Source organism: Ictalurus furcatus, chromosome 29, assembly GCF_023375685.1.
Source record: "Ictalurus furcatus strain D&B chromosome 29, Billie_1.0, whole genome shotgun sequence".
NCBI classification, from domain to species: Eukaryota; Metazoa; Chordata; class Actinopteri; order Siluriformes; family Ictaluridae; genus Ictalurus; species Ictalurus furcatus.
Genome location: NC_071283.1, coordinates 11,632,389 through 11,704,477, shown reverse-complemented (window position 1 = coordinate 11,704,477; position 72,089 = coordinate 11,632,389). Strand labels below are relative to the sequence as shown.

Sequence of the window (72,089 nt, the reverse complement as noted above, 5' to 3'; positions counted from 1 at the left end):
ATATGTAGATGTGTTAAATAACATAGAACATAGCACATTTTGTGTCAGACCACCCAATTTGTATGCATGCAAGCAAAAAATATTGGAACATGTGACTGACAGGTGTTACCCAGGTGTGTCCTGTTAGATTGATTGTTTAAACAAATATCTCTGAACATCTATTCCTGGTTTTATCCTTCAGTTTCACCTGTGAAGACTGCATTTGTTATTTAAAAAAGGATAAGTCAACATAAAGATCAGAGAGCTGTCTGTGGGAGAAAAGCAAGTTATTTTGAAGCTGAGAAAAGAGGGAAAATCAGTCTGAGGCTTTGAACAAACACTGGGCATAGCCAATACAACAATTTAGAATGTCCTGAAAAAGAAAAAAGAGAGACCACTAGTGTACTGAGGAACAGACACTGAATGGGTTGGTTAAGAAAAACAACAGTTGATGACAGAGGCATTGTGAGAGCTGTGAAAAACCCCCAAAAACAACAGTTAGTGACATCAACAACCTCCACAGGGCAGGGGTGAATGTATCACAATCTCGAAGTTCGAAGAAGACTTTGCGAGCAGAAATATGGAGGCCATACCACAAGATGCAAACCACTCATCAGCAGTAAGAATCAGAAAGACAGATTGGAATTTGCAAAGAAATACAGAGATGAATCATAAAACTACCGGAACCTAAACTAACCTCTACCAAAGTGATGGAAAGGCCAAAGTGTGGAGAAAGAAAGGATCTGCTCATGATCCAAAACATACAAGCTCTTCTGTGAAACATGGTGGAGGTAGTGTCATGGATTGCGCTTGCAGGGCTGTTTCTGGAACTTTTTCACATGACTGTAGCAGCAGAATGAATTCAGAAGATTACAGGAACATTTTGTTTGCTAATTTACAGAGAAATGCATCCAAATTAATCAGGAGGAACTTCATCATGCAGCGAAGACAACGATTCAAAACACACTGCCGACTCAACACAGGACTTTATCAGGGGGAAAAGTGTAAGGTTTTAGACTGGCCAAGTCAATCACCAGACCTTCACCCAACTGAGCAGCATTTCACCTCCTGAAGAGGAGACGGAAGGGAGAAAACCCCCGAAAACAAACAACAACAACTGAAAGAGGCTGCGGTAAAAGCCTGGAAAATCATCACAAAAGAAGAAGCCGGCAATTTCATGATGACAATGAGTCACAGGCTTGATGCAGTTATTGCAAGCAATGGATATGCAACCAAATATTAACTGTTTTTTACTTTCATTTACTTCAAGACTTATCCGTTTCTATACTTTTGCTCGTCTAAAAATTGGGTGGTCTGATACAAAAGGTTCTATGTTTTATGTTGTTTAACACATCTAAATATAAATAACAAGAAATAAACGCTGAAAGCCTAAACTCTCATGTCACATCCATCTTTTGATCTCAAAGCCAAATGTCTTTTGTGTATAGCACAAACAAATGAATTGGCCTTGCCGTTCCAATCGTTTCAGACAGGACTGTATAAGGAGACTCACTAACGTGAAACATGACTGATCGATTTAAATCGCATCATTTGCGAGTTACAGCAATTTTAGCTATGGATTACACGCTATCAAGTTTAAATCACTTAATTTCAGGTGCAATCTGAAATGCGTGTCTATTTTAGCTGAAGTGCTGCAATGGCTGAGCTGCGTTACTGGTAGATTTAGCACACACCAAGCTTAGTAGGAGCTCTTTCACTGTTTACACTTCATTTCATTGTTTTCAGCTCTCTGTGAGCGTTCCCTTTTATGGAGTGCTGTGGGTATCACTAAATGTAAATGAGATGAGCCATGAACATACTTTGTAATTTACAAGTGACTGGCGTTTATCAAAATACACACGCGAGTATGAAGAAAAATCACTATTACTGAAACCTGTCAGGAATTTTTGCTGTTCGGTTTAAGTTACTAAAAGTTTCAGAAATGAGGCCCAATAACTGCAAACAGAATTACAATATATTTAACCCCATTACTCTCAGGCCAGAGCACTTTTCATATGCATGAGACAAGCATATGAGGTACAGTATCATGGTTGACTTTTTAAGACTTTGGTAAAACAGTTCAAATGGGTCATAAAAATTAGGTCTTCAATCATCCAGGTCTTTGAATACCTAACAGCAGGCAGTCAAGGTTGTGTTAGAACCTTGAAGATGCTTCTTCTCTCATGTGAAGACCTTCACTGGATCAATTAAGTGGTGAGAAATTGGCCCTCCAGTTTTGTACCCATTCACACCTCCAGGCATCACTGACTGTCATGTGACCTTAACAAATTTCATGAAACACGAACGTGTGAAATCCAGAGATAATTAAATGCCTGGGAATTTCACACCACTGAGTAAAGCTAATGACGCTCCTCAAATGAGTGGGGAAATGTTTAAATATCATTAAATAAAAGTTCCAGTTTCCACAATTACTGCTAGAGAGTCCATTAACAGTTTTAATTAATTAAAATGAAAATTCTTTAGTACATTTTTAGTATTTTTTTTTCCATAGGGCTCATTTACAGAACTTTGTAAAGGTTTTTTTTCCCCCTTTGATATTCGTGTTTATTTGTGGGGATTAAGATGAATGCCGGTGACATAATTGTGACTGACAGTAGGACGGCTCAACAGTTATTTGTCTTTGAGGCTTTGTGAATACAAGATGTGCACGGAACGTGTGTGTGTGTGTGTGTGTGTGGGTTCCACGCTCATATTTGGAATTAGTCACAGGAGTCCGGGGATCGCCGCTACATTACTGCGAAATGAAAGTCCTGCTGTTCTCAACAGATGAAGAATTTCAATCACTGTAACTTTCACGTTCGAATTAGAGTGCTGCGATTTTAATAACTTGTAGGCCAGACCAGATCATTGAAGTTCACGTTTCAGAGAGGGCATCAGAAAATGACTATAAATATCCTGTCACAGAGACAATACACTTGAAAACTTGACAGCTCATCTTTTTATCCTCGTTTTATCTTTTCCCTATGAACAAACCATAATTTTTCCTTAAAATTATCGGTACTCTGTCAAAGCCTCAAGATGTCACCCTACAAATGCATACCGGCGTCACATAGAAGCTGAAAATGGATTGGGTATGACAAACCCCAATGTTCCTGAGCTGCTGTGAGTTGCCCTGGAAATGCCACACTAGTACTTCACAGTCAGATTTAGTGGCACTTTTTGGATTCCTCACATCATCATGTCCCAGTAAACAACAAGAGCCGCTGGTACTGATCCATTTGACTAAAATTAGCTAGGTAATTAGAAGACATCTTAGCTTTCTTAAAAGACAAAACACCTGGAAATCACAGAAGAGATAATACCATGGGATAAACAGGTGACATGGGATAATTCTCCTTTTGCCCACATGGGTTTTCTCTGGGTTCTCACCTCCCAGAATGCATGCCGGTAAGTGGAATGACTACCAAATTTCCCCTAAGTGTGAATATGTGTGTGTGTGTGTGCATGGTGCCTTGTGATGCCAACCAGGATAGGATAACTTTTGCCATCTAATCAGCTAGCTATGTTACCCAGCTAGCTTTCTACCATCAGCTTCAGACCTGCACAAATCCAGCACATCTGCTTATTTACCTATTAACCCGTGCAGTAATTGCACTGTAATGATGTTCATAAAAAGTCAATACAATTTATCCAATTAATGAGAACGGTCCTTGGTATGTTTATGCTATGCTGAGAAACAGAAATAACCCATCGGGATTGTGCATTTTCCCCGTTTCGGTTCGAAAGATACTAACCTCCTGGTGACACCCTGAGGTAAGATGCCATCCCATCCAACCATTTTCCATCCCGCTTATACTACACAAGGTTGTGGGGGATAAGGCATAAAGCAGGGGACATGCTGGATGGGGTGCCAAGCCATCGCAGGGCGCAATTTCACACACACCATGGACAATTTGGAAATGCCAGTCAGCCTACAACGCATAAAAGCGGTCACCTATGAACAATTTACTTACTCTAACTCCTAAATAAACAAATCACACCTCAGTTCAGTCACATATAGAATGTTGAGTCGCAGATCATTATCATGTATATGACAATCCTCTGCGCTTGTCGTGTTCACGTGCCAGCTCCGGTCAATGATGGTCAATGATCCAGAGTGGTACTGGGAGGATGAGAATCAGCAGTCCTTTAGCGGCACTCCCTGAGGATAGAGCTCAGCCTGTACTCCTCACAATAGCTCCTAATTAGACTGAGCTATTGAGGACTGGGTTTAACTTGCCTTTATAACGAGCTACTTTCATTCACCCCCTACTGTACTGTCTGCCCCGTGCCATATATCCAAGAAAACATGAGGTCCAGTACCTACAAACTGGATGTTTTATCAGTCATTAAAATAGTACAACTTTGTTCAGTTGATTAAAACAGGCATCCATCATTCATCAACGATATACAGTAAGTCAATAAAGTGTTCTTATTGACTGAAAGCAATAGGGATGCTCATGCATAATGTATAAAGGAACATATTAGCTGAGTCAAGTGTTAGCCATTAAGACACGGCAATGATTAACACTGTTAGGAACGTACAGGTTACTGCAAGAACTTCATACCAGGACTGATGTCAAATAAGTAATACTTTAAATTAATTTTAATACATCATTAAATAAAAGCAGTTCTTGAAGGCTGGCTCAAACTTTTGGAACCAAGTGTAGGCTATACCATGACAGCTACATTGTAGTATGACGAGAATGTCATCAGGAATAAGCACAGGGTTTATCTGAAGGCCACAGACTGCAAAAAGCAGGATTTTGAGTTCATATATGGAAGTTCCAAGTGGCCTAGATTTGGCCCATATATACACAGCTGTCCTTTGGATCACATGAGGGAGTGAATGATGACCCAAATCAGGCCCATATCTGTAATGATGGAGGAATGCCATAACACAACCACATCTCTATCAGAAGTGAGCCAAATCAGAAAATTTCATATGGCTCACATTTGTACTGCCAGAGCAGTGCTGTAACACAGCTGTATCTCTACGAGAAGTCAGCTAAATCTGGAAAGTTCATATGGCTCACATCTGTACAGCCAGATCAGTGCCATAGCACCGCCAATTCTCTACGAGAAAGGAGCCAAATATGACGTGTTCATGTGGCTCATGTCCATACAGCCAGAGCAGTGCCAACCAATGAAAACACAACCACATCTCGGTTGTACAGATGTTCTCACTAGCAGTTCCTAATTGGCAATGGTCCATCGAAAGATCATGGATTTGGGGCCTGAAATTCAACTTTGGAGGGTTTTTGTTTAAAACACAGATGTTTTTGTGAAGAGAGTTAATTCTCTGCAGTTAAATTCTAAACAGTCCTTATGTTTCACTTAAACCTAATACTACAACTGGTGAATAATTTACTGTAATGTTCAGCAAATCAGCCATGATAAATATACCTGTGATGGCTCAGTTAATGGGCCAGCGAATGCAGCCACGGAGCTAATGTTTTCCGGTCCGCCTGAAAAACATGGCCTTATAGCAGCTTAAGTCTGAATGAGCTGCTACCCCTTAGCGAATCACTATTCGCTCTAATTTTCTGATAAATTAACTCACTTAATGCAGCTAGAAGAACATGGTGTAGAAACGAGATAATCTAATTGACAAAATTGTCTCGCAGGCATCGAGTTTCTTTGTGTTTGGTGAATCTTGTGAAGCTTTAAACAGTGATTTCCTCATCAGCCTCCCTTTTTTTCTCATTGAAATGAATAAGACGAAAATAAGCAGCTCGTCACGTTACTACAAAACCGCAAAGCACAAACTCCTCCGTCCCGAAGGTGGCGGAAAACCTAAATTGACAGCTTTACCATTGACTGTTACAAAGCGCCGACTCTGGAGACGTCGACGTTAAGTAAAAATGTTAAATCCGTCTTCACCGTAGCAACAACTGTACGTTTTTATATTTGTTAAATAGCAAACACTTATGTATGTCGTTATAATCTTAAATAACAAATAGAGCTCTAAGGAAACAATAAATGATAACCTATAGAACAAGCACGTTAATATAAACCTGAGCTTTGCCTTGCAATGGTATGACTGTCAGACCTACTGACCAATCAGATTCGAGGATTCGACATTGCCGTAGTATAATATATTATCTCATCATGCTTATAAGGACATTAGCCTGTATAATTGCTCATGACTTCATAGCAGGCATACAATTTATAAAGCCTCAACTTTACATTGTCAGGTTGCGTAACGAATTTAAATCTCCGTTTAGAATAACGTTATAGACAACAAAGTCACACAATTCTCTATACACGCAAACCCGACAGTGTGCGGACTAATCTTATAACAGACCTGCGGCGATAAAATAATTCATTTGTCTACCCTGATTGAGACTTTCCAATAAGTCGATTTCCATTCCACTGGTGGACTGTGAGAAAGGGTTAAACTAATAAAGAATTGTGCTAATATGTTCATAATACATTTTCACAGGACGACAAGGTCAGCTGTTCGACCTGCACATCAGAATACTCCTCTCAGTCTCCTTTAAAATGAAAAAAAGAGAGAGAGAGAGAGAGAGAGAGAGAGAGAGAGAGTCCTCTCTGTGTGCTTTTAACTGTTTCCACTGTTCTCATAGCACTTATTATGCATGCTGAAGAGAGATGGCGGTAGTCCCATGGTATCTGCCTAGGGTTTAAACCAAACCGGGTGCGGCTGGTTTCATCCGGATAAAAGTTAACCTACTTTTATATTTAGAGCTTGTTTTGTCAAGAATAACGGCGATGAAGTTTTTATATGACACTGGCTGCTTGCTGAAAGTAATGTTAGGTGTTGTTTTGAATATGCATAATGTAGTGTGATAGCACTTGCTGTGAGTGTATTTATGAAAATATACAGTATAAATATACTGTATATATTAGGTATATCTAATATCCACACACACTCACACATGTATATGTCTAAAGAATCATATTACGGTCATGACTTTGATGTAGGAGCCATGAATGTCATTAAATGTCACATACTTGGAGGAAAAAAAAGGTCCAGCGTTTCATCCGAGTTATCAGCTGCCAGACATGTTGACGTTGACGTCCCAGGCGAATACATGGATGTGAAAAGTGACATGTAAGTGGCATCTACTGAGACGCCATGCGTAAAATACGCTTTCGTGCATACCACACACATATAGTACGTAGCATACCTCCCACTCCCAGTCACACACAAACCTTCAAAGCTTCGCCTGCTAATTAGAACTTAAACTAAATCATCACAGCTGTGTGGCAGCATCCTGTGTTACGGTTTTAGCACTGTAACATCTTGCTGACCTGCTCATTTGTAATGATAAGATTTGAACGCAACTGGGCTTATACAAACAACATTCCTAAAAGTTAATCCAGTGCTCCGATTCCTAAAGTGTAATTCGGCTCTCTGATCCTTCCTGTCAGAATCGACCGTCACTTCCTAATCGCCGTTATCAGCCGAGTCTTTGTTCGGTGGCTAATGCTGCTCTGCTGCTTCAAAAGCATGCTAATCAGGCTAGCTGATGTCAGGACACCAATTAAGACTCCTGAAAAAGCTCTAGCTTGAGCAGGTTTAAAACTGAGGTCTCAGGTCAACGGGTGCTTTAGGTTTCAACTTCCAAGGGCTGAAAAAGCCACATCGCTGATTTCGGATCGGTATGAACCATCTGATTAGTTGTAACCGATTTATTGAAAAACAAAAAAGCAGCCGTGTGTTGATCTGAACTCATGCTCAGGTTAGGTTTTGAGGCAAGACACTACAGGGTAATTAGAGTCCGTGTAATTAAATATGCGCACAACATATAACCAAAAATCTAGTGTTTGGATGATTTTAGAATTTAAAATGTTCCTTTTACTTATGTATTATTTTATCATGAAAATCTTATGCCCTGATTTTTATTTTTTTTTTTAATAGAAAATCAATCAAGAATCCAGCATTTGGACACGATCCTCTGCAGTAAGCTTCTAAATAGGGATGTGGAGTCATATTCATGAAGCAAGATAATCTAGAAGCTTTTCTAGAAGATTTTGACTTTAAAAATAAATGTGATTTCATGTATTTCCAGGCAGGTTTCTAATATTTATGAAAGAAACTGACATTTGCATGATGAAATAAGTATTCAGGCATGTTTTTTTGTTGTTCTTGTTGTTATTCAATATACTTCCAGTGAATCTATACACTTCACTTGAATTTGTACTTAAGGATATGAGCCAAAAAGTATGTATTCATAAACAAAGAGATGTCAAAGATGGCGTACTCTGTCTCTCCTGTCAATCACAACCCATCACCGGCAAGTCATGGGCGTCTGTGAGCTCATGTATGTGGAAGAGGGTGGATTGCGCTTTATGTTTAAGATAAGATAATACTTTATTAATCCCCAGATGGAGAAATAAGGGTGTCACAGCAGCAGCCAAAAAAAAAGACCTGAGATTTACCCTGAGATACCGCATGAAAAGATACAGTTAGACCTTACCTTCCCCAGGTGGAAGCTGTCTTATGATAGAGTTGGTTGGTGGGTGGGAACAGGCCAAAACCAAATTAGGAAGAAAAAAAAAACAATCCATCGATCCTTCATACCACTTATTCTGCACAGGGTTGCGGGGAGCCCGGAGCCTATCCCAGGGAACTCGGGGAACACACACCCTGGACAGGGTGCCAACCCATTGCAGGGCACAATCACACACACATTCACACACTATGGACAATTTGGCACTATCAGACTACAAGACAAGTCTTTGGACTGGGAGTGGAAACTGGAGTACCTGAAGGAATCCCCTGAGACACGGACAGATCATTCAAACTCCACACACAAAGTGCAGAGGCAGGATTCGAACCCCCAAGCCTGGAGGTGCGATGCAAATGTACGGACCATTAAACCACCATGCCCCATGAGGAAAAAAAAATCATATGAAAGCGATATCTTTTAGATGATGTGGTGCTTGATGGTTTGATATTTGCAAAACATGCAATTTATTCAAACCATTAGAAATATCGCCCCTGAGCGAGAGATATCAAAAGTAAAACACACATTTACAACATGTTTACACATTTGCAAAGTCAATATCTTGAAACATTAAAGTAGAGTGCTATTATACAAGGTATTTTATTCATGCATTTAAAAAAAAAAAAATAAAGAAAAAAAAAAGGTTTTGAATGGATGTCTGACACATTTCTGATTTTAAAAAACCTCTCACATCGGCAGCAAGCCGCATCAATCAAAAGAAAACTCTATGATTTGAGTGAACCTCCTTTCTCACGCTACCTGATGTTCAAGAAAAGCTAGCGTCTAATGGACCGAGGCTGTTCCCTTGAGCTGAAGTATGTGACTAAGCCCCCCTCCCCCTCCACCCCCTTCCTTGGAGCAAATTCTGCGAGTGAAGATATATTTCAGCTCTCGGCAGGACGCACTTGATTTGAGCCAAGGGAGGGCAGTGTGAATGATGAGGATCTTCACTGTATCTACACAGCTACTGCAATTTGGCCTTGACTCTCTCTCTCTTTCTCTCTCTCTCTCTCTCTCTCACACACACTTCATTGCAATCGGGCCGTGTCGAGTGGTCCTGCCCGATGGCGCTATTGATGGGAGGGGTAAGGGAGAGATGAGGGGGTATCGATGTAAGGATGGATTGCCTCACATAGATTTGTACAGGAAGAAGCAGCACAGGAGAGACACACAGGCAGACGATGCACATCCCTCAATCCTTCTCCTGTCATCCGTCAGCCGGGTGACCCCCTCTCCAAGCACATCCATGTTCATAGTTAATAAAAACACGAAGTTACGCAGAGTCTCAAGGTGAAAAAGCAGACGAGAACATGGTGCAAAATTGGCTCTCTCATTTCTCACACTAAAATGTCACTTCCCTTGTGCACGGGACGACACAAAACCGAGCTGATTTTGCACACATTCCTAGGTTTTTCCCTCTCTCTCTTTCTCTATACTTATACTTACTCTCTCTATATCTGTCTTTCTATCTCTCTCCCTATGGGGAAATCACGATGTAACCAGTGCAGGCATTCACTAAGAGAAACAGCTGCGGAAGCAGATAATGTCATGACGTAATGCATTTAAACTCTAGAAGAAGTTCCAAATGGAAATGGAGAGAGAGAGAGAGAGAGAGAGAGTAGCAGGAAGCAATGCTAGTGGCGCCATCTGCTGAGCAAACAAACAATGCAGCAGGTTCGAGGCTTTAGGAAACATCGACAAGCCAGAGATAGGGAAATTAACTATTTTTTCTTGCTTTAATGTTTCTGACTATACACCATAGTGATGATAGTACTCATGTTAAAATAATTTTTTTAATTGATTCACTGCTTAAAAGCTGCAACAATCCCATTTTTTTTTTTTTTTAATTCAGTCAGCTTGTCCTTTAAGAATAAGACTGAAATCATGGGTAGGAAGATTGGAGCCCGTCTCGGTTATTTACACTTCTGAGTTATGAGCCGAATCGGCCTGCTGAAGGCCAATAGATGTTTTATACCTCTCTGCCCCCACGTTATTTTTCTTCGTTTTTTACATCATGGCTTTTGGCTCTATTAATGATAGACTTCAAGATTTATGTACAGACGCCAGAGAGCACGGGCTATAAACACATCGCCGTGTCCACGGCTTCCGTGCGAAACCCCAAACTCATGGCTTGTTTACGACGTCGTGACGTCATAAAGTTCCGTGAATTTTGGCGCTGTTAGGCATCCCAGAAGTCCACAGGAATAGAAGTTAACTATGAGATATAAACTGGATATTGAACCTATCTGGGCTGAGTTTTCCAAATGCATTGTAACACCATTAGATGGTATCATCTCGAATACTTTATTTTATTTTTATTTTTGAAAAACTGGGCATCCTGAACATATAGGTTTAAGCCTGTGTACTTCATAGTGTATAGTATAGACTTGTCTCAAATCGACCTTTGGTTAGGTATATAGTGTATGATCTGTATACAGTATCTGCGTACTGTGTAGAAATCATCCTAGGACACAAGAATGTTGATCCTGTAAAAGACATTTCACAATTGCTGTAATGGCTCCCAGTTTTCATTTCGTCAATAGTACTTCATTAAGGTCAATTTGAGGCACCACCTATATTGCCGGTACGTGCTCCTGAGCTGCATGGTATCATTCTGCATCTCGTATGCTGTTTGTCACTGCGTGATTGAAATCATGCTCTGTGCTCGTCTATTTCTCCATAGCTCTCCGATTCCCCCTTGCAGCCCTCACAGCCAATTTTCCTGCTCTTTCATCATCCTCAACGAGCTCAGTAATGGATCAGAGGGAAGAATGACTGGCAATCACCTCCACGTCGTTCCGAGGGTCTTTGAGGCTTTTGTTCCCACGAAACGTATTTACAAATAACTTTTGGTGCAGGCCAAAATGGGTTTAATATTTAATAACTCCTAAGGGCAGTAACCAGCATGCAGTTGATCAATGACGCATCTTGGCCTTTGTTCAATGTTAAATGATGCAGGGAATGCACATGACCTGCCTTCAGGAGATAGGACACTTCCATTCATTTCGACTGTGCTCCAAAACAGCATACTCGATCTTAAATCAGAATATGAACAATGAACACACTGTTTCTTTTCACTTCTAAGAAGTGATTGTGCAGTTTAGTGTGTGTGTGTGTTTGCCATGTGAGAGCGCTAAGTCACACAGTTTATTATAATAACAGTTTATTTTAGGTTCTATAACTAGTTTATAAAAGCCTATAGGTTAGGTTTTCTACAATGTAGGGCCTATAAATAAAAAGTGTAGGGTATATACATAGTTTAGTATAGATTTTATCTCTTAAAATCATTTATTTGATACTATATTGCAAATAAGTGGTTTATTATGCATTATAGTGTGTAGAAGTTGTTTATCATATGTATACTGTAGGACTGATAAACAGTTTATTATATATTAAAGGGCCTATAAGGGGCTTATCATACAGGATTAATGAACATTGTGTCATTCATTCATTCATATATATATATATATATATATATATATATATATATATTCATATTATATATATATATTCATATTATATATATATATATATATTCATATTATATATATATATATATATATATATATATATATTCATATTATATATATATATATTCATATTATATATATATATATTCATATTATATATATATATTCATATTATATATATATATATATATATATATATATATATATATATATATAAAAATGTTTGATTGTTTGAGACATAAAATTGACAATTTTCCAATAACAGCGCATCCTAGTGTGTTTTATTTTTATTTATTACTGAACTATATGTCGTAATTTATCAGTTCATTCAGGTAATAGTTACATTTAGAGTTTTGTGGAAAGTCCATGAAAAAAAAGTTCATCCCTATTCCTATTAAGAGCGCGGTGAAAAAAAATAAATAAAAATGATGTCATGCTACTCAAGTTACTAAGAAACCAGAAAAGCCAGAGTGAATCCTGAAGACTTTCCTATGGTTTAAAGCTTACTGACTGTTACAAAGTATTGACTCCTTTCAGACATGTTACACATCTCCTTATAGAAAGCTTAACAAATGATATGCTTTCCTTTGTTAAATAAAAACCTTTTTTTTTTCTGGATTTTGTATAGCATCAGCAACACAAGTCTCTGAAGTGGTTACTATAGAAACGACTGGTATAAACCTGTGATTTGCCTTGTAGCCAGAACTCCTACTGTACTACCTTCTGACCAATCAGATTCAAGAATTTAACAGCGACGTGGTATAAAAGCAGTTTATTATTCACAGTAATCATCCGATGAAACATTTATTATACATTGTAGGTTGTTAATTATAAATTGTAGGGCTTGTATGCATTATATAAGATACACTGGAAAACAGATAAGCAGTTCATTATGCATTGTACAACCTGTACAAAATTTGCTATCCACGATAGAGCCTATAAGCAATCTATTACCGACTTAATAAACAATTTATAAAAGGCTGGAGCGATGATACGTTTAATGAGCCTGCTGTGATTAAGGGAAAGCATTTGCCTTGAAGTTGGAGTATCATTTTGCAGCAAATCGGAAACATATTTCGCTTAAGTGTTTGGCTAAGACAGGGGTTCCCAAACTTTTCCAGGGCAAGGCCCCCCAAATGGCATTAACATTTCACCGAGGCCCCCCTTTTGCAAGATGTCTTTAAAACACATTAAAAATACAGACTTCTGAATATATCCCCCTTTTTTTTTTATAATTATTACATCTTAAATCTTTACATTACATTACATTAGGAATTGATTGTGTGTGTGTGTGTGTGTGTGTGTGTGTGGTTGTCTGAGCGTGAGAAAGAGAAAACACACTAGTGGGAGGGATGGGCTTGGTGGCTCTGATCAAATTGTTGAGGCCCCCCGGGCACCTCCTGGCAGCCCCCAAGGGGGCCGCGACCCCCACTCTGAAAACCACTGGGCTAAGAGACGTACTGAGAGTGGTTAAAGATGATCAATATGAAGTGGGAACGTGGTTCTTGCTAAAAGATGTGCCATGTTGGACAGCAGCTAGTGAGTTTCAGTGTCACACGTAACCATGTATCCATGTTTACATTCAAAATAATATTCCAACATTTAGTAAATATTTACCATGTACAGTATATTCAAGTGGTCCAGTTCCATTGTGGCTTTTTTTAAAGACTTCATTTGAAAAGCCATTTTCCAGTTTCCACCCATGCCAATTATGAGTGTGTTGCATAAAATAAGTTGGCCTTCGGAACACGATAGGCTGTTTATTAGTCAAGTACAGCCGGCTAGGTCAGAAAGAAGCAACAGCAGGCATCATGCTGAGCACCAAGAGCATCCTGACCTTCTGGATGAGAAGTGCTATGATACATTATATAATATCTTACACTGTGTTTTAATAGAGAATTTGCTAGAAATAAACTGAGCGAAAATTAAGATAAGCTAAATATTTTTGGGGGGAAATGTTTGAGGTTAGATCACATAACTTTCTGAACTAAATGCCCTGATTTGACTTCTTTAGCTTATATAACCAAGATCAAATTCAGTAACTGCTTTATCCTGGTCAAGGTTGTGTTGGAACTGTAGCCTATCTTAGGAACACTGGGTGTGAGGTGGGAATACACCTTGGATGGGGACATCAGAGCCTTGCCAGGCACCATTCACACACATTTATACACTGATTCATACCAAGAGGCAATTTATTATAGCCAATCCACCTACTGGCATGTTTTTGAGGCGGGAAAGGAACTCTAGAATGTGAGGAAACGCCACACAAATAGTAACCCAAGCTCAGGATAATACATAACCTGGTTTTACAACATAATTTGCTTTAGCTCGTCCTAAAATTGATATAATATCTGTATATCTGGTGGTATTATCTGTATTATATATTACTCAATTGTTATTATTCTTATCTAATAATGTCACTCATTTTGAACGCCCTGAAATTCTGGCCTCAAAGAGGTCTCTTTTCATAACACTGTTATAATATCACAATCTACAAGTTGTCATTAATGCACACTGGAGAATTCAATATGTAGTGCTTGATGCTAAACCTTATAATTAGGCCTCAGTGTTCTTTTTCTAAACTTTTCAACAAAGTAAAATGTGTGTGTGTGTGTGTGTGTGTTATTCTCCTGGGTCGTGTCCAGAGCCCTGCTCCTGTTATAATTGAACCAACTGTGAAAAAAAAAAAAAAAGAAAAATAAAAGAAAAAAAAGAGTGAAGCAGAATGCAGTGGGTTATTTCTGCTCTGAATATCTTCATAAAGGCAAGGCATGATGAAACAAGCTCTGGAGCTGCCTTAATGTAAGAGATCAGCACACACCCTACAGACAGATATCGCATATCAAAATGTGCGCGTGTGTGTGAGTGAGTCTGAAGGGCCCTCGGAAAAAGTCCTTCACCTTATTGACTTTACCGTTTGATTTATCAGCACTAAAATAATATATTATATGCATATTTCATGAATTCCAGCCTGTTTTGAATACCATTGATAATGTCCTGCATAAGTATTTTCAATATTAGTGTCCTTCTGGCCTTCTCTGTCCTGTCACCTTGTTATAATGTCAGCCCCAAGTAGCTGAGGAGAACACCAAGCATAAATACACAATATATCAACCGACTTCACTGGCTGTCAGTATCGAGTTGATTAAGAGTGCCTTGGTCCACATGACATTTAGAGTCCATCTAACTTGTGTGTGGGTGTATATGTTCGCATGGGTGCGGGGACTATGAACTCCAAATGCCGTTAACTTGGGTATCAAAGAATCCATCTTGATTTGCAGAAGTGACAGGTTTATTTAGAACACACCTCTGGTGTAAGTGCTCCACTGTGCTGTCAGCGGTGTAGCATATCTTCAGACAGTCTATCTTCTTCAGGATGACTTAAGATGCCAGTCAAAGGCACTTGTGACCTTCAGACTAGGAGACTCTGGTGATGAACGTTTTTTTTTTTTTTTTTTTCGTATTGCCTGCAGAACCAAAACGAGATTGTACAGTCATTGGGAAAACCACCAGGCATTAAACATCACCCAGATAATCAGAAAAATTTTACCGTACAGATACTTTTAATAAAAGCAGTGCAAACATACCCCGAAGGTACCACACATGTCCTTTAGTTCCAGTGATGTACCTTAAAGATATTCCTTTACAAGGAACAAGGTACAAGACGTACTATTGGTGGTAAAAGCATTTGTACATTTAGTACGATTTCTCAGAGTGTGTGGAAATCAACAGACCTTCAATTCAAAGCCATCCACCAAATCACATACTCGGGAGCTGCTTAGGCTAAAATACTTGAATGCTAATGCACTAAAGGGAGGTTTCTTGTAACATTATAGGTGAAGACCTTGTCACGGTGAAGGGGTGGTGAAACTCAAGGCTCTGTCAGCAGAAGGTTAATGGTCCTTGTACGGCCACCCTTTGTGAAGAGATGTGAGGGAAGAGGTCAGATTTAAAAAAAAAAAAAAGCCATGAAAGGTACCAAAAAGGCTAGTGTACCCTATCTAGATTAGAGTTACCGGGACCTATCCTTGGAGCCAGGCCTGGGGGTAGTGTCCGCAAGTGGGCATCTGATGACTGGGTCACTTACGTAACCTGGTTAGACTTAGTCTGGGGCTCACCACATGGAAGACGTAGGAAATAGTAAGAGTCCTAGACAGACAAGACCATTTCAATGGGAGCATGGATGAGAAGTCCTGATATCTTCCATTTACAACGCCTATGGCGCTACAGAAACTGAATTTCCTGTGAAGAGAACCGGCAAATACTACAACACATGATCTTACTTAAAAATCGCTGATAATACATGTAATTCTAAATGTAATTAAATCAACTCAAATCTGTCTTCAGGAATAGCCCAGTGGTGTGATAAAATACATTTTTGTCACAGACAAAATACATTTTTGTGGATAATCGTTTTTATGAAGTATACGTAGGAACCATCAGTTTTGAAATCCTATGCTTCAGCAGTGGCACAAATATCAGATTAGCCATTTAGGAACCATCTTGAATTAATCTAGATCCAGCTTAGTGCCCACTTTGTTGGCATGATTGGTTTCTATGCACCAATGCCAACACAGTTCATCTGCAGGCTGTTTTGAGATCTTCAGTGAACTCACTGGCCTTGTCTGAAAGAAAACGATTCTTCAGTTGAGTCACTCTCTCTTCCACATAAAGCTGGAGGTTCTCCACTAGATTCTTAGCCCGATTTGATGTTTCTGACAAATTTCCATGTCGGAAACTCAATCAGAGTCGAGTGTTGTTGCTGGTGATCCAGTCAAATTAGAAAGTAAACAGCATCTTAAAACTTTCCAATCTCAATCCAAAAATGATTGAACTCACAATATTTTCAAAGGATTGATTTTATGACGGAAATCATCCAAAGGTTTTGCAACATGAGACCGTGCAGTTGGATGACTGATAGAGGAAGCAGCCAGAGCTAGAAAAAAATAAAATAAAATGAATGAGATGTACAAATACTTCACGAGACAGGTTTGTTCTTGGTGCGAACACATGAGCACCTTTATAATCTAATCCAAAAGACAGAAAAGAGATCATGCATTTACATTTATGTTTAGTCATTTGGCAGATGCACTCATTTAGAGCGACTAAAGTTTCTTAATCATATATGTGTGAAGTCGGTGCTTGAATTGATGAGTGTAATAAGAGAAATCCTTAGCTGCTAGGTAGATCAGTTCTGTTTCATTAAGGTTGTAGCTGATTGGTCTATGTCTAAGAAGAGATATCAGAAAGCCAGTCTTGTGAGAAACTGAGATAGATGGAGGAAAAGAAAATTGTGGTGTTCTAACTTTCTCTTGAGGAAGGCCCGTATACGAGTGTGAAGGTCAGGTGTCCACATACTATTACTCCTGATGCATAAGAGATTATGTTTCTTGTCTGTGTAAAGAGATACATAAATGTACAGTGTTTGGGTCTGGCAAGACGAATTATGCTAATCTTTCTTCGTCTCACAGGACGACAAGGATGTACTGATTCCTTATCGATTTGGGACTTTGAGGAAGCTTTATTGTCTTAACTTAATCTATAAAAAAGAAAGTATATGTTAGCAAATACACTCAGTGATGCATATTGTGTATAATTGAAAGTATTATAAATATTTTTCCATATTCCACATCCCTACAAGACTCTGTGCTACTTCCTGCTAATTGATTCCTAAAGCTTCGGGAATCATTGCTGCCTGCAGGCTGGTTTAGTTTAGCTTGTGGCTTTCGTACAAGATCAATGGCCTGACAAACGCAAACAACATGGGCATATATCTTCCGTTCTATTTAGTAAACTCAGAGTTCGTCTGTGGTGTTATTGCATTTATTCCTAATTGTAATTTTACCATTCTGTGCTGTGTGTTCTTGATGTACCAGAAGGAACAGACAAAATGCAGAAGTCAGCATGTATACCATCAATTCTAATAGTTATAAGGACTGGCGGTCGTCTTTCTGAGCTCAGCGGAAGGGTGTTATTCTCCTGGGTCGTGTGCAGATCGTTGCCCCTGCTATAACAAAGTCATCCACAAACAGTGAAGCAGAAAGCAGTGCATTACTTCTGCACTGAATAACTTATAAAGGTATAATAAAAGGTATGATGAAACAAGCGCTGGAAATCGGCTCACGTCGCAGGCATTGCGAGATGCGTGTGTGTTAACACTAAAATCTGAAAGGCCCTCAGAGACCATGTACAAAACACATAAATGGCCAATTATAGGGACTTCAAAGAAAGGTATGATAAAAAATGTATTCCAGTCTGTTGCGTAATCTACAGTCGCAGGTTATATAAGCGCCCAAATCAGGCTAGAGGACACGCTTTAGGGCTCAAGTTTATGGGCATGAACAAAAGACGGGGGAAAAAGGGAGCAAAAATATTTCGACGTGAACTGTGGAGCACCCTTGTTCTTTTTTAAGTAATGTTACGCTTTCAGAAGTGCCAGAAGTTCCTCGTCTTGGGCGGTGAGAGATTTCAAGTCTTCCAGAACATATAGGGTATGCTGTGTGATCTTCGACATCTACAGCAGAGCATGTGAACCAGAGATAAATTTAAACCTCTTCCTCCATTGTTTGTCCTCTGTCTTCTTTCTTTCTATGTCTACACCACGCTTTAGCACAAATCATGCAGTCCTCTTACCACTGCTAGCATTACTAGCTTTTCATTCACTTATTCATTCATTCATTCATCTTCAGTAAGCATTTGGTCAGGATTTTAAGACTATCCCAAGGTTCAAGGTGGGAAAAAACCCTGAGTAGGACATCCATAACAGGACACCATGGCCTAGTTTTAAGTGTACTGGAAAGTTATGTGAGAAAATCTTCTAAAAGAGGGCAAAAAATTCTAAAAGCGAGGGGAAAAAAACCCTCAAATTAGTATTTAATGAGGTTGTTAATCATGATAGAAGTGGATTGATATTCCTCATAGTTCTTCCATGGTGCAATGAACATGATATGGCCGCAGTAAGTAACGCAAATCTTATGACATGTGCATTATATCCATTCATCTTTCCTGGTGCAGAACAAGCTACACGTCAAAGAATCTGCGTAAAGCTGCTTGAATCCTGCATTATGCTCCGCACTGGACTCGTAGCGAACGCTAATCTGTAATGTCTAAGAGACAAAAGCAGAGACAGGATAACTCACTTTACACACTCACTTTACACACCTGCTGAGGTTTCAAGTCATTGTCATAATCTCAGTTGGGAACCCCCACCGCCGCTCTTCTTTTGTTCTCGAGCCTAATAGCCTCACCAATCAGAGCTGACATCAAAACCACATCCCGCTGGAGAAGACTACCGCGCTGCCACTCCTGTCCGAGTAGAATCAGCGTACGAGCAGCAGGTGGGAAACGAAACGACGACGGAGAGCGAAGGACAAAGACGCATTGTTCGTGTGACAATATTGCGACAAAGTGTATTGTGAAGAGCACCGTGTTAGTGGCATTGGATTGAAGTGTCTAAAGGCCAACTCGCATCAAATGCACATTAAATCTCATGGAAGTTATTTTAATTCAAGCCTACTCTGCCGAAAGCAGGGCCATGCAGAGACCCTTAAAGGGCAGGTGGTGATAAAAGAGACACGTGGACAGATCAAGATCTCATACCCTGATGAAATATAGCAACTGAGAAAGCAGAGCATAAAAGCACACCATATTATATGATTAGACTGCCATTTATCAAATATTTTATTAGAATTATTTCAAGTTTGCTCAGTTGCAGACTTCACTCAGGCTAGTAGAAGACAGGATCGGCACTTTTTTCCCCTCTCTGTACAAGGCATCTTTGTTCTCACTACAGAGGATTTAACATGTTGAATAAAAAATGACAAAATAATACATGTAGAGGTGCCAACATTGATCATTAGAAAATCCAAGCAGAAAGAGAGCGAGACCGAGCGAGAGAGAGCGAGCGAGAGAGAGAGAGAAATAATAATTTTACCACAAAATTTGGCAAATTTCTGTGACGCCATGCTAACAGCAGCACCATCTTGTTTTCTATTAGTTCACAAAATGGAGGTTGTTAATGCACAGGTCTAAGTTCACCTAGATTCAATTCAGAAAGTTGTCACTCCTAGAACAGAATATAACTTAGTTTGAATGTAAGAATTCTAGTTATAAAAGCTTGATCACATGCTGCAAAAGCGAACACGGCTTATCGCTAAACACAGTATGTATCCCAACTAGCAAACAATCAAAGCCAGTTTTACTTAGCCAGCTCTACATACAGGAGCTCTACATACTGTATGAAATGCAACCCTATAAATACAATATGACAACATATACAGTATACGATCCTGAGTCGACCCGACTCACAGAATGCACTCATATCTTCACTTTGCTAATCAGAACACAAATGCAGAGTCATGGGACGGTCACGTGGTGTAAACTAACAGATCCTTTAATTAGTCGGAACATCTTATCTTGAAAGGGCTAGCCTTTCCGAAAATACCTTTGAAAATGAGCACTGTGAACATCAGTTGGTTAAAAGGGCAGAATGGGAGGCTCATGTTTTCAAAATTTAAAGACTTTCTTTTCAATATCTTTATGGGTTGTTGTCTTATTGCAGGATTGTGTTGCACTTTTTTTTATTATTATTTTTTTACAAAAAACTATGGGGTTTTATGTTTGCTCGTGGTGACAATTTCTTTTCAAAAATTTGCCATTTTACTAAAGAACTACGTGTACTACGTATTTATCCATTTATAGTTACATTTAATACTGCGCAGCGTCCACAAAGCTTTCTGTCCTGAAGATTTTCTCTTGGTGGACAACTTAATTACAGCTTTACCACTGATTGTTACAAAGTGCTTGACACTGGAGACTCCTTCCAAACGTGTTAAATAAACGCCTCTTCACATAACATTTGAGTGTCCGTTTACAGCAGGAACTACTGCCAGAGCTGCTGTTTAAGAAAATTAATCAACACCTTCTGAGCAATCAGAATCGAGCATTCAACAAATAAACATAAATCATTTAATGCATGTTTTTTTTTTACTTAACTTATTGAAAGACTGCCGTCTCTGTCCACATGCAGGACGCCTAATGCATTGACTGCTGAATTATCGCAACCCAGTGGTAAGGGACTTCTGTGCTTGAGGACAAAAAAAAAAAAAAAAGAAAGCATGTTGTGTAATCTGGATAATGTGGTATATTAAAGGTTTATCAGTGCAGTTCCCAGGAGGAGAAAGAAAAGTGTTGCTCTAAATGTTGCCTCAGCATGTAGATGCACACGTCCTTTATAAATCTCCAATTATAAGAGTGACAGACTGAGAATCACCCTATGTTCTAATTACAGAGACACAGAAGAGGAGGGAGGAAGACGGTGTCGTAAGCCCCAAGACATTTCATTTTAATTAAACTTTGGCTCTAATCAGGGATGGGAGCCTCACGAGGCACATCCTAGCCTGTGGAGATCACATCAGATCATACTTCTCAGTCTCAGCTGGCATTAATTTAACAGGAACTTTCTCCTCTGTGTCGCACCTACGATCACCATGTTTATGTTTATATATATATATATATATAAAACACTCAATGGCCACTTAATTAGGAACATCTGTATATTTATGCAATTATATGACGGGCCAATCATGTGCCAGCAGTGCAATGAATAAAATGCAGGTCAGTTAACATCTGGTTGTTGGTGCCAGATGGGCTGGTGTGAGTATTTCAGAAATTGCTGACTCTTGGGATTTTCATGCACAACATGATTTGTACACAGAGTGGTGTGAAAAACAAAAAAAAACATCCACTAAGAGGCAGTCCCGTAGGTGGAAACTGGTGGACTGGTTCAAGCAGACGGGAAGGCTATGGGAATTGAAATAACCACTCTTTACAACCATGGTGAGCATAGCAATGCACAACATATCAAAACTTGAGATGGGTGAGCTACAACAGCAGAAAACTACATCGGGTTGTTTTTGATGGTGACGCATTCAAGAACTGTTTGCCAATCTTTTGTACAACCCTTCCATAGTCTATCCAATAGTCTCTCTCTCTCTCTCTCCCTCTCTCTCCCCCCCTTCACTTACTCTCTCTCTTTCTCTTACGGTGAGCAAATTCATGCTTTTCTTAAGAATAAGCCTCCCATCGTCAGTGAAGCTGAGCTGATATTACTCACGAATTAACCCTGCTGACAGCACTAATCAGGCTCATAAGCACAACACAACTGCTGATGTAATCTCTCTCGTTTTCTTGCTCACTCATTTAATTCCCTCCCCCTCACCCCTGACCTTACTCAGTCACTCTCTGGTGGACGCACTCCTCCATCATCTCTTGCCCCATCTCTTAAGTGATGTCCGGTGGGAAGCGCTCGCTGTCACCGTGCAGCACTCTATCTGAGCACTTTATTGCTCACTCCAGGTCACGCTGACGTCTCTCTGCATAAATGATGGCTATGTAAATCACCCACAACGCCCTGCTCCTGAAGAGGCGCAGATTTAAGGTTCTGGCAGAATTGCTAAATGGACAGGAAGCCGATAGATGAGGAGCTGAGCGAAGGGATTGAGAGAGAGAGTGGGAGAGAAAGAGGATGGAAGAGAGAGAGAGAGAAACCATTTATCACAGAGCCTGCAAGTAGCAGCCAATTCATCCAAGACAGACCAGAAAGTTCTTCGCCCAAATTCAAGCACACCGTTTTAAATTAAGTTGCTGCTGGCCTGTATGGATTTTTGCTTACAGTGACGTAGCTGAACCTTATCTGCGTTTACTTTGTACTTTACCTCCAGAAAGTAGTAAGTTTACTTTTAAAAGGTCTTGGCAAGCTGGTTTAGTTCAGTTCTAGACACAAGTGTATAGACAGTATAGACGTTTTGCTCTTTAGTCCAATGGTGCGACCAGTAGGAAATATATTTCATGTCAATGTAGAAATATGTCAAACTCCTATCTTGTTTGCATACATTACACTACCTCCATCTATACATTAAACACACAGCAACAACCATAGGATGAGCCACTCCTCGGTTATGCATAACTGTCTAGTGAATGATTAGACCTATGAAGAACTACACCGTATGTCTGTATTGCGCATGCGTTTTATTCTGCAGGTTTTCATCCCATCGAAGACAGTTCATCTGTGATTAGAAGACCAAGACTAATTGATTAAACAAGCAAAATCAGGTGTGGAATGGAATCCTGAAGCCACGCCAAGTCTTTGCAGAGAAAATTGGACACCCCTGCTATGAAGTGAAGACATCTTTAGCTGGTTTTACACTCTGTGATTTCAGCTGTCTTTTAAGATTATTACTTGTCACATTGTACAAAAAACAACAACAACAACAAAAGAGCACTTAGCCAAATACGATCACGGACTGTGCGATAACGTGTTCTACATGACAGATTACAACAATGAAGAACAATAGACCTGTCATTTAAAGAAAATTACTACAGTCTGCTTACATCATCAATCAGTGAGATCCTGACTCTTGTAGAAAATGGGGTCGTTTGAATAGAAACATTCTTCAAAAAGTGAGCTGTCTTGTAAGTTTCATAACATCATAGCTGCACTCTGTACACTGACACTGATTTTCCCTTCAGCTGCATTTTGGTCTACTGATCTTGAGTCACGGCAAAATAATTCACATCTCCCAGGGAACTTGGGGCACAAGGTGGGGGACACCTTGGACGGGGTGCCAACCCATCGCAAGGCACAATCACACACACCAACACACACTATGGACAATTTGGAAATGCCAACCAGCCTACAATGCATGCATTTTGACTGTAGGAGGAAACCCCTGAAGCACGGGGAGAACATGCAAACTCCACACACACAGGGCAGAGGCAGGATTCGAACCCCCAACCCCAGAGGCAAACATGCCTACCACTAAGCCACCATGCCCCCCCCCACTAAGAAACATATCATTTTGTTTCTTTTGTTCAAATATATACATTTTCAATATTGTCAAACTCCAATCTTGGGTAGTCTCTAATGGAAACCTACCTGATCCTACATAATTATCGTATCGTACAAGTTAGCTGAAGTAATGAAAACTTTGCAACTCAAGATATGCATCATACTGTATACTTGTGTACTATTCCAGTACTCCTGAGTGTCCATTAGTAAATGGACGAATACAATTTGGAGACATGTAAAAATAAATTAAAATAAAAAAAATACCAATAAAATTAAATCTGTTAATGAAGAAGCAGCTTTTATTTGTCACGTATAAATGAAAAGCAACATTCCTTTTTGTTGTATATCCCAGCTTGTTAGGAAGTTGGGGTCAGCACAGTGGTAGCCATGATATGGCACCCCTGAAGAGACGGTTAAAGGCCTTGCTCAGTGGCAGCTTGGCAGTGAACCTCCAACCTTCTAACCAATAACCCAAAGCCTTAACCATTGAGCCACCACTGCCCTTTGATATGTACCTTAAAATTACCATCACTGTTCGATGTTACCTAGCAATCTGGCACTTATTTACATTTTTTTTTTTTGCATAAAGCATGTATGCATGAACGCATAATAGCATTCTAAATTACATATAGGCTGATGTTTGTCTACAGTGAGCTGTCTATCATTTCTCTAAGACGCATCTTCTACGTTACACCATTTAGGTCATATTCTATGATTTGAGACAAATCTGCTGGAGCTTTCGTCATGAAAAGATAATACTCCTCAAAATGTGGGCTGACACACGTGATCCTACATCATGCAGCCAGAGCTTTGGCAACCTTTGCTTGTTCTAAGAGGGACATCTGCTGGTGTAGATGTAAATGACACGTGAAATATTTCTTGATGAAGACATTTCCATGGCTGTTTTTGGACTATGAGATTCAAGTCCACATCTGGAGGGGATTTAAGCAGCTGTAACACATATGCTGATTTAGCTTGTTTTTATAATCAGGTGTGTCATTAAAAGATTAGTGTGTTTCATTCAGGTGCAATTTATTTATTGCTATTTTAGCTCGTTGGTACTTATCTAGACTGAGGCGTACATATACATTTCATATCACTTGCTGCCTTGAGAAGGTTAATCGAATGACAGTATACAGATGTGCATAATTGCATAAGGTGTAAGACCCATCAGATTAAAGAGGCTCTAGATCTATTCCTCTTTATTTGATTCGTCCATGCTGGCCCTAGCCCCTTCCTCATACTCATTCCTCGATTACTAATAACATACCAAGTGCTCATATGATGTTGCCTCCTGCATTGCACCGCATACTGTATTCTCCAAGAAACATTTTTGGATATAACCTGTGACTACTAAATATGATTAATAGCATCAGGCTTTGGGAGTCTTACAGTACACGTGCTTACAAAAAGCTTGTTGTTGAAGGGCTGAGTAGGAGTTCGGCCCTACAATCCTACACATCTCCTGAGACTTCGTCCTCTGCCAAGAGAACAATATGGGTATTATAACTGAGACACCCACAAGAATGGGCCTAATATGTGGTGACGTGTGTGATATTAGATGCTTTTTTAATAGTGCCACGTGCTGCTCATGGCTAGGTAGTGGCCAAGCTCGCCGAGAGCAACAGGGTCGAGTTGTAGTTGTGCCGTGGCTGGTTATAACCAAGGTGTTGTCTTTCATCCATCAGTTTTAAAGGAACCGTTGAGCAAAAACAAAATTTTCCTGATTGTATTCATAGACGTGTCCTTAACCACATCACTAAATCTGTGTGATATTGCTGAAGAACTGAATGAAGTTTGATGTCTATATCTAATGAAACACATTTAATCACTTCTTAGCTTCTTCAAAACTAAAGCAAAAAAAAAAAGCTTCAAACAAACATGTCTTGGATGTGTCGAGGTTTTTTTTTTTTTTTTTTTTGCCTTGATTTTCAAGCAATTTGCAATCTGAGTAGTCTAGTCTGAAGTCACCGAATCTGAAAACTGGAGCATTTCCTCGACTTCCCCAACTGTTCAGACTTTCTGCTTTATATGTAGTAACATTTTTGGCCTAATTGTGGTGAATCTTCTCACCTCACCTGACAGAAATAGCCTGGATTGGATTAATGACTTTAAACTTCAGTTATTGGCCAAGATGTTTTCAGATTAATATTCCACTCTCAACAGTATCAATTCTTTGTTCAAAACATCCACAGCTAATACTGACTGCCCATGGAGGAGTCCATGGAAACACCAACTATGCATGAAAAATAGGCCTGCATTTTATAACGGCTCAACATCAGTAGGAATTACTATTGCTCTCTGCTTTAACGTCCATAATGAAATTCAGCATGTTAATGTGTATTTCTGAATTCATCATGAGATGAGTGACAGAACCTGGTGGGCTAGCTGACACTTACCGGTGTGTCAGTCATAGGAATATAAGATCAGTGAGGTAGATGTCTGGGGGAGAGGTGCCAACCTGCATGACAGTACATGCCAAGCATGTAAAAATGTCTTGAATGAGCGGAACAGTGGGTGCATATCACTCACTGACAAGAGCTTGTAGCGGCAGATATAGATGCTAAACTGCTACATGACTGCGTTAATAATTACAGCAGAACCTAATCTGCTTGCTGGAATCAGCATTGAGTTTGTGATGATTTCACGCTAAAACTCAAAACAGAAATAGACAACCTATCCCACATTTTGCTGAGAAACACCCATTTTCATGGCAAATATTCAGCATCAAATACAAACGTTCAACAACACACCAAACATTTATACAACACGATCAAACGACAATAGTAACATTCTCCAACACATACAGCATCCACCATCAAGCACTACAATATTCAGCATAATACAACAAAAATAAGATTCTCCTACATGTACAGCATCCACCATTAAACACCAATAGTAAAATTCTCCAATACATACAGTATCTATCAACCACATAACTTTCACAACATTCCCTATCAAACGCAAACGTTCAACCAAACTGGTACACATAATGGTACACAGACATTCTTTGTGTGTATCAAGAACCAGGAACAGGAATGTACCAGGTACCAGGACCACCAGTGCTAATATTCTCCTGGCATCCATCAGTATGTATTAATACATATAATACATCCAGAAGACGGGGTGCCAGGACATCTCTCTCTCTCTCTCTCTGCCTCTCTCTCACACACACACATTCCTGTGTGTTTTGTGTTGCTTTGTACTCCGCTGAACTGCTGTTTGCCCAAAAGAAGGATTAACATGGGGAGGAATTAGGGATGGGGAGGAAAAGCGAGGAGAGAAGAAGGGGTGGGGAAAGGGGTTGAAGGAGAATGAGAAAAATGTAAAAAGGTTAATCACGAGTCTGTCTGTCTGTGTGTGTCTGTGTGTGTGTGTGTGTGTGTGTGTCTGTGTGAGAGAGAGAGAAACCCACATGATCTAAAGAGCAAGCTGCAAGGAATCACATTACTGCTAGTACCTTACTATTAAAGACTTCTAGTTGGATGCAGATACACACTATGAGCAAGTCAGAATCGTTGTTTAATAATAAAGTAGTAAAAATGATGCCATCATATGAGCTTTTGAAGCCGTCCTTGATAAAAATCCGAAAGACCCATGACCTTTTAGTACAGTTTCTCGTTTGACAGAGTGCATCCGAGTACATCTAAACTACTCAGCGCATGTGAACGCTCAAGGAGCTGAGAAAGCTCAGCCAGTTCACATGACTACCACACAGTCCATGCAAACCCCAAAGGCATGGCCCACCCTGAGCAGGTTCATGACTCATTTTCAAAACAAGTCTTCGGTTCTAGCACAAATTCTCAAAATGAACAAATGTGAAATTAGCTCCTTCTTTCTCAGTAATGTCTGGTGGATGTGAGAAGAACATTTAAAAAAAAAAAAAAAACGGTGTTCATTGCTAGCAAGCATTCGCAATTAAGCTTAGCATTACACAATATGTCTACCACGTGAAGGGGCGAAATAGTTTTATTGCGACACAAAAGTTAATTAAACAAAAAAGACTTTTCCTTTTTTTTTTTTTTTAAATTGCAAAAGTATCCACTCCACCTGGGTCAGTGCCTGGTAGAACCACCTTTGGCTGCAATTACAGCAGCCATTCTTTTAAGATATGTCTATCTGCTTTAAACATCTAGATCCTTATGTTCTTTGTAAAAGTGCTCGAGCTCGGTCAGATTGGATGGAGACCGTTGGTGAACAATTTGCAAGTCTTGCAACACATTCTCAATCAGATTTCGGTCTGGACCACATTCAGGTTCTTGGCTTTGAAGCACTCCAATGTAGCTTTGGCAGTGGGCTTAGAGCGGATCTCTTGTTTTAAGCTGACCATCCAACCCAAAGGTTTTCTTTGCCCTGTATTTGTTTCCATCCCTCAATCTGGCCGGTCCACGCTGATGAAAAGCATCCCCAAAACATCAAGCTACCACCACCATGCTGTGCTGATGGTGTTCTCAGAGTGATAAGCACACTTAGATTTTGGCTAAATAATTTTAGTCTCATCAGATTCAGACCAGATAACCTGCTTTACCGTGCGTTTAGTGATGAGATTTCATACGACATTTTTCACTAACGGTCGCTCTGGATAAGGGCGTCGGCCAAATACCATCACTGTAAATTACTTCCTGACTAATGATCTCCTTACCTGGTCACTGATATTTGCTGGATGTTTTCTACTAGGCCAAGTCGTTGTTGTGCCATATTCTTTCCATTTTTTAAAAAAATATGGATTTAATGACGATCCAAAGGCAGTTCATAGTTTTTAACTTTTTCCCCCAAGCTTGTTTTGTTAGCTAGCTCCTTGGTCACATGATGCTGTTGCATGTTCTCTAACAAACTCTGGGGGTCTTCCAGGAACAGGTGTATTTATACGGAGATCATGAGACACTTAATTGCACACAGGTGAAATAAATTGATCTAATTAGGTCACTTTTGATGGGAACTGATTACACCAGAAATATTGTAGGTGTGCATACTTATGCAGTTTGAACTATTCACTTCAATGTTATTACTAAATTTGGTGTAGATTCATGATATACGGTCCCTATTAATTCCACTTCAATTGTAACACTATAATGTGGAAAAGTTAAAGGAAGGTGGATATTTATGCAAGGCACTGTATCAGGCATGGCGTGACTGACATGCTTTAATTGCTGAGGGTACTGATTGCTTTCTGAGACAGATCATCAGACATGTCCAGCATGTTTAAACACCTGTCCAAGTCCTCACTCAGGCACGAGCTTCTGCCTGTGTACGCCAGGGATTTCATATTTTCATTCCGACTAAATGCTGTGGAAACAAGGCTCGTGCTGAATCTTTCCGCTAAAATGTGACACGGTCACGCGGTAGGACAGAGCTGAGGCTTTCGACGGTCACGCGCTGATCCGGTATTTAAACTCACCCGGGCTCTCTCGCGTTCTCGGGCCAGATTGGGGCGCAATGGACCTTTCCATGTGTGGTAGTCTCGGGCAGCAGAAGTAGTGACCGATTGTCGTGATTGTTTGTAAATTACTTGCAACAAAATCTAGTTTATGCAGATTATTTAAAAATTAAAAATCGTTCAATTCGACCTTATTAGACAATCAGGTTTGTTCGTTTCTGCATCTCTGTGCAATGTGGATACTCGCCGTTTTAGTGCTGTCCTGTTGCGCACTGGCTGTGCGCGCGCAGTTCCCGCGTGAGTGCACGAGCACCGAGGCTCTGCGCAGCGCGCGCTGTTGCCCGTCCCCGTTCGGCCGCGTGAACGACCCGTGCGGCGTGAGCCTTGGCCGAGGCCAGTGTCTGTCGGTGCAGGCGGACACGCGCGCACACGGGCCGCAGTACCCGCACGTGGACCAGGATGACCGCGAGCGCTGGCCGCTTCGCTTCTTCACCAGCGCGTGCCGCTGCACCGGGAACTTCTACGGGTTCAACTGCGGTCGGTGCAAGCACGGATTCACCGGGGTCAACTGCGACACGCCCGTGCCAGTCGGTGAGCAACTGCCTGATAAAATAAATACCAACACGTGCATAGTTAGTGCTTCATAATAATATATTCATTAGAAGAGGAATAGCAATGCTTTCATGTTGAAACGATTAATAATTAAATAATAATGCAACGTAAGCACGGTATTAGTGTATATTTTCTGTTATGATTTTAGTGTAAAAACAAACAAAAAAAAACAAACAATAGAAACCATCACAGAAATTCTAATGGTTTCCACTACAAATACCATTACAGACCATCAACTAACCATTAAATCCATTACCATTATTGGTCCTTAATGGTAGACATAACACTAGACATAACATGCCACCAATAGAAGGCAACAACTTACCAGTAGAGACCCACCAGGGACCATTACAGTTTCCATTAAAACCAAATCAATTCCCATTATAACCATTAAAACCATTACAAATTCTATGAGGGTTTTTGTTATTGTTTTTTCAGCAGGGATGAATAACTGTAGACTCAGTATGACGCAACACCACTGCACACCTGCACTTTACAACTGCAGCAGACACTTTTTAATTTATGAAACTCTTTTTGCTGACAATATCGCTGCTACATTTACTGCTGCTACATGACAATATTTTACAGTCCATTGAGCAATGGCTTTCCTGCACCACACTGTTCTGTTGTCCTGTGGGTTTCCTAGTTCCGTGTATTTATTGTTTTGCGTATTTATCTTCGGTGTGTTTTATTGTCCTGCACTCGTCTCACACCGTTGTGTATTTGCACTTTACGTAGTCTTGTGTACCGTTGTGTCGCACAATGGTCACGGAGAAACATTTCCTTCCAATGTATACGAGTGAAATAGAGGAATGACAATTAAAAACACTTGATTTGAGTTGGAACTAAATTCTCCAGAGCTTTGTCTCAATATTCTTAACCTATACACTTAATACTTGACTATCTAATACCCGGCTGATTCTTATGTTGTTACTGAGTTTATTTTGTGCGCAAAGTAGCGAAATCATCATCATCATCTAACGTTATCTTTCTCTCTCAGTCAGAAGAAATGTTCTCACTCTGAACCCGACTGAGAGGCGCTCCTTCGTGAACGCTCTGCACCAGGCTAAGCGGACCGTTCACCCGGACCTGGTCATCGCCACACGCCGCTATGGCGAGCTGTTCAGCCCTGACGGTAACACCACTATGTTTGAAAACATCACCATCTACAACTACTTCGTGTGGTCGCACTACTACTCCGTGAGTAAGACGTTTCTCGGTGGTGGACAGCCCAGCTTCGGGGGCGTGGACTTCTCTCACGAGGGACCCGGGTTCGTCACGTGGCACCGATACCACCTCCTGCAGCTCGAGCGTGACATACAGGTAAAATCAGATATCGTTATTAAGATTAGTAATACTTGGGTGTACCGTCTTTGTCCATTTCCTTTAACAGCGTACAGTGTTCGGGAAAGTAATACACACACCTAGTATCCACTAAAACATTTGTCTTAAGATGTTAAAGCAACGATTCATTATTTGTTCAGGACATGTTGGGAGACCCGAGATTCGCCCTTCCCTACTGGAACTTTGCCATCGGAGGAAACCAGTGTGACATCTGCACTGATGATCTGATGGGCGCCAGAAGCAGCTTTGATGAAAATGGGATCAGCTCCAATTCCATCTTCTCCCAGTGGCGTGTCGTGTGTGAGAGCCTGGACGACTATGACACGCTGGGCACCATCTGCAACAGTCAGTCCCTTCTCTTCTTCTTCTTCTTCTTCTTCTTCTTCTTCTTCTTCACTCCATTTCTCAAACACACAGATCCCACAGTGTGCTCCATAGTCTTCCTGGTATTTTTTTTTTTACTACACTTGTATTTTCCAATGTGATTTCATAGCTTCCTCACCTTCTAGTACAAGATCTATTTTTTTCACATTTGCTGGCAGGTGAGCCCGTCTGCATTCCACCTGACCACACAGCATGCCAATGGTTCTCACATGATGAAAAACTTCAGGGAATAATCTCAGCCCATACTGGGTTTTAAGGATTATCAACATGTGCTTCGTTTATGGGGCAAATGTTAGCAATAAGTAGATTAGCAGATTATAGTCTCGTTCTCTCTCACCGTCCCAACCCCCTCCCCCCAATTGTCTCGTGACCTTTGTGAAGACTGATGTGAGGTCTTGCTAGTTACATAGAGAGTGAAGACTAAAATGTGCTTCCTCCAAGTCACTTCATCTGTTCATTCTGGTGTTCATGCAGTCATAGTTGTGTCAGGATTTCAGCTTGTGACCGCTTAACTAAAGGGTAGAGCCTTATACAAGAACCACTCGCATCTTTCTCTGGCTTTTTCTCTCCATGTCCCACTCTTGGCTTTGTACCAAGTTAACCCTAACATTTAAAATCCCATAAATGAAGGAAATACATTTATTCTCTCTTTCTTCCTCTCTCTCTCTCTCTCACTCTCTCAGGTACCGAGAGCAACCCCATCAGGAGGAACCCAGCGGGGAACGTGGCGAGGCCCATGGTGCAGAAGCTTCCAGAGCCTCAGGACATAGAAGCCTGCCTGCAGCTGACCACATTCGACACCCCTCCATTTTACTCTACTTCAACTGACAGCTTCAGAAACACCATCGAGGGTATGGAGATAAAACACTGTTACAACAGTCAAATCAAAGTCAAAGTCAATAGACCACCCGTGCACCATGTTGAGTTATAGTTTAACCAAGTTTAGCTTGGTGTCTGTAGATCATTTCGCTGCGTATACGATTTTAAGGACGCTAACCTTCGATGGTGTTGCTAGGCTACAGCGCCCCTGAGGGTACCTACGACCCTGTAGTGCGAAGTCTGCACAATTTGGCTCACCTGTTCCTGAATGGTACTGGTGGACAAACCCATCTGTCCCCTAACGACCCCATCTTCGTCCTGCTCCACACCTTCACCGACGCCATCTTTGACGAGTGGCTTCGGAGACACCCAGGTAACACACTTCCTTCATCTTATTTAATGTATACCTGCAGCGGCTGTGAATAAAGAGGGACAACTAGTCATGATTATCAGTGCTGTAAAGACTGACTGATCTGAAACAACACAGATTGCCACAGATCCAAAAACAGTGTATATGCACGAATTAACAGATCCAGATGTGTTATAACTGGCAAATTATTATTAAGAAACATCATCAAATGAGTTTCCTTTGGCACTACTGAGGCAAGTCGTAGCTCAGTGGTTAAGACGTTGTACTTCTGATCAGAAGGTCGTGAGTTCAAAATCCCAGGACCGCCAAGCTGTCACTGTTGGGCCCTTGAGCAAGGCCCTTAACCCTCAACTGATCAGTTGTATAAATGAGGTAAATGTAAGTCTCACTTGATAAAAGCATCTGCCAAATGCCATAAATGTAAATTTAATACTGTGTTTCCTTCACGCTTACTCTCTCTCTCTCTCTCTCTCTCCCTCTTCATACTTCTCTCAGCTTCAGTATACAAGGCATGGTCTCCGCAACTAGTAAGAAAAGTGTGACCTCTATCTGTCAATCCAAATAAAGAGGTGTGGCCTCAGTGCCTCAATAGGAGAGCCATGGCCTCTGTGCTGATGTTTTGATGTCGATTTGTTAGTGTGACTAAGAGAGGCGTGTCCTCTGGCTGTCAGACCAGTCATACCAGTCAGACTGACGACTACAGAGGCCACACCTCCTTCACTGGGATTCACAGTGAAAGAGGTGTGGCCTTAACCTTCTTCAGAGCTTCCTTTTTTTCCCCCCAAACAGTGGATTTTTCCTCCTCAGAAAAGCGCGAATTGTACTTCATTCATTCTTTGTTGTGTTCAGTGGTTTGCCATTTGTTAGAAGCTAATTACTTATCAACAGTTGCTCAGGCGGATGTAGTACATGCACATTTATTATCCTTGCTGCTTGAGCAAGTACAGTAACCGACAAATAGATTCTTTAATTGGTTTCCTTTTATGAGCCATGTAATCCTTGTATGACACTGAACCTTATTAGTACACATTAGTAAGCAACAAATGAGACCCACCCAATTATATTTGCCAAGGCATGATTTAGAAAAACATTAAGAACTGTTGAGGTGTATAGTACAGAAATTAGACTAGACATCATGGGCATCTGATTATACCTTACACCAGTGGTCACCAACCTTGGTCCTGGAGATCTACCTTCCTGAAGACTATCGCCCCAACCATAACCGTGTCCACCAATGATTAGATGGTCAGGTGGGCATGATTATGGTTGGCGTAAAGTCTTCAGGAAGGTAGATCTCCAGGAAAAGGGTTGGTGACCACTGCCTTACACCGTACTATAACAACATGACCCACTGAATCAGTATTCCATTATACTGCAATAAATAATACATACAAATCTAGTATAATATAGTAATAATCTAGTGTTTAATACTAAATGTTAAACCGTTATATTTGTGAACATAGTATTGCACATACCAGCATCACACCAACATCTGTGCATTCAAAATAAGTATTATTATATAAGTAGGTCTGGAAGTATTATATAAGTTATATAAGAAGTATTATATAATACTTATATAAGTATTATTTTACTAAATGAAATGTTTGTTTGTTGGTATATAACAGTGTGTATTTGTGTTAGGCTCTGCCGACTACCCAATGGAAAACGCTCCGATTGGCCATAACAGAGATTACAACATGGTGCCATTCTGGCCTCCTATCACCAATGCAGAAATGTTCGTGACTGCTCCAGAGAACCTGGGTTACTCCTACGAGGCCACCTGGCCCGGTACGCACTGCTGCAAGGATTGCATGAAAGCTGCATGAAATAACGAAACACCTTGTACGCATTGCTAACCTATACTCCAGGTACATCACATCATGTGTAATAACACCTTCACAATTCTCTCCCCAGCCCGTCCCATCACTCCGACTGAGATCATCACCATCGCTGTGATCGCAGCGCTTTTCGTCGTGGCGATCATCTTCGCCGTCACGACGTGTGCCGTGCGCTCCCGATCCCATAACTCTGAGGGTCGGCAACATCTCCTCGGGGAACAGTACCAACGCTATGACGATCACGACACACACAACAGCAAGAGCCAGTCTGTGGTTTAAGAATGCAGGAGCTACAACTTCGACCTCTTTTGTATAATCCTAGTCATACATACATGACAATGCTCGGTCATTACATTTTGTATGTAATTTCAGTGAAACCAGAAGTGCCTTGAGTCATATTTAGCCAAAGTCTGTGTGGACAACAAACTAAAAGAAAAAAAGGCACAAACTAAAATGACGGTGCTAACGTTACTTCATCAATGGTTCACTCTAAATGTGTAATTGTAATCGGTTCTTATTTAACACTGTTCGTTTTAACAAATATGTTGGGTTGTAGTCTCATCCTGGAACTAAATACAATTAAAAAAAAAAACTTCTTTTACCAGTAAACGTTTGCAGCCTTGGTGTCTCATTGTAGGCTCTGCATTTGTGTCGCTTTACTGGTGCCACTAGATGGCAGGTTCATACAGAGAAAAGATTCATGGTGTTGACCGTGAATCCAAAAACCACACCTCATACTGTACCTCTAACACACTGTGACTACTAAAGTAGTGTTTCCCAGCCCGGTTTTCTAATAACCTCCAAACGGTCCATGTGTTTGTCCTGACCCAGCTTCCAGAACTCCTGATGCAGTATTTCTGACTGTATTTTGATGATTTCAGATCAGGGATAGAATCAAAATGGACCATCTTAGAGACAGCAACACTGTATGAAGGGTTAAAAAAAAAAAAAAAAAAGATGATTGAATAATTCAAGTTCAATGTTAATTGTAATATGTGTACATCTTTTTGATTGTATTTTCTGTGTGATAATGTGTGAAAGTTCTGAATTTACTGAAATTAAGCATTGACAGCTTAAGCACTCAGTGGTTTGAATTAACGGACATAATTAGTCAGATGCATATTTTTCTCTCAGCAGGTCGTGCTGTTAGTAACTGCAGAGTGATTTGTGGGTGGGCGTTACTAAACCGGCTGTGGGCGTGGAGCACCTGTTCAGCATAAAGAGAAGCCTTGCTATGGAAAGCCAAAGGGTTCATAAATGTTAGCTAGGCTTACCTCATTGTGAAGTCCCAATAAATAAATAAAATAAAACATTGATGATGGAAAGCAGGAAACAAGTGTGTGAAGATTTTTAATACATTTTAATTATATTAATGTTATACACAAGATTATAGAAAGCAGGAAAGATTATAAGAGTATCCAAAACACAAAATAAGCTAGAATAACTAATTGTCAACTTGTATATGATAATGATAACGAGTCTTTATTGTTCACATATACATTACAGCACAGTGAAAATCTTTTCTTCGCATACCCCAGCATGTCAAGAAGTTGGGTTCAGAGTCAGCCATGATACGGCACCCCTGGAGCAGAGAGTGTTAAGGGCCTTGCTCAAGGGCCCAACAGTTGCAGCTTGGCAGTGCTGGGGCTTGAACCCCTGACCCTTCCGATCAGTAACCCAGAGCCTTAACCACCAAGCCACCACTGCACCATATAACATAAATCAGATATATATGCATCAGGATTAATAGACACAGGACACAGGTGACATAGATAATAGACTGAACCCATAAACACCAATTAATTTGAATGGGGGAAGCAGCAAAGGTTCTTAATTGAACCAAAATCTTAACCAACATTCCTAAAATGCCTCACGATAGACATCGCAGCAAGACACTTGCAGCAAATTGGGCCTTTTATAATTAACCATGTGTTCAAAATGTAGAATAATGTGTATGGTACTCATAGTAAACGTCACCCAAAACCAGCATGTAGAATACACAGTGTGAAAAAGATCAATATTTCAAACACTACTTGTGATAAATTTATCTGCGGTATATACTGCCTTCCATGCTGTACTGTAGTCACTACATTAAAAGAGTCAGAGAATTCAACAGGAACAGCATCTACGGAAACTAATTCACACCACACTTCTGTGCTAAAACTGAGGCTAAAATTGATTTTAACTGTAACAAGGCGTAACGTTAACATCGTAACTGAAAAATGAAGTAATCAATTAATGCATCTTCAAGTGAAGTTTCCTGTCAGGTCACAGGACTGTTGATAATTGTAATGCACGGCATATTAAACAATGTACTACATAGTATTAGTGTTTTCACTGGGGAAGTATTAAAAGAAGACTCCACCCTTGTGATGTGGTGCTCATTTGTTGGTTGGTGCATTTTCATCATTATTCTCCTGAGAAGTTAGCAACTGCACTGACGTCACAATGGGGTTTAATAGAAGGGGAAAAAATGTTAAACTCTCTCAAAGATAAAGGATAACAACAAGGTGTTAAATCCTAAATGTAAAACAGCAAGAACTTGGTGACCTTGGTGAAAATGCTGGACTCATAGCTCCAGAATGCAATGCAGCTTGTGCTGAGATTTAACCGAGACGAGATGACAAGCATGTTGCCAATTATGGTGGTATTAACATGAAAGTTGAAGCTTTGGAAGCCGATCTGTTTGAGCATTCTGTACAGATGAAGTGGTGAGTAAAGAGTAAAGGATGAAGTTAGAGCTAATGATGCGTTCATAGCCAAGTGAGAACTGAGAAGTTTCCACTTGGCTTTCCATGGTACTTGCCACCATGGTTTGGGAAGTTTCCAACTTCCCAGTGGGAAAGATCCGTTTGAACGGCTCTCCAACTCGTAATTCCTAAGTGGAAAGTTTTTTTGAGAGCTCCAACTTCTCCGAGTTGCGATACTGTGACATCATTTCAACATGAGGAAAACAACGTGAAAAGTAAGAACGAGAACTAACAGCATAATAAGTGGTTTTTAAGCAGTCTTTTGAGCTTCTGTTTCTAATTGAAAATCATTAAAAACACTGGGTGACACTTTAATCATTGAAATGTTAATTTAAAAGTTTTTTTTTTTTAATCAAACTGCTATTTCATATAATTTTCAGGCATTATCATCAGTGATTTATCATCGACTTTAAAAAAAAATGAATCACTAACCAAACCACTCCTTTAATACCAGTTGAATTTAGTTTTTGTAGACAGCGTACTGTAAATATTCATTTTATTTCTGACTTCAGACAGATGAGTTCACATGAACCCTTTGATGTGATAAGTAGGAGGTTCCGAGCTCCCAGGTGTCTTGAAAGCAGCATACACCCCACTGGCACCGCTATCAGTGTGTCTTCAAACAGTATTGTGGGTAATGTAGGAAACGGGTAACCAGAAATAAAAATAAAAATTTGAAAATGTTGAAAGAAGTTTAAACTAAAGTCAACTCATTCGAATTTCATTACAAAAGATTAATACGTTCAGAGAGATTTTTCCTGAAAGTCCCTGTGAAGCGCCTTGAAACGCGCAGCATTATTCATTGTAGTGACTTAATTTCTACTGAAACTGGAAGTCAGGGCGGAACATATCCAGTGGCTCCTCCTCCTTTTTTAAGTAGCCAGTAGTGTTTAGCTTACCTCACAGCCGTACTTAACAGTTAGTACAATGGTTGTGAACCCGAGCAATAACGATGCGTAGGATTCACTCGTGGAGGATTTTTCTCCTTCACCAAGTTCAAAACAACCAAAGACGCATATATGGCCCATGCTGTAAAGGGCAACTTCAGCCGGGGGGCGGGACAATTCAGATTCGAGAGCACATCTGATTGGACAGAAAATCAGACGAGATGCTGAAGTGCGGATTGAGGTCATCAAAAATCGTTGATCCGTATCGGTGTAAATTTTGAACGCATATATCTTCTAAACGCGCACTAGTTTAAAGTTAACCTTAAGGCTAACATATCCATAGTGAAAGTCACACAAATTCCATTTTGATTGCATGGGGGCTTTAAAGTGTGCGGTAGAAGCCTACAAAGGTGTTTTGTCTGTGAACCTTTTGGCTTTCCATAGTGAAGTCACGGCGCGCACGCGGAGTGTTCCTGTCCTTATAAGCGCGCGACCATCGGCTCAAGCGGCTCGTCTTAGTTCATGTAACTATTTTAACCGAGCTCGTGCAATAACACTGTTTATTTAATGGACATGTCTGGACTGCAGAACTGATAACAGGTTTCTTTTAGATAACCGGAATACTGAAAGAAGATCCCTCTGTAGTGCAACCGGATCCGAGGCTGGTCATTTCAACTCTTTATTCATTATTCACGCGCAGGGATCTTAGATCTCTGTGTGTCAAGGCAAGATATTTGGTGTTTCTTTGGCTATGGAGGAGGACAGCACTGTTCCGGATTTCAGGGACATCGAGGTGAAACTGGGCCGGAAAGTACCGGAGAGCTTGGCCCGGTCCATTACGCACAGAGCAAAACCAGTAGAGTCCAGTAGAGCTCAGAATCACTGCACGAGCTCTGAGCTTAAACAGCTGGAGAGCAAGATGCTGTTCCTCAAACAGGAAATGGTGAGCTTTTTTTTCCCCCCCTTCTTCCTCCTTTTATCTAATTAATGCTTCTTCAAGGTTCTCAACCCATAGAACCCAGGTTCTGAACCTGGATCTGTGCTCCCCAAATCAACACTATAGCCATGTAGTCATTATAGCACATGTCATGTGAACACTGATGCTCTGATCAGAAAGAAGAGAGAGAGACAGAGAGAGAGAAAAAGACTACTAAATAGTACCTTTGTCACTGGAGTGGTACTATTAATGGTGCATCCTCTAAATGCTAACTACCAATAAGAGTGGTCCTTAAGGTCCAGTTCTGTACCTTATATCAAGATGTGCTGCATTCACATTACCACGTCAAAAGATACACACTAGAAACCAAAAGATGTGCTCTTGAAGGATCCACTTCAATGCCAAGGAAAGATACAGGTTCAGTACCGTTGAGTATTTCCTCACACCCGAACCAGGTAACCGAACGTTCCTTCTCAGAAATTCTAGCTACTGAACTCCATTTGATAGAAACAAACCTCCTTCGTTATCATATCTTGTCTCGATCAATGACGTAAGAGCGCACTCTTAAGTCAACTTGAGTGCGGGCGGTTTTACAGGCTCAGGTCAGTAAACACTACACCATTTAGAGCATCATGCCCAGTTAAATGAGCACACGAGCAAAACAAACCAGTTCATCAACGAGAACAACGAAACCCAGCGTACTCGGCATGAGCTGAGATTTTGTCCGTCGTGCCCTGTGCGGATGTGAGTGAAAGGTCTGTAGGACGTTGACCCCTTGATGACATCATACTGTGCATCAGATAACCAGACTGCATCCGTCTGCTTTCCAAATAATCCCAGGAACGTACAGTGGAAATAAGCGTCCTGCCTTAAACTCTCCCTAGGCAAACCAGTGTGGCTAACATATGGTTTTAAAGGTAAAGACTTGCAAATGTGTGTGAACACACACACACACACAGAGTAATAATCTAGTTTTCAGACATCTCTCCTTTTCTTCAGCAGAAAATCCAATTCAGAAAGGCCAATTAGCACCTCATCCGAGCGCCGTTCACACGTCTAGTCATTCAGACAGAGTGAATGTGTGCGTTGTCTCAGGCCTTCACGTTTTAACAAGACGAGATCTACAGAAACCGTACCATAGGGTCGCCTTGCACCGGGTGCAGTAAAATATCCCAAGCTTAAATCATCTCCTTGTCTCATAAAAGGTTAAAGTTCAGAGAGAAGTCACTGACTTCCAGATGTATCCTCTGGGATTGCATCAACCCTTTGGTTCAAAAATGTTCTAGTCTGCAGAACTGGGACAGAATGACTATTTTTGATTGGTTAATGGAGCGAATGCAGTATTTGGTTGGTTACCTTGACGACCACAATGGTGACAGTTATGGCAGTTTTCCATACGGACAAAATCGTCATCTTTTGTCAAATCATACGTTTGTATCTTCGTACGTTTGTAACTTTTTAAGTCTCAGACCATGTAGTATAAGCTAATATTAGATATCTGTTACTATATTTTTTTAATTAAACTAATTTATTTAATGACAATCGTATGACAATTCATAAATTTATTATCTAGCCCACCCGGTCTCGTGTTTTTGTTGCCTGGAAACCTAACCCAAGCTAAAAAAAAAAAAAGGTAGCTAACTTAATATACCAATGTATGGCAAGCTAGTTACGTAGTTATGTACATTAACTAAGGAAATAAGGAAAACAAAAAGGTCAGTGCATCCAGGATTTCACGATTTCGCGATCGCAGAAGCGAACGCAAAATCAAGCAAACGCCACAATATTCGGAGGAGCTTGCGGTTTTTCAAAATTACCGCAGATTTACGCCAAGACATGTCATGTGACGTCATCACGATGCGCGTTCAGGCAAAGTCCTTTTCGGTTCACGTGCGTCAAACACGAGTACAGCTAGTTTTCCATCAAAGAAAAAATAAAAAGCAGCACAAAAAACAAAACGTTAAAATGCAAACATTTTAAAAGGCTGTAGCAAAATCGAGCGTTTTTGACTAAAGCGATTTAAAAAAAAAAAAAAAAAAAAAAAAAAAAAAACACACTACATAACCCTGCATGGTAATACTGTATGTGTATGAATATGTTTGTGTAGCATGTCACGTATTCGCACTCCAAAAAAAAATAATAGTAATAAGTGAAAGTTTTGGCTACAAGACGTTTGTTTTTTGTTTCTGTATTTTCTTTCGATGTGTTTTAACCCTGACGTAACTGCACCTTTTGTAAGCAGGGGAGTTATATATATATGCCAACTTTGCGCTGCACTTTATTTCGCCCAGCTTAACCAGTATTTCCATGTACCTCTGTTTTTATAATAAGATCAGCTAATATTTGTTTAGGCTAATTAATCCGCTGAAGTCAAAACGGTTCTACATGTCGGTCGATGTATGTACTGCAGCATGTGGTGGGGTTTCGGAAACATACTCAAGTCAATTGAACTCGGGTTCAAATGAAACATGGCTACATATCAAATGTAAACTTTGCGGTTCGTTTTTGTTTGAAGTTTGCAAAACAAAAAAGTCCAAAACAGGTGACGAATGTTTACTGAAAATATTTGCCCAGTCCTGCTTTTGAAAGAGGAGCAGATGGTAAGGGTGTGAAAGACTAAAGCGGCCATCCTTTTTTTTTTTTTTTTTTTTTTTTTTTTTAAAAGACATCCCGACGCGTTATCTTTTATTATCATTTGCCTTTATTATGTCTGCAGTCTTTGGCCTTGGAACGGCTCCCGAGCAGTACAGGTTCCCATGGCCAGACTTTACCCTAGTCACGGGTTGAGCAAAAATATAACTAAAAAACTAGATTTAGTGTGTGTGTGTGTGTGTGTGTGTGTGTGTGTGTGTGACCTCAGCAGCTGGCCAGGGGCTTGTCTGGTTGTCCTGCTTGTAAGTGTGAGTGATCACAGTGAGGGTCAAGGGGCCAGGTCTCAGATCAGTTGTTAAAAGGCAGTAGTAGCACAAGCAGCTGGTTCTCTATACACACACACACACACACACACACACACACACACACACACTCATGCATGCACAAACACCCCCAACATGCACACACACAGTTTTGACTTCAAGTATCCAAGAATGAGATCATCACACACACACACAGCCAAAATAAATGCTGTGTGAATATTATGTCTCTTTAGCTCTATATATGGCAATATAAGTGTTTTATTGTGGTTAAAAATTCATGTCTCTTACTTTGTTATTCATTATTCACCTTGTTTTAGTGAACACATGTGGCCGCAGGCTGAGGAGCTCAAGATACAGTTGGTTTCCGCACACCACGGCTTAATCTTTAATCCAATCAGGGCTTTGTCGGTTGACCCCGATGCGGACTGTGGCTCTGGAGTTACAGCTGCCACTGTCCTTCTGCTCCAGTGTTTCACTGTATGGCATTGAATTTGACTTGATTTATTTATTTATTTTTACACATTAAAGAATGTTTGGGGTCTCATATTTCCTTTAGATATCGACTCCCTTTATTAGAGTTTCGGTACAAATCTGAAGAAGCGTTCGGATTGGGTGGAACATCTCAAACGCGTCGATTAGAACTGAAATCATTCGCCAAAACGAGGCAGCAAATGTAATTGCTAACGATAACCAACACCCTGCTTTCACACGAACACGCGACAAGTCGCTCGTGTCGCACGTAGCTTTTTCCTCTTTTGGGGGGGGGCGTGGATCGCTGTCGTTTGTGGGCGTGTACCATCTATCCAGCATTTTTAGCGACGATAAAAAAGAGCAGTGGTTAAAGTCTAGCCTACGGTATGCGATTTCCCACAGTATACGATTTATTTGTCTTTAAAATGTCCTTAAAATGAATTCTAATATTTTAATAAAATGGAAAAGAAAAAAAAAAAAGGTGTGAAAATTGGTGATTCGATGTACGTTTCGTGTCAGGCTTCATATTAGCTTTGTTAGCAGTACAAGCTAACTGTACTAGCTAAATACACTGAGGCCTATATGGGACATTTATTTCTAACTCGTTAAACGCAAAGTAAATAGCGCGCTAATCAGTGTGAACATTGGGCAGGTTTTAAATTAGCTATTAGCAGATTAGCAGCAGAAGCTAATCTACAAACACTCTCCAATAATCTCCGCTACTTCCGTTCCAAACTTTGTTTTACTCCGCAAGGTCTCTATGCTCGTTTATGCTCATGAGAGGTCGTACGTGACAGGACAAAACAAAAACACCAGTTGTAGTATTCAGGGTTTTTTTTTTTTTGTCAAGTAGGAACTAATTGCAGGTAGGAACTAAAGTTGTGAGAGGGTAGAATGAAAAAAATGTGGTACCACGTGCACCATATGATGGTCCGAGTAAATATTTGACAGTTCGTACAGGATTTTTTTTCCGATTGTTGCGGCCAAAAATGCTCGGTTTGCTGCATGTTTAAGGTGTGATGCAACTTGCAGCGTTTCTTTATGCTTTTTTTTTTATTCATTTTTTTAGGAAAACTACTTGAACTGGCAAAATCGTAATTGTACGAAATAGTTTTGCACGATCTTTCGCAGTGACGGTTGTTGGTGAATGAGACGTTTTATCTGTACCTCACATGAATCGGAGAGGGCTTTGACTGAATGCGTGGTGTGATGACGTCACATGACACGTCTCGTCGTGTCAATCTGTGGAAAATCTGCGGTAATTTGGAAAAAAAATTGCAAGCTCCTCCCAATATTGCGGCATTTTCTGGAGTTGGCTTGATACAATTTCTAACATTGCAAAATCGCAGAAGTCCTGGAGAGATCTGTTCAGCTCTGCCGCTGAAATCGCAGCTCCGTGTCCCGTCCATACATAGTAAATGAATGGTTGCCTGTCGCTTTGTTACTTGCTAGTGTGATTGTATGCTAGCATAACATTTCTGGCTAGCTAGATGACAAGTTACTGAAAATCTACTGAAACCTGTTTCTGGACCGGTTCTAAATGTTTTCGTGATCACAAAATCAGTTCACTCACCCACAGAAAGCCGCTCCATGTTTATTTCCCGGTAGAGACTAAATAGAGATGTGTATTTTAGACTGAAATATGTAGAGATGTGCCGTTTATCATAGCTCAGATACTCGACAGACAAAATAGTCCTTGATCTTGACTTTGTATATGCACCCTTGACAAAACTTGACATGACGGCAAAGTCTCAGCTACATGACAGTACATTACAGTTACATTTATATAGTGCTTTTTCTAGACACTCGAAACGCTTTACATAGTATGGGAGGAGAGGTGGGGGGTCTCCTCAACCACCACTAGTGTGTAGCATCCACCTGGATGATGTGACGGCAGCCATAGTGCGCCAGAACCACACCACACACTAGCGATTAGTGGAGAGGAGATTGATGTAGCCAATTCAGAGATGGGGATTATTCGGGGGCCATGATGGAGAAGGGCCAGTGGGGGAATTTTACCAGGACTCTTTTACGATAAGTATCCTGGGATTTTTAATGACCACAGAGAGTCAGGACCTCGGTTTAACGTCTCATCCGAAAGACAGTGCTGTTTTTACAGTATAGTGTCCCCGTGTGCATCACAGCTGTGTACCTTGTGTGTGTGCACAGCTCGCACACTTTTTAGATTTTGTTCCCCATGTTATTAAATATGTGCGGCGATGGAGCTCTTGTTTGGTATTGTATTTTTCACTACCATGGTAGATGTTTTTTTGTTTTGTTTTTTTTGAATTCCCAACGTTTTTTTTCTATCTGAAGAATTCTGGGGAAGATCTCTGAGGAACATCTGTCGTACTCTGTTATATTTAGTCAAATTATCATGGTGACTAAGTGTAACTATAGCACCCTGCCTTGACTCGTATCGTCTGAAGACACGCACAGCCTCGATTTATTTTACAGCCTTCAAGCATGTGCTATAATGTCATTGGTCACGGTGTGTCACGAACCGAGAGCAGGTCGTAATATTGGTTACACATGTGTTGCGGACACTCGGAAAGCTTCCTTCACCTGTCGAAAAGAACATTAGAAGTATTGTTTGACTTTCTACTGAGGAATTTGGTGCAGTGGGTTCTGTTATAACTGCCAACAGGTTTTTATTGGTTTTAATGGTTTCCAATATAACTGTAGTTTGTTTCGATCACCCAGTATAGAATGGTATTTGTACAGTACATCAGTGCTTCACTCTTTTCTTGAGGAAAGCCTAAACGTCATCTGCAAATATCGCAATAGTCTTACAACAAAGTCGCCGTCAGAAACCACGAGACCATTTGAATTTCCATCAAACGTACATCGAATCAATTTAAACTATTAGGATATGTTATGGTATGTTATGATCTCAACCAAAATCATAAAATACCATTACGAACCAAACCAAGCATTACAAATCCAGTCCACAACGAAGCCACAAGAAAACCAATGGTGTCCATGAGAGTTTTTTTTTCCTCTTTTCCTTTTTTTTTCCAGCAGGGTGCTCATTTGAGGGACCGTATGCGAAGGTTTCTTTTGTCCTTTGTGAAAGACAAAAAGGGGCAAACTCCGGTCAGCACATAAACCATCTCAGGGCACACTAAAGACAAACCCATAAACCCCAAGACACTTAGAAATAGTGCCTATTACCATACAGTGGTAATAGCATATAATTTGCCATCAGTCCACAACCTTTTTAGTTCGCAAGCGCTCGCTCATGTCTCTGTATTATCTCCCTCGTTGATCTCCACGTGCACGAAATTCCACAGTGGCTACGTGGCTAGTTAGTGATCTCATAAAGCCAGGACGTAGTCACAGTGCAAACACTAGCCGTATTATTGGGCCGTGGCAGCCGACTCGTGAGAGAGCCTCTGTGTTTAACCCCAGCTGGCAAAGCGACTATTATCCTAGCACTAGAGGACTACTAGGACACTATTTCTAATACTTAGTGTCCATGGTTCTGTCTTGTGTGTTGTTTTTGTGTTTGTCACTGTTGTAAATGTTGTTTGCGGTGTTCCTGCGAAGCTTTTTGTGCCACTGGCTGTTTTGCTTGGATTCAGATGTGCTGCAGTTTGCATCCCATTTGGATACTGATGTCACAGCCGAGCGCGCCCTGCAGCTGGAGAGCCGAAGCCTTTGCTTTGTGTGTCTTTCGCGCTCACATGTCAATACATCAGTGACAAAGTGCTGCATTTCTGCTTTTAGAAGCAGAGTATAGCTCAAGGGCGGGGTCTTTTCAGTAGACGGGGTTGTCCCGTTCAACATTTATCACGTTGTGACTAGGGGGCCGTTTACACGACAACGTTTTCAAACTTTTTATGGTGTTCTGGCAGTTTGTTTACACGACGACGGCGTTTTGGGGCCTGAATACGCAAATTTTTGAAAACGGGTTTCAAAGTGCAAGTTTGATCAGATAACGATGCCGTTATCGTTTCCGTGTAAACATACAAAAACGGGAAAAACGATGACGTCATGCGCACGTCTGTTACGTGTTTAGTCTATAGGCATGCGCGAATACGTCACAAACAATTGAAATTACAATGGCATGCTACAGGACTGTTTGTGCTGCTCAAGATTGAGTTTATTGACGCTTCTCAAGCAAAGTGTAGGTTTACTACATCACTACTATGACCAGAAGAGACGCTTGCTACATATTTGTTACATACACCGACGAAGGGTATTAAAATCTTATAATTATCTTTGTAATTGTCTGTTTTGGGTATATCTGCATCCGTTTATTGCTAATAAAATATAGAAAGCAGACTGACTGCCAGTGTCTCACTATTTGATTTGTATTTGCCGATTTTGTTAGATTGTAGTACAGTGATGGTCAATTATTAGTACTTAAAGATGCACTATTTAGATTTTTTAACGAGCCTTGTTAGAATTCTGTGGCGGACACGGTGACGTGAACGCTTATGTGCACAGGCGCGTAGTGTTTCTTTACGAAGTGACATTCGACAACTACTGGCCCGATATGCCGAATACAGCGTTTTTAGTCGTTTTCGACCGAGCCGTGTGAACGGGGATCGTTTTGACAACGTTGTATTCTGTATGCGAAACTTTTCAAGAACGCAAAGGAAAAATTTTCCCGTTTTTAGTACATCGTTCTCGTGTAAACGTACCCTAGGAAATGGTTGGGGATTGCCGAATAATACTTTAGAATAATGCTTTAGCTAGCTAGTACTTCCTCGTTAATTTTTATACGGAGAACGTAAAAACAAAGTGACCGTGAAAACAAAACAAAACCCTCAAGGACATCAACATTTACCTCAGATATGTTGGAAAATTACTAAGAAAAGGCTGACTAAGATTATATTGCCACATTAAGAAACAAAATTGTGCCACAGTTCATAGTTATCAGTTAACTTTTGACTTCTGAAATTGTGAACACCACAAGAGTCAGCGATTCATAAAGAAAGCACCAAGTTAGCACATAACTATTAAGTATTTACATTTATACACATCAACAGTTCCTTCAGATGTGTAGCTCAGTTTGGTTTCCTGAGGCCGTGAATACTACAACAATCGGCTATCTGGAATCTTCTTGTAAAGATAAAATGTAAACACAACGTTATTTGAATGCTAAATGCCGAATGAATGCTAATTCATTTGATGTCACAAAAATAATTAAGCTACTTTGAGGTGGTTTCCGCCGTACCACACCACTCTGGTTATTTTATCCAAAACATAGAAATGTAAAGCTTTTGATACTGGTATATGTTCACTTTAGACAATACTGTGTAATACAACTGATCATTTTAACAGTAGGTCAAACCTTAATTTAGCTAGCTAACAGCAGATGGGCCGTTAAACAGTGTAGCTTTGTTTAGACTCGTGTTAGAAAAATAAATTACAGTGGTGTACCAAGTATTTAACTTAAAAAGATTACACTGTTTATAGATTTACATGGTGAGGTGTGGTAATAGAATTATTGCCACTGTAATGTAGCTCAGGAATTTTAGTCCCATCTGAATTTTTTTTACAGTGTGCACATTCCTACATCATGAAAGTTTGCACAGTCTTTTACCTACTATAAAAAAAAACCTGTACAAATCACCTCAGGTAATGTATAGCCCATCACTGTTGTGCTTTTTCTTCAGTTTGACACATCAGAGACAAGTAAGGAAGCACTCTTTTTTTTGTCTTTTGTCTTCAGTCAAACCAAAAATGAAACCAAGTAGTAGCAGAGTTTAAAATGCTAAACTTTAAAATATAGATCATATTTTAAAAGGACTTGTCAGAGCAGCAGCAATTCTGAGGTAAATTGGCCAGGTTGCAAGAACAGGTATGCTGTACATATTATGGGTATTTATTTTATTTTATTCTTTTTTCAGCAAGAAATTGTAAATCCAAATTTCTCCTAGGAGTTTCTGTAGCATTACATTTCTACACAGAACAGCTTTTCACACTTATATTTACCTTGTGTTATTGCTTTCCTAATATTAGTTATTCTAGTTAGTGCTGTTGCACCCTCTCCGTTATCTACCCAGAAGTATCTCAAGCATTTCTAATTTGTTACAAAATATTGAATTTGTTCTATAAAACCCTCACAGATTTTTTTTTAATCAAATCTAATTAAAGAACAAGTATTTAATTAAAAAGAATATATAGCCTTGGAAACAGTGTATCATATATTGAACTTGTAATCAAAGAAATTTTAATGATGTAATTATATTGCGATCTAATTGTCGTCATTTACTCGTTCCCCAAACACAGGCCCATCTCCGTGCCCTCGATGTCAAACTGATGCAGCAGCTCCTCTCCATCAACGAAGGAATAGAGTCCATCCGCTGGGTGATGGAGGAGCGAGGGGGCGTGGCCAGCCGGGAGAGCAGCTTAAACGGCAGCCTGTACAGCCTCTCGGACAGCCAGGACGCGTCTCATCACGGGAGCTTCAGCAGCCTCCAAGACAGGACGGACGAACTGGACGGAATTTCAGTCGGCAGTTACCTGGACACACTAGGGGAGGACTTGGAATATTCATCCCCCACTGACCAATCGGATAGCTTCAACGACCAGTCCATCATCGGGGACGAGACGTTCAGTAAATCTCCGCTTCGACCCAGAGTGGACTCGGACGAGTACTACTGTTTCGGATAACGCTAACCTACACAGCAAAGGATTATGGGGCATCTTAAGCTGCTGGTCCTGAATCAGTTGGTCATCTGAATGAATGTATGAAAGTGTTCAGTCAGGAATAACAGCTGGGGGGGTGGGGGTTGTGTAGGTAGTCTAAGCTCAATGTTAGCTATTAGCTGTTAGCAATGACTGATACAGAAATATCACTGATTCCATTCACAGGTCACCAGATTTTAATTGGCTGACCTAAAAGATCCAGATCACTGCAATACAGCAGCAGTTGCTACATGACTCTTGCTTCTAAAAGCACAGCATTTCCAGGGAATAAAATTTTATGTTGTGCAAAAAAAGTTCTTAATTATTCAAAAAGCTGTCTTTATATTATTATATTTCCCTGTAATTAGTCCAAACATGCGTCAGGGATTAGGTCCAAGGATTAGCCCTGCTAGCTTTCCCCCAGCAAGTGTTATTGACGTTAGCGTAGAGATTACTTTAAAAAGGGACCCAAGTGGACATTTCCTACACTGAAAGCAGAATTTCACTGACCATAACGTGCAACTAAATAAAGTTTCAGCATGCGTTAACAAAATGCTTATGTTGAAACTAGCACATGTTAGCACAACACCTCCTGTAGCATGCGAGTTACCGCACAGATTGGTGAAGTTCTCAAGTTACGCTGATGTGAACGGTAAATCAAATCTTCACAAATAACTTCGATTAGTATGTAGCATTAATGTGCAGGTAACGTCCGTTTTGTACGGTGTACGTCGCGTTGCTGCACTCTCTGGTCAGTTACGCTTTGGGAGAAAAAAAAAAATGTGGATATCGAAGTGCAATTTCTGCTAATATGCCAAATTTTCCAATGACAAATATTTTCCTCCTACTTTTAAAAGTTATAGATTGAATTTTTATCCCCTGCCACTGTCGGACCTAGTCTGTATTTTAATTACTTACTGAAATGTTAACACTGTTTTTAAAGAGGACCTTTGAGACTTCCTTGTCCACTTTTTAACTTTTTTTTTTGTACTGTATACTCTATGAACAGCCCACTAAAGACATAACAGAGTCATGTGATTCATTTTGAACCTGGACTTGTGTGTCCGAGTGCGTGTGTGTGTGTGTGTGTGTGTGTGTTCTGTGAGATTTTATACATTACTGTTGTAGTGTACAATATCCATATCACTTGCCCCTAATTTATTACTGTACTGTTTTTAAATTGTATTTTGTGGTGAAAATGTTATAATATATTGTTTATGAGCCTTTTTTGGATCCTTGTGTGTTTTTAAACGCTCCTTTATTTTAGTATTAAGGACGTGGATGGCCATTCATTCTTTTATCCAGTGCGACTGAATTTAATGCGCCATGTTGAATCAAGGACAAACATAACCAAAAGGTAGTAGTTTTCCATTGTCTGAATTTGATAATCCGAGCCTCTTCTGTAGATTTAAGTTGAAGGAGTGATGAATAATGTGGGGAAATCTCATTTTATCCTTTTTTTTTTATCTTCTCCATCTTGAGCTTCACTCCAGTACAGAATGCATTAGCATTAGTTACTACCACTGTGATCACTATTGAATTAATTTCCTTGGGCTTCTAGCTCAGACAAGTCTGTTTGTGCACTTGGCAAGTAACAGAGATTGCAGATAAGCAGCTGACTTTATAGAGCGACTGGGGTTCATGCAAACATCAGTGTTCGACCTTGGCGAAGACGACTCCCAAAAGCATGACTGGATGATGAACGCGGATGGATAACTGCGTTTGCCTTTGTGCATTCGTTACATTGTGCAGTCACATCTGTTATTCCTATCAGAGCTGTGTATTTCTGTGTATTACCGTATTTCTGAGATGACCCACATTCAGAACATAAAGTCAACTCGGGACGCAATGCTGATCGATGTTTCTCGACGTGTTTTGATATCAGACAGTGCTAAGTATAATTAAAGTGTAATTGTAGTCTCTTCTTAGAATTTTCACATCACATCTGAGGGAAATGTTAATATTCCTAACAGCCAAATCATGGTGTTTTCACAAACACCGTGCCTTTACATTGTCCTTATATATGCTAAATAGCAAGCAAAACTTCACTACAGTCACAGTACAGCACTGAAACAATAAAATAATGTTATTAAACATGTATTAACACAATTTATGGCTGCTGAAAGTCACTTTGCTGTTATTTAGCTGGAAACATGGTTAACAATATAGCTAGCTAGGGTGTAGCTATGCAAGACTTGTATACAAGCAATGTAAAGACACAGGAACAGTAGAAATTAAACAGAATAATCAAGAATATCAACATTTCCTTCAGATATGTTGGGAAATGATTAAGAAAAGACTCCATTTGAGTACAATTATAATTACTGTGATACTGAGAATTGTCACCATTGCCTCACAGCCTGGGAATTCAGACATTTAGCTTCTCTAAATGTCTGAATTTCTTTAAAAAAAAATCTAAATAAAAACAAAAATTACCACAGAAATGTGGTATTAAGATGGAAATGTGTTTAATATTACAATGACAATATGTAAAAATGAAAAGGACACCATAATTGAGTGACTCAACTGTAAAAACTAACAATTTAGCTAGCACATAGCTGTTAATGGACAATATACAGTCATAGTAGTGGTGGAAACATGATAAAACCATCAGGAATATCAACATTTACCTCAGATTTGTTGGTTTATCACTAAAAAAAAGGCTCCATATGACTAAAATTAGACTATTTAGCATTAACAGCTACATCCAATTTCCATGGTTTTTGTCTTCATTGTTATCGCAACATATCAGACACGCATTAACTTATGTGAAATTTGTATTTTATACAGTTGTGTCATGTCAGTCTTATGAACTTTTCAGATAAATAAATGTGTTTTCTATTACAATGTGTATGTGCACTCAGCACTGATTGGTTTGCAGATAACGTACTCCTCGTGAGAACAGGGACAATGAGCAAAAATTGAGCAATTGAAAGTCTCTCAAGACTCGTTAACAATACAGCCCTTGTTGATCAGCTGGCAAAGGTATGAGAATTTGTTTATTGATTTAATTAGCCATTTAGCATTCTTTCTCTCTCTCTCTCTGGGAGTAACCTCCATAGAAAAAGAAAACATTTCACCTTCTTGGCCTTTCAGTACTTATGGTCTTGAAAACTGGTTTGTCTGGTTGGGCAAACGGCCTAGAGTTTAAATTCCACTGCAGGCTACTTATTCACCAACGATGCTAAGAATAAGTTTACTTTCCATGGTTGGGATCACAGGCTTGCTTTTTGTATGCGTCCTTACCGATCACACCTTTTAAAATCCCCACTTTATACCTTAGTTGTTGGGAAATTCAGCCCTTCACACAGTGAGCAGTGTGATCACTTCTTGAATATCGCCAAGTGTGTTAAGATTATTCTGGATTAAGGTAAAAGTGAACTCCATGAACATGCTTTGCCGAGTTAGCAAAACAAGGTTCCAGTTGCAAGCACTAACATGTCAATACAAGGGCACACTGCAAGTTTTTTTTTTTTTTTAATTGTATGTAGCTCAATGCTTCTTTAGTCACCCAGCTTTTATGTACATATGAAATCTGAGAAGCTGTTACCACTTGACTTTCTCCATTTATTTGTTCTCAACTACATTGCGCTATAATTCAGGTAGGTAATAAACCTTCTCCAAGATTCTGACCATGGGTTTTAATGGCTTCCATGGGATTATACATTCCTGACCCACTTCAAATCACTACCTTGTTTATGTCACAGTAAACTACCTCCCATTGGATTTGTTTGTCATGCATCACTCCAGACCTATATTTGTTATATTTCCTCAATGACCTACGATGTGTTAATGTACATTTTTTAGGTTTAGATTAGATTAAAATTAGATTTAGGTTAGCACCACACTAACTGTAGTGTTTTAATAAATTTAAGGGCAAAATGCCGCAATTCCTGGAGTATCATGCCTACCGTAAATATACTAACAAATGGGCATTAACAATTAGTATTAGTATATTACAATTAGTACGATATTAGAATGATCTTCTCAGACTTGTATGTAAATCCAACCTGACTGCAATTGTGGTTTGCATAACAAGGCTTTCATAAACCCTCTGTCCCAAGATCATAGCCACAAGAAACAGACATTTATTCATCTGGATTAAACATAATTACTCTCTCAGGGGCCGGAGAGAAAGAGAATCTCCAAAGGGATCCATTGGCAAATTAGACCCAAACAGTGCAGACTGGGGAAACCAATACCAGGTAAAACTGTGTGAACCTGTCAGTGTTGGGGGCTGGAGGACACAGTAAGGATGGGGATACGGGTTACGGCAGGACATCAAAAAGACCTCTGATCTCAGAGAGGGAGAGAGAGAGAGAGAGAGAGAGAGAGAGAGAGAGACTTTATAGAAGCAAAGTAGGCGCCACGGAAAGCAGGATTGTTCACGCAAGCAGAGACCCAACAATACAGACCCCTTTGTATGACCATGTACATATTTAACTTCCCCCTCTACATAAAGCAATGCATTATACTCCCTTAGAGTTAAGCCTGCAAAGGATGCTTTGCCTCAAGCAGTATCTTCCCTGAAAGAAAGCACATTCATCTAAATTCAATGAAAGAACTGGTAGCTGGCGTTGAAAAAAAAAAAAAAAAAAGCTTTTTGATTGAGTGTGGCTGTGCACGGACATGCATAGCACATTATACCCATTGCTTCTTCAGCACTCGGTTTTATATTCCCTCTGTAAAGCAAATATAATGGTCCAAGTGTGGGAAGGTCTGGAAAATGTATCATATGTTCATGCCAGTAATATCAGGTTTACCATCCAGAAAAGAATCCGAGTCACTACTGGGGTCATTTAGAAGAGAATCCCAATATCATACCCCTGCCTTGAAGAAAACCTCATTGCCGTCATTAATTATGTTCTAAAACGTGCGCTGTTGGAAAATGCACCATGGTCCTGTGAGTTCGGAGGAAAATATGCCACTTCGTCTGCATTTATGCTTCTCGGGTGGAAAATCGACTCCGGGTGCCAAACAGATTCCATGACCAAGGCTCATTACTTACTGCTGCTAAAATGTGTCATTCTGTGTAAGTAAGTAAATAAATAAATAAATAAATCATGGCTCATACAGTCATCACTGGGAGGACTTTATAAATGAGTCAAAGGGTTTATGACAAGTAATAGAAGTCATGTCTAGTTAGTGTTTGAGAACATTTGAAGAATTTATTTCAACAAGATTCATTTGTTCTTTTGGAACAATGCATAAGTCCGTCCATCCATCCATCCATCCATCCATCCTCTACCGCTTACTCCTTTTCAGGGTCACGGGGGAACCTGGAGCCTATCCCAGGGAGCATCAGGCACAAGGCGGGGTACACCCTGGACAGGGTGCCAGTACAATGCATAAGTGAATTGGGCCAACAAATCAAAAGTTGTATTTAAATAAAAAGTAAAAAACATGCATGAGCTCATCAACTATAACCTAAAAAAATAAAAGGAAGACGTGTGTGCACGTGTTGGACCAAAAGTTTGATTCTCATAAAAAAACAATTCTCTTTAGCAAATCAAACCTTGCACTTTTGAGTATCACCACTTCACTCGTTTGTCCTTGTTCCCTTTTTTCTGCTATTCATTATTTAATAAGTAAGAAGGAAAAAAAACATCAGTGCACTGTTATACAAAAAATATAAAATCAACAACAGGGTGGTGTTAGGATGTCTGATGCATAGTTGTGTTACTGTCACCACCCTTAAGTTTATTTTAAGTTGCAGGAAAATAACTGACAGGGTGGTGCGATACAGCCTAAAGCAAAGCCACATTGACCTTGATACTTTTCCAATAACAGCACATCCCAGTGTGTTTTATTCCTCTTACACCACCGCAATTTCCCAACAATTTCACTTTTTCATTAATTAAAGAACACCACCATATATTTTTATTCATTTCCAGTTACATTTATTGTTGCGTGACTGATTTTTCTTTAACAATCAACACCTTCTGACCAATCAACATCAAGCTCTGTGGTGTAAAAAGAATTGCTCATCACGTGGTATTAATTGTTAAAGCAATAGTTAACCTGATCTAGATGACTAGCCAAGGCATTTTGTATTAGGCTAATGCAAAATCTGCGTTTACGTTGCCACGAATATGTGCTTTAAATATCTGCTTGACAACTTGTCCGTGTGGATTCAGATGCTTCGGTCTTAATGAACATGAAGAAAACTTTACCATGTAGCAGAATGCTGTAACGTTATGCAGATATTTCGATTTGCCATTATAACTTTTATCCTTTGCCCAGTTTGATTATGTTCCACTCTCTTAGACAGGGTTTGAAAGTGGACGTGTATTGGAAATTGGATAGTAATGCCTAAGACATACTAAAACAATAAATAATATTGTTTATTTAACAACAAAACAAAAAAAAGATTATGTAGATACAGTGAATGATGTCATTTGGAGTAAGTGCAGCATATGCATATCGGGACTTGTACTGATGGAAAGAAATTGTGAGTGAGAGACTTTCAGTACGTGGGCCCTACAGTAGAAAGGAAAAAAAGAAAAAAAAAAAAGTTTAAAAAAATGTTAGAGGTTGCAGTCTTTCCTATGACTTCTATCTATGACTATATGTTAGGCAACCCAAGAAAACTAGCCCAAGTAATTACGTAAACTTCAACTTGGTCGGAAACAAGCAGTGATGATCGCCTTAATGATTAATGCCTTTTACCAATATGTTTATACCTGTTTAAATGCAAAGGCAAAAAAAAATTAAATGGAGAAAAAAAAAAATGCCTAAGGGAAAGAAAGAGAGAGGGAAGGCAGGACAGCAGGGAGGGATTTACAAGCTAGAGCAAGCTGCAGGTAGGAAGTGCGCCTGATGTTTGTGAGGGTACGAGAAGACTACAGTACACAATACGTCAACTCCGTCATTGCCATTTCATTATCAGAAATCAGATAATGATCATCTTGTGAGCATGTAAATACACTCACGGACACCGGTTCGCTGACTGGGTAACATTTCAGAATTATTTAGTAGCTATTACAAGATTGGAGGTGTATGAGATCAAGTCAAGTGGCTTTATTGTCATTTCAACTATATACAGCTGGTATAGTACATCCAGGACCACGGTGCTACATACAAACACCACATGAGACGACACAGAAATAAATAAGAACAGATGTGTGTAGTAACATGCTACATTTGGTTCGTTACATTTATTTGAGTAACTTTTTTGAAAAAAAAACAAACAATTTTTTTATATATAAATTGTTCAGTGGTCTGAAAGCGGATGCAACAACCGCTTACTTTTTAAATGGCTCAATCCTGGAAGATAATGGCCCAAGAGGGGGAAGAAGAGAAGGCTAGTTCTGAAGGACCTAGTAACTCGCTACTTGAGTACTCTTCTCACTGGATACTTTATTCATTACTCTTACTCAAGAAATTATTAACATTATTACTTTTACTGTTACTTGAGTAATTACTTTTAGAAGAAGTAGTTTTACTTGTACTTGAGTAAAATTGTTGGGTACTCCATCCACCTCTGAATAAGAGCTACACATTTGTACGTAAAGTGCACGTGCAAACGTGTGCAAACAGACAACCATACAGTAACTACTAAAACAGGACAATGGGCACAGTAAGAATAACAATATAACAAAAATGCTGTGAATGTAAACATAACATACTATGACAGTATTCAGCAGAGTAGCTTATACCATATATGGGCATAGCAGTTATTGTGCTAGCAGACAGGTAAAAGTACATAGTGGTGACAAATTAAATATGATCTTTTTATAAGTACATTAGCAGCAAAAATGCAGATAGTCAGTACAGAAATGTGCAAAAACTCCAAGAGGATTGGAACCCAAGTGTGTGTGTGTGTGTGTGTGTCAGTCGCGTCTCTGAGTATGGAGGAGTCTGATGGCTTCGGGGAAGAAATGGTTACACGTTCTGGCCGTGAGGGCCCGAATGCTTCGGTACCTTTTTCCAGACGGCAGGAGGGTGAACAACGTGTGTGAAGGGTGTGTAGAATCATCCACAATGCTGGAGGCCTTGCAGATACAGAGTGTGGTGTAAATGTCTATGATGGAGGAAAAAGAGACCCTGATGATCTTCTCAGCTGTCCTCACTATCCTCTGCAGGGTCTTGCTGGTCCGTGTGTGTATGACATCATTAACAACATGGCCTCAAAAAAAAAACATCCCAAAACTGGTGCAGTAGCCCATTGCTTGAAACTAGCCCGTTAAAGGTGAGCATTGGAAATTTCTTTTTCTCAGCTTTTGCTTGAGAAACAAGATCGACATGCTACACACACACACACTTCTGATGTACGGAATAATATACCCGCCATTATTTACCCATTTACTTTTTGTTGAAGTCGCATACAGTATCTTACTTGAGTGGAAATTCTGGCTTTAATTTAATTTAAACTCATTGAGCGATAATTTTTTGTTTTTCAGTGTAAGATCTTGATGGGCTCTGCAGCACCTGCCCCTATGAATGAGCCACCGCTGCTAAACCGAAGAATTAAACAGAGTTCAGCTACACCAACATTCGACAGCTTTTCCCAAGCCGCAACTCGTATTTCATTTAAGCATTTTTCTGCACTTTTTCCACCTCGAGTGTGCTTTATTGGAAGTATTGCAGTCATCAGATTATTTTGGACATTACTGTGGAACAAATTTACTTGTGAAGGTCCCTGAGGCTGATCTTGAACAAATGAAGCATATAATAAAAAATAAAATAAAATAAAAAAAATAATAAAAAAATAAAAAAACACATTTTGCTGGCTTTTACTTGACATGAAAATCCTTTCCCTGTGCCAAAGTGACGGAATTTTAGCGCCAATTTCATCAAAATTCTATTACGATTAGAAATACGATGAGCTCCGATGGAAAGGACAGTAGTTAAAAAAATTAACATACATAGAGATAGATGCTCTGTTTGCTTTGGAACAACTATTTGGAATCAGATAGAGTATCACCATTAAAGGGCTTCCAGTGTCACCGTGTGGTAAATATTTACAGTGGGATGGAAGGAACGTGGATGTTAAACGGAGGCCCGAAGCTGTGCGAAATGACGTGCCTTATACGCACAGGCTGCTGGAGATTTATTATTCGGGGAGAGGTTATTTTTACCCGTTAAAAAATAATAAACAGGCCCCAGCATGTAGCTGGTGTCTCAATAGCGAGCTGTTGTATCCCATCAGGCATTGCTCCGTGTTTGGAATGCTGAGAGCAGGAAGTGATTGTGGTCGCTGTGGTTATGGGAGAGTGAAGGCGATAGCGCTGCAGAACATGCCATTCAGATGTTTATTTTTATTAGGGATTTTACCCAGAATACCCTCTAAATTAGATCTTCAAATTATAGATTATGATACAAAAGTTTCATCATGTATTGGTGTTTACAGCGTCCACATGGGCGAACATTACATCAGCAAAGAAATTTGGGAATGAAGTTTGCCACAAAAATTATTTCATGAAAAACTCCAGTAATTAATAATAACTGAGGACAGAACTGTTAACCTTTAAATCTTTGTCTCGGTCTCGCTCACTTTCTTCCTCCCCATCTTGGTCTCGCTCCGTTTATTTCTCTCTCTCCTTCTCTCTCATTTCCCTTCTCTCTCTCACCCAAATTCCTTCTCCCCAGCCCTGTATTTCCTAACAGTCTCTTCTTCATTTCTCTCTCGCTCTCCTTCTGTCCCTTGCTGTGCCCCCCCCATCTTTGTCTCTCTCCCTTCATTTCTCTCTCCCCTTCTCGTGCTCTCTCCCTCTCTCCCTCTTTTCCCTCTTCTCTCACCCAATTCCTTCTCCCCAGCTCTGTATTCCCCCAGTCTCTTAGTCATTTCTCTCTCTCTCCTTCTTTCTCTTTCCTTTTCCCTCTCTTTCCATCATTCCCCTTTTCCCTCCTCTCCCTCACCCAAATTCCTTCTCCCCAGCTCTGTATTTCCTCCCCATCTCTTCCTCATTTCTCTCTCTCTCTCTCTCTCTCTCTCTCTCTCTCCCCCCCCCTTCTTTTCCTCTCTCTGTCTCACTTTTTTTCCCCTTCTTTCTCTTTCCTTTTTCCTCTGTTTTCTTCTCCCTCTCTTTCCATCATTCCCCTTTTCTCTTCCTCCTCCTCCTCTCTCTCTCTCTCTCTCTCTCTCTCTCTCTCTGTGTGTGTATAAATCATTACTTCTTGCTTTTCTGGCTCCTCTAATGACACACTTGGCATCCAGCTCTGGATCAAAATAAGCCTGTTCGGATGACAGTACTGTCATTACAGTAGAGAATGACTTTCTGGACGCAGCTGTGTTGGTCATTTCCATCAGACAGACATCATAATTAAAGAAGAAATTCTGGACAGTAAACAAGATGGAATTGTCAGTTGTGAAGCTATGTTAATTAATCAAGAAGGTTTATATTTGGGCTGTTGTAATCCTTTATGAATCAGAAGGTCAGGAAGTGTAAATATGAATGATGAGGTGAGAGAGAGTAAACAAGTCCAACATTTTCCAAACATGCTTAATCTCTATCCATCCATCCATTTTGTATATCGCTCAACCTACACAGGGTCGCAGGGAGCCTGGTGCCTATTCCAGGGGACGGGTTGTCAACCCAGTGCAGGACACACACACTAATTTGGAAATGCCAATCAGCCTACAGTACATGTCTTTGGACTGGGGGAGGAAACCAGAGTACCCAGACTTAACCCCCAAAGCACGGGGAGAACACAGGGAGAACTCCGCGCACACACAGGGTGGAGGCAGGAATCAAACTCCCAACCTCAGAGGTGAGAGGAGAATGTGCTAACCCCTAATCTACCGTTCCCCCCACATGCTTAATATTTAATACTGAAAACCTACATAAGTTTATATGGTGTGAGATGGACGGTAAAGTGCTTGGACCCCTAATACAGGAAACACCCAGTTTTGCATTCATAATTTCTCATGCAAAAGGCCAGAAGGAATACCAACCAATTTATGTGGACACAAAGGCAAAAACAAGTCCAGCAAATGGTATCTCCAGCTTTATTTTTGTTTGTGTCAGCCCTAGGATTGAGCTGATTCCCCATCATTTTTGTGCCTTCAGTATGTATCAGCTGCCTGGGAAAGTGAAAATACTATGGTTAGGCTGTGATCCGAGACCAACTTTTCTTAATACCTCAACTGGCTTGATCTTTACTCGATCGAATGGCAGCTTCCACATACACCCTTATCTCTGCTGGAGTTTTTAGATGAAACAGCAAGGGACAGACAGAAATACCCTTTTGATCCATATGCCAAAGCCTGACCCCTGCTAACACGTGCTGTATTATTCATTAGACATAAACATGCTAAGACTCAGGTGCTCAAACCCCAGTGATGGCGTTAACAAAGAGAGACAGAGCGAGACGGAATGTACAAGTGAGAACTAAAGAGATTCACCTTATCTTGATATAACTAAGGCTTTGTACACAAAGAAATGGGATTTGTTTCAGGAACACACGTATGTGTTCACAGAACAGAGCAAGACCGGTGAAACTTGGCTAGCTACAGGTAGCGACTCAGTTTTCACCAAGTTGATATATTTTACATAACAGCAATGTTCAGTATTAGGTGCATACAACAAATTCTGGCTGGCATATCCCATGTTCATTCCTGTCGTCACTCTAGGTACTAGAGTTAGAAAAGGTTCTTGCCAGACCTGCTAATTTTATAAATTTCTTAGGCAAAGGAGTAATAAACACTGACAGTAAAAGAAACCTGAGTTCTGATTTAAATTGTTAAATTGAGTTACATGCCCAGAAATCTGGTAAAGCCAATTTGGCTTGAACCAAACTGAAATAAATGAGTCAGATGTTCAGACTGAAGCAAGTCTTTCCTGCTCAAGTAGGATATGCCAAAAAAATGTGAATTCGGACCCACCTGTCTGAGCACAGCCAAGGGCTTACTGTGGTTAATCTACGAGACATGTAATGGTGCTTTACATACTAGGTAACAAATTAGTTTAGGTCTTGAGGCTATGATGTAATCATATTCAACAGGTTAAAAAGGTCAATACTAGTTCCAGAATTCCACATGGTTCTATGGCGCCATCTACAAAACGGAAGATTGAAAGACATCACGTTTGTCCCAATTAAATGTTGAGGAATGTTCTTCGATCTATTGCCACGTATTCTCCAATCTCAGGCATTATAGGAGGAGACTCAGAGCTGGTATCTTGGCAACGGGAGGTAGCTCAAAGTATTGACTAAAAGGGTGCCAATAATTGTTGCACACCAATATTTAACAAAGGTGTTTTTTTGTGTGTGTTTCGTTTGCAATTGGTTTATATCCATGAGAGCAGAGGTGTTTTTGTGAATTCTTTTAACAAAAAGATCAAAAGGTTAAACAATAAAGAAATTTTTTCACAGCCTTCTTTGTTCATATTTACCAAGGGTGCCAATATTAGTGGAGGGCACTGTATCGGTTGCTTCAACAGCTCAATTTATTTAGCCTTGGTGCTTGGGCCCCATCATATCGCTGCTTGAAGCTTCATTACTATATCATTTTTGACAAATAACACATAATTATAGGCGGCAACTATGTAGCAGCCCAATTTTGTTTTGTTCTAGATCCGTGTGCCTCACCTCTGCACCATTTCCAGAACATTTTAATAACGGTTTCCATATACAAAGTTTAAATTGCCCAAACTGTATAGGAGTTCTCTGGGAACCAAGCATCCACTTTCTCAGTATGCAGGAGTGTTTTCATTTGGCATGATTTCTAGACACAGACGTACTATTTTTGTTCCCCGTTCCGACAATATGGGAGAGTCCTGTGCTTAAAACATCTTTAAATTGCTGTTCATTATGTTATCACATCTGTTAAATTTCAAAATGGAATGCTTGTGTGTTTCATTTCTCTCATGCGCGTTGTTCTGGCCCGCAGGACCCGGGCGCATTTCTCACGGCTCAACAAATAGCGTTCGTCTGACAGATCAAAGCATAGTTTATCATCGTGTCCGTCGTTTAATCTTCTGCGACGCATTGCTTTCCTCGTTTCTACAGGTTTTTTTATTATTATTTTTTTATAGCACCCAGGATTTAAACTAAGCTTTAAAAACTTTATGGTGCATGTTGAATACCTTACCTAGCCAAAATATATATTTTAGTATACTGTACACCTGTGTATATAACTTAAATTGACTTGACTTAATATTACAGAATAAGTCACTAGAAGGATCTTCTCAGGGTTGAGTGTGGTGTCATTTATTACCGTCATTCTCCTTGCTCTATTGAAAGACTAAACACAGTTGTGTAGCTTAAACCCAGAGATATCATCTCCACGGTTTCTGCGGGTCAAGTAGCAAGAGAGCCGTAATATCCGGATATCATTAGGCAGAGAAAGACAGTGAAGAAGGATAGAAAAATTGAGGCATTTTTATGGAGATAGCACTTGAAGTGCTTCTGGATGGACTCCAGTTCCTATAAATGATTTCACCATAGACACACACGTACACACACACACAAACAAAGAAGCACATCTTCACTGGCGCCGTGTCTTCATAGTGGATATTTCTGTCTAAACACTGGCTGATGAATGAGTGGAGTGGGCTGCCAGCCAGAAAACCAAGCAGTAAGTCAGATTTACACGTTTAAGCACTCATTGCCAATATGGAAAACCAATCTTGAGTCATTACTGCAGATGTAAACAATAAATAAGATATATGAGCTGTGTGTGGTTGTTGGGAGTGGGACCATTGGTGGTTATGGTGGCCAAGGACTAACGAAACCAATTAAATAAGACCATCAGGAAATCCCAGTCAGCAGATGGACCATCACACCTGCTCAGTCAGGGTAGTTAAAACCTTTGATGTGCAACCAAACGCTTACTGTACTCTAAATGTAAGAATTTAAAAATAAATTTAAAAAAAATCAATATAACTCACTGATAAGTCAATGGGTCATTTTGATCTATCTACTGAGACATCATGAAGGAAAATAAGTCCTGATTGGGTAGATTTTCTTTTGCCATTTTTAAGATTCTGCACGTGTCCACATTCATATTGTATTGAATTGGGCATTTTAAACATGGATGCACAGATCGGATGACTTTCATCTTTGCCTTTATATCTGCAGGTCAGAGAGTGTGTTTGTGTGGGCATGTTAGTCTTCTCCAGTCCCTGTGGAGTTCGCCACCTGTCCTTCCAGTTGACACTACTCCATTGTAATTGGTAGAAAAGCCTCTTTAGGGTGAGCGATACGTCTCCGGGGATCTCGGAGGGAGAGCGAGAGGAAGTGTGCTAAGGATATCAAATGTCACCGACATATAAAGACTGACACGGGTTGGACTGTTTCTGCCAGAAGTGTGCAAGAGCAAAACCACATGTATTGATACTTTTTTACAGACTAGGTTATATTTATGATGCATTTTGGGTGATCGTTTGAGCTTAAGTAAAGTACTTTTGGAAACCACTGCTATTAAAATGATTGGACCACCTACAGGATCAATCGCAGGATCTTGGAAACTCTTCCACACAGAAAATTTCCTTAGGTTTTCTCATGTGCCAGTTTTCAGTAGGATTCAAGTCCATCTTCATAAGAGATTAGCATGGAAAAAAAAAAGCTGTTCCATACTGATTGTGTTGATATAAATGTTTATTTCCTAGAAGATCCACTACAGTCAAGGCTTAACCGTCTGGCAGAGGCAAGCAACATTGCTACTCTTCACGTCAATAACTCCATTTTCCTCAGCTAGCATCTTCTTGTACAGTATATGACCTTGTACCAAAGAGCTACGCTAGCTTAAGTCATGTTTTGTCAAGCCAGAGTCAATACTGCTGTCAAGTCCATGTATTTAGCCCAGGACTAACTAGTACGGTGAACAGGCTGGAATGTGATCAATAGACTTGTAAAAATCCACTTGCATATGTTCCCATCATGACTGACATGATAATTAGCTAACAAATAAGCCTCCCTGAAGCTTGATTTATTTATTTATTTATTCAACAAATCCTGAAGCTTTCTTTTGCTTTTAAAATACTTTTCTATCCACTAGGATTAAAGTACTATTGAGGAATTTGGCACAGATATCCTTTAGGATGAAGAACATAGTAATGCTATATGAATGTAAATTGCATTAGCATGTGCGTGCTAGTTTGGAATTTGCAGAACGGAGAGACAAAGGCAACGCAGCTCCTGAAATAGCCGAAGAGTTTCAAAGAGGAGCTTTTAGTAAAACGCTAGTATCACAACTCAGGACAATATTGTAGCAAAAGATTAGCCTTTGCATCAGTACATTTCTGAGCCTGCACACATATAAACAGCTGAAAGGGAGGTTTTGGTGCTTGCTAACTTTTCTGAACGTTATTGAGAAGGAGTAAAAAGTTCTGTTTATTTAGAACACATGCCTCACTTTCTATATCAAAATAAATAAATAAATAAATAAATAAATCACAGATCCCAGCAGGATTATTATTTAATGCCCTTTCAATGTTGTCGGGAACTTCCATTGTTAGATTATTAGCACTGGAACCTAACGAGCTAATTAGTTAAGGTTAGCATGACATTTTCTCCTTAACCTCGATTTAAACAAAAACAAAAAAAACAAACAAAACACAATTAGCATTTTCAGTACTTTTTTTTATTCTCCCTTTTTCTATATCCAGCATCCCATTTGTTAGCATCACAACAAAGCCTCCTATCTAGCTAACATTATGTAACTCAGTCTTGCTAGCATGGTTCAGGCTTGCTAGTATGACACTCGGTCAAGTTGCAGATGTGACCGTTTGACACTCGTTGTCTATTCAAGCTCCCGTGGGAAGAACGTCGAAGGCTTTGTCATACATCGCATGCTCGGGATTCCACAGCGGCCCACCAAAGGAGACAACAGACAGTCAGTGCTTTCCTACGCTCAGAGAATCTATTCAAATAAGTCTGGGGAAAAGGGTACCATATGTTGTCTATGGTGAGGGCTTAATTTGGAGTTTGGATTGGATTTAGAGGCTAGGGTTTGAAAATATAAGCGTTAGTATCTAAATTCCAGTAGGCGTATTGAGAAAATCTCAAATGTGTGATACAGTGATTAAAGACGCAGTAAGTGATCTTGGGTTTGGAAAGCTTGAATCGGGATTAATGCATTGTTTGATCATCAAGATTCCTTGCTAATTCCTTTAACCACTGATGCTAATCTTGATTTCAAACACTGCCGTCTAATAGATCAAAGCCACTTTTGCTGTGTGATATGTGCAGGAATTATGTTCTTACAATTATCTGTAAATTGGGCTGTTATGGTTTTACAGGCATGTACACAGGCCCACGTCTTTACAACATGAAGCTGTTAAAACAGAAATAACTAGACGCCAATGTTCTGATAAAGTCTTCCCCTGTCAAGTTAGCCATGCTAGGTGAAGTTTGTGTATATATACACATACCTTTGCACCATATGTACTGTATAAATGGCACTATAGTAAGTTAAAGATTAACCACACGTTTATGACTTCCAGTTCACCACTTTACTGTGTTCAACCAATACAGTGAAGGTAGGAAGACGTAATTCATAATTTGTTGCTAAACATCATTAGATGGGACGTTTTCTTGTATTTTTTTGAAATAAGGGAGCATCATTCCAAAAAAATTTATAAGATGTGGCTTAATAGGTTCCTTGTTCATCCTTGCTTGGCAGAAAGAAACTAGTCAGCCCATAATCAAATCTGATTGTCGTCAAGTCAAGTGGCTTTATGGTCATTTCGACCATATACAGCTGGTATATGGTACCAATTAGGCAGAAGGTGTTTAGTAGTTCTCTATAATAATAATAAAAATATAAAAAAAACCAGACAGACAGACAATAGTGCAGTCTACAGTTCAAATCACAGGTTGATGGTAATGTGTTACTATACTAGCACCTAATTCACAGGGACGTGATGGATGATGAATGTTACACATTACCAAGATTTGCCATTATCCATCCATCCATCTTCTATACCGCTTATCCTTCTCAGGGTCACAGGGAAACCTGGAGCCCATCCCAGGGAGCATCGGGCACAAGGTGAGGTACACCCTGGACAGGGTGCCAATCCATCGCAGGGGATGTGCCATTATGTAACAAATAAGCATTATATTTGATGTGGAGATATGGATTTTCTGTAAGATGTTTATTAAATATTTATAGAAACAAGTCTCCAGTGTCAGTAACATATTACACTGTCTTCAGGACATTGCCTCTTTTAAATCAGGTCATGGCAAAAAAAAATATGTTCTGCTAATTTTACAATATTTTTATTGTGATCAATGTGTTTTTTCGAATTCATCCACATTTCACTTTGAACTTCATGTAATTCAACTCCATTACAAGATTTTCCCCATTTAAAAACAATGGGAAACTTTCGCACTGAAATGTACTTAAGCATTCACCAACACACATACAGTACAGACTTTCTAGGTTGAGGTGCCCTAACCATGTCATCAGAAGAGAATGTTCCGGCGTGACATTTCATGCAAACTTCGTAAAGCTTCTAAGCCCCGGCTGAGGCGATAAGATAATAATACCAGTGTGTGGGAGACTTCAATAAATCAGTGACAGGGCTGCGAGCATAGCAGAAACTGACGCTATGCTTTTAAACCGGGGCAAGGCGAGGCTTTGATCGTGTTCATGAACACACTTCACTGCCCTGATTAACGCATCAAAAGGTTCATGTTTTCCTGGCTAGTTTTTAACAGGTGTTTTAATGGCCTGCATAACACGCTACAAAGATTCTGAGATCCAGGGAAATCTTTAACTGTTCATCCACCAGAACTTTTTTTTTTTTTTTTTTTACCCCCCAGATTACTCTTGTAGTAAGGTCACTAAGAGGAATTGATGATTGATAAAACTCTTGTACAAAGTATGTCAGAACGGACACTGCTGCCGATCCCTACAGTAAATAGACAGCCATTGATTTGACACTGCTGAAACGGGCCAATCAGTGTGTTCGTATCGATTTCCATTAGAATGTTGTGACAAAAGGATGTCAGTGCTCAGTTTATTAAATTCACAGCAAACTGCAGGATTTGACACACAGGATGTTGCATCACAGAAGCACTAAATTGGACTTCAGATCATCCCCGGTTGTTTATTTAACCTTATCTGGACGGATCGTTGGGAACCGCCTGTCTGTTGTTGCGTCCTTTTATAGCAAGTGTTAAGCATGGGGTCACTTGGGAAGCTTCACAAATCGTTAAGACATGCGGATGTGACGAACACCGTCAACGTTTCATGCTAATCTGAGTAACAGTTAATGTGGCCGTATAAGCCGATATCAGCTCTTATGTCTATACTGCCCTCCACTAATATTGGCACCCTTGGTAAATATGAGCAAAGAAGGGTGTGAAAAAAATTCTCTATCGTTCAACCTTTGATCTTTTGTTTAAAAAATAAATACATTTACAAAAATACTCTGCTCTCATGGATATCAAACAATAAAAAAATCTTTGTTAAATATATTATTTGAACCCTTTTAGTCAATACTTTGTGCTACCTCACTTTGCCACGATAACAGCTCTGAGTCTTCGCCTATAATGCCTGATGAGGTTGGAGAATACACGGTGAGGAATCTGAGACCGTCCCTCCATGCAGAATCTCTCCAGATCCTTCACATTTCGATGTCCACGCTGGTGGACTCTCCTCTTCAGTTCACTCCACAGGTTTTCTATGGATTTCAAGTAAGGGGACTAGGATGAATATAGACGCACGTCCTCTTCCAGGCTGATTCATAACATTTCCAGTGGACTGGAACTTCTTAATTATTGCCCTGATGGTGGAAATGGGCATTTTCAATGCGTGTGCTATTTTCTTATAGACACTTCCCATTTTGTGAAGCTCAGCAACCTTTTGCCGCACATCACAGCTATATTCCTTGCTCTTACCCGTTATTATGAAAGATTTCACACGTTACCTCATTTATTTTATATTTACCTCAGATTGATCAATTTCCTGTTCCTAGTCACCCAGGTGTACTAAAACAAATAAATAAAAATATATTTGAAGTATATTCCCATTGAGATCTCTCATATGAATTTATAGGGGTGGCAATAGTTGTTGCACACCTATATTTAACAAAGATATTTTTTATAAATCCATGTTGTTATTGTTTGATATCCGCGAGAGCAGACTATTTTTGTGAATTTTTTAAACAAAAGACAGTTTTTCACAGCAGTCTTTGCTCATATTTACCAAGGGTGCCAATATTAGTGGAGAGCACTGTATGTGTCAACACCTGCTTGTTCTGATAGCATGTTTAGTGGGGCTATAAGAGATGTCTGCGTCATGTAATTATACCGTACGTAACCACAAAAAGACCACTGATGTTAAATCATTTAGGCGTTACTCAGCCGAACCACATCGCACCCTGTCATTGGGGTTCAGGTCTGAGTCACAAATTCAGCTGCAAGGTCTTGTCTTTATGCCACTTGATGTTGCTTTCTTGTTTCATGGCCACAGAAAGAACTAATTAGTTCAAATGAAATTGCAGTTTCTTCTGCTTTTTCAAAATTCTAGGTATAACCAAGTATACAGTACAGCCCCTGCTGAAAGTATTGGAACAGCAAGGCTAATTCTATTGTTTTTGCTATACAAAAAGACATTCAGGTTTGAAATTAAAAGATGAATATGAGAATATGAAATCAGGATTTCAGCTTTCATTTATTCATATTTACATCTAGATGTGTTAAACAACTTAGAACATGGCACTTTTGTTTGAACCCACTCATTTTTACAAGTAATCAAAAAATATTGGAATGTGACCGACAGGTGTTTCTTGCTGCCCAGGTGTGCCCTGTTAAATTGATTGTTTAAATAATTAATAGTTTGAAATGTCTACTCTTTGTTTGAGCCCTAGGTTTTGCCTGGGAAGACTGCATTTATTGTTAAATAAGATAAACCAACATGAAGTCCAGAGAACTGTCTATGGGAAGCCATTCTGAAGCTGAGAAAAGAGGGGAAAATCTAAATCAGAGCTACTGCACAAGCATTAGGCATAGCCAGTGCAACAATTTGGAATATCCTGAATAAGAAAGAAACCACTTGTCCACTAACAAGCAGATATGGAACAGATCAGCCAAGAAAAACAGCAGTTGATGACGGAAACATTGTGAGAGCTGTGAAGAAAAACCCCAAAACATCGATCAGTGACATCACCAAGAACCTCCACAGGGCAGGGGTGAAGGTGTCACAATCCACCATTTGAAGACTTTGAGAGCAGAAATATATAGGCCATAGCACAAGATGTAAACCACTCATCAGCAGTAAGAAATCAGAAAGACAGACTGGAATTCGCAAAGAAATACAGACATGAACCAAAAGAGTTCTGGAACCAAGATGAACCTCTACCAAAGTGATGGGAAGGCCAAAGGGTGGAGAAAGAATGGACCTGCTCATGATCGAAAACATACAAGCTCATCTTTGAAGCATGGTGGAGGTAGTGTCATGGCTTGGGCTTGCATGGCTGTTTCTGGAACATTCTCACTAATCTTTATTGATGATGGAACTCATGAATGAATTCAGAAGTGTGTCTTGCAATTGACGGACAAATGCATCAAAATTGTACAGGAGGACCTTCATCATGCAGCAAAGACACTGATCCAACAAACACTGCTGACTCAACATAGGACTTTATCAGGGGGGAAAGTGGAAGATTTGAGACAATCACCAGACCTTAAGCCAACTGAGCAGGATTTAACCTCCTGAAGCTTTCTCTGAAGGGAAAAACCCCCTGAAACAAACAAACAACTGAAAGAAGTTGCAGTAAAAGCATCACAAAAGAAAAATGCAACAGTGGGTCACCGACTTGATGCAGTTATTTCAAGCAAGGGAAATGCAAACCAAATATGAAGTGTTATTTATTTTAATTTACTTTAAGACTATCTGTTCTAGTACTTTTGCTCACTTAAAATTTGGGTGGTCTGCCACAATAGGTATCATGTTCCAAGTTGTTGAACACATCTAGATGTAAATAACAGGAAACGAAAAATGAAATGATGATCCATCATCTCATATTCATCTTTTGATCTCAAACCCAAAGGTATTCAGTGTACAGCAAAGACAAAAGAACAGACCTTGGTGTTCCAATACTTTTGAAGGGGACTAAATATATTAAAGGTAATTGAATACAAATCCATTAGAATGTATGTGTGTGTTCCAGCCAGATTTGTTCTAAACAAAATATAAATACAGATATGAATAGGAGCTATACTATTTGTTTTTACCACCATCATCATCATCATTATTATTATTGCCAAAATCTTTGAGCAGGAGGTTTTTACTTTCATGTAATAGGGGTGTGAGCAGGAAGGGCATGAGTATGAAGTACACAGGACAAATAAAGACCACAGTTATTTCAGGGAGAGGGGTGTTCTTTCCACTAAACCTTCATCCAAATATAGCATATTATTTTATAACACAATAATTTCCATATCCTCTGGAGTATAAGGCCATTTTCATCCCCCCAGAAGGATATTTCTCATGCAGCTCAAAGTACATCACCACCACCACCATCATCATCATCATCATCATCATCATCATACTGCTAACCTAATTCTAAAGCTGTGTTGGCAGAAATTAGTATTATCCTAACAGAGGACAGGTTCCATTCAATGTTATGAAAATGTTTTAGCTCTTCGAAATATTTGCAGATGGAAGCAGTAATAAATCAGTAACATTTGGCAAAAATATACAAAAACCTTGTGTTTTCTGTGTTGATGAATGACAGCCACATGCATGTGGGAACACAAATAAATCAGGCAACCTAACTGCAAACACTGACTCAGTTTTGTACACTGTCGGTTTATCACCATAGGAGTGGCTCCAAGTGAGTCCACACACACACACACACACACACACACACACACACACACACACACAAACAATACAGTTTTGTATGCAGTCCATGTCTAACTGAGTTATATGACCATTTTGTGAGTAACTGCAATTTGTCTGGATTTCTATATACAATCTGATCTGATCATCTGAAACAGAATAATAAGTACAAACAAATAAGACACCACATTTTACAGTGTAATATATTTATAAAAACAAATGGTTCATCGTAATGAGCAACACATGATCCACTCAGCTGCCTCAAGTTAGAGGATAACGAGTGGTTGTTAGACACTTTTACGATAACCAGTCAGTCAGAGTCCTACTGAAAATTTGGATAAAATTTGGTCGAAATCCTATATACAGTACTCTCAGCTACAGTTAAGGAGTCAGCTAGACAGGATTTAGCTTGGAAAACCATTCAAACCATTATCACATCCCATAATGCCTTTCTCATGTGTGTGTGTAAAAAATCTCGTGGTTAGTGTTGGTGCTTAGGGATGGAGAATGGGACTATAAATGCCACTAGGAGCTAAATGTTAAATGAGGGATGGATGCATGCTGTTTCCATCAGCCATGCAGTCTCCAAGGGAAGTCATTACACCCTTTTAAAACACACACTTAGTTATGCTAGATGTGGTGTATTTGATTTTATCCCCAGTCATAGAAGTGTTAACATTAACTGATACATTAGTTGCGTATATAGAATTTAATTATGTTAATCTGTGATCGGTGTGTGTGTGTGTGCGCTTGCAATAGTTTTCAGTTACACCAAGTATTGTTATAGCCATAACTAAATTTCTGAATGGCTCTGTGATGTGAGACTCAAGCATAGTGAGTGGGGTCACAGGTCACGTTGGGTAAAATATCTGAGTACACAGAGTTGGATGTGGGGGGGGGGGGGGGGGGAAATGCCTGGGGAACCCTCACAGCCTGGATTCTCTCATGGTCAACATCTTTGATGTATACCTGTAGGGATTAGTATACAGCGCTGTGAAAAAGTATTTGTCCCATCCTGATTTCTTCTGTTTTTGTGTCTCATATACTAAAAAGTTTCAGAAATTTAAACAAAGGCAAACCGAGTAAACAATTTGACAACTCCAGTGGGCCACAAAGGGATGCACCCTACACAAAGGAAGCCTCACGCTGAAAAAGTTTGAGAACCACTGCTTTAAATAACATCTCTTCCTGGAGTGATATGAAGCTGAGGAAAATGTCAGTCATTCCGGCTTC

At 39.9% G+C, this 72,089-nt stretch overlaps 2 protein-coding genes across 2 annotated transcripts; both read left to right on the top strand.

Annotated features, from left to right (window-relative positions):
- The first annotated feature begins 29,192 nt into the window (after positions 1 to 29,192).
- LOC128604409 (5,6-dihydroxyindole-2-carboxylic acid oxidase-like) lies at positions 29,193 to 34,990 on the top strand. Its single transcript, XM_053619526.1, has 7 exons — positions 29,193 to 29,742; positions 30,764 to 31,086; positions 31,248 to 31,452; positions 32,175 to 32,342; positions 32,507 to 32,683; positions 34,322 to 34,468; positions 34,595 to 34,990. Exons 1-7 carry the CDS (start codon positions 29,385 to 29,387, stop codon positions 34,795 to 34,797), a joined length of 1,581 nt encoding a protein of 526 aa, XP_053475501.1. The 5' UTR covers positions 29,193 to 29,384; the 3' UTR covers positions 34,798 to 34,990.
- Positions 34,991 to 38,692: 3,702 nt separating this feature from the next.
- LOC128604354 (leucine rich adaptor protein 1-like) lies at positions 38,693 to 50,353 on the top strand. Its single transcript, XM_053619444.1, has 2 exons — positions 38,693 to 39,098; positions 48,722 to 50,353. Exons 1-2 carry the CDS (start codon positions 38,907 to 38,909, stop codon positions 49,103 to 49,105), a joined length of 576 nt encoding a protein of 191 aa, XP_053475419.1. The 5' UTR covers positions 38,693 to 38,906; the 3' UTR covers positions 49,106 to 50,353.
- The last annotated feature ends 21,736 nt before the right edge of the window (positions 50,354 to 72,089 follow it).

Coding starts and splice junctions, on each gene's coding strand:
- LOC128604409 (XM_053619526.1), top strand. CDS start 29,385: ATGTGGATACTCGCCGTTTTAGTGCTGTCCTGTTGCGCACTGGCTGTG. Junction 32,343..32,506: donor CTTCAGAAACACCATCGAGG/GTATGGAGATAA, acceptor TGGTGTTGCTAG/GCTACAGCGCCCCTGAGGGT. Junction 32,684..34,321: donor GTGGCTTCGGAGACACCCAG/GTAACACACTTC, acceptor TATTTGTGTTAG/GCTCTGCCGACTACCCAATG.
- LOC128604354 (XM_053619444.1), top strand. CDS start 38,907: ATGGAGGAGGACAGCACTGTTCCGGATTTCAGGGACATCGAGGTGAAA. Junction 39,099..48,721: donor TGTTCCTCAAACAGGAAATG/GTGAGCTTTTTT, acceptor CCCCAAACACAG/GCCCATCTCCGTGCCCTCGA.